The sequence below is a fragment of the Mustela lutreola genome, chromosome 15, assembly GCF_030435805.1.
Source record: "Mustela lutreola isolate mMusLut2 chromosome 15, mMusLut2.pri, whole genome shotgun sequence".
NCBI classification, from domain to species: Eukaryota; Metazoa; Chordata; class Mammalia; order Carnivora; family Mustelidae; genus Mustela; species Mustela lutreola.
The window spans coordinates 55,144,594-55,216,682 of NC_081304.1; the positions used below are offsets into that span (position 1 = coordinate 55,144,594).

The 72,089-nt window shown below is 43.1% G+C and overlaps 1 protein-coding gene and 1 non-coding gene across 2 annotated transcripts; one reads left to right on the forward strand and one right to left on the reverse strand.

Moving 5' to 3' along the window:
* Positions 1 to 524: 524 nt before the first annotated feature.
* Positions 525 to 628, reverse strand: LOC131817166 (U6 spliceosomal RNA). Its single transcript, XR_009348374.1, has one exon. It is a non-coding gene; the product is annotated as a U6 spliceosomal RNA (small nuclear RNA).
* Positions 629 to 29,493: 28,865 nt separating this feature from the next.
* Positions 29,494 to 38,265, forward strand: LOC131815655 (protein SET-like). The gene is made up of 2 exons (XM_059147429.1): positions 29,494 to 29,581; positions 36,909 to 38,265. Exons 1-2 carry the CDS (start codon positions 29,494 to 29,496, stop codon positions 37,376 to 37,378), a joined length of 558 nt encoding a protein of 185 aa, XP_059003412.1. The 3' UTR covers positions 37,379 to 38,265.
* Positions 38,266 to 72,089: the final 33,824 nt, after the last annotated feature.

Below are 72,089 nucleotides of genomic sequence, written 5' to 3' on the forward strand. Positions count from 1 at the left end.
AAATAAATAAATAAGACTTAAACAGTTTCTTTACAATGTAGGGTACTTAAATGGCCAATAAATATAGAAAAGGGCCATTCACCCATCTTCAGGGAAAATCAAATTACTTCATGGTAAGTAATCACAATACAACTCTAGAGTACTGACATTTAAAAAACTGACACTGGAACAAAGTCCCGTCTATCACTGGGGTGATAAATTCACGCAAATCATGTAGGAACACTGTTTTGCATTATCTCCCAACACTGAGAACATGCAAATCCTCTTACCGAGCAATTCTCCTCCTAGGATACATGTGTTTACATGCCCACTCAAAAAAAATATATAGAAGTTTCTGGCAGTCGCAGTTAAAAACTGAAATTTTCATCTATTGCAAAAGAGACAGATGGGCTATGAGTTGATACATTCATAGCAGACAAACAGCACTGAAAACAAATGAACTGCAAACACGTGTAACAAAACAGACGGTTCCTACCAATATAATGTAGGCAAAGGAAGTAGACATTAAATATATATGGCATGATTTCATTTACATAAACTTCACGAATTTGCGTGTCACCCTTGTGCAGGAGCCATGCTAATCTTCTCTGTGTCCTTCCAATTTTAGTATAAAACTTCAAAACCAATCAATGGTGGCAGAAGTCAGGACGATAGTTTAGTCCTTTGGGGAAGAAATGGTAGCAGTGATAAAAAATGAAGCCAGTGAGGTTGGGTGGGGAAAGCAGAGTCACAAAGAAAGACTGGCTCCGGGGGAACTACTGAAACCCTTCACCCAAGCACATCTGACTCTACTTCGCTCTACTGTTGGACCTCTCAATTCCAAGAGATTTTAGTTTCAAATGAGTTGTTGCCTTCTGTACCAGTCTTGACCTCTGACTGGAAACCTGCTCCTCCTAAAAATGGAGACCTGGAAAGCTGTGTTTCTCTCCATGTATGAAGATGAGAACAGAGTGATCGACAGATCATTACAGAGAGAGGATTTTCAAACCGGCTATGGGAAGGTTCTATGCTTGTGGGGGCCCTGGTTTCCTTATCTTTGAAAGCAGAAGCTTGGGTATGGATGGATCCAGTTTGTGACGGGGACTGGAATCGGTGTGGCTGCAGTAACCTAAGGCCTTCTCCATCGATATCTGTAAACCTGCTCTGTATCTCACTTCCTTCCCCTTGAATAGCCCACTCAGTCTCGTTTTTAGATATTAAAAGTCCAGTCCAAACAAATATGGAAATACCTATCATGCAGCTATATCAAAACATCTCCCCTTGTGTAATGGGTTGAATTATGTTTCCCCAAAAAGAGATGTGGGGAAGTCCTAACCCTCGACATTTCAGAATGTGGCACTATTTGCAAACAGCGTTGTTGCAGATGTCATTAGTTAAGATGCCGTCATGCTGAAGGACGGTGGGCCCTGATCCAATGTGACTGGAGTCCTTATAAGCAGACTTTGTGAAGACACAGGGAGACGACACAAAGACAGAGACAGAAGGGATGTGTCTACAAGCCAAGGAATGCCAAGGACTGCAGGCGACACCAGACACTAAGACAAAGAAGGGAAAAGATTCTCCCCCTGGAGCCGCAGAGAAAGCACAGCCCTGCTGACTTCACAGCTCTGGAGTTCTGGCCTCACGAATAGTGAGAAAAGGAACTGTTGTTGTCTTAAACACCCCCTCCCCCTAGCTGGTGGCTCTTGTGAGAGCAGCCCCCGGGGAACCTAAAGCACCTCCCACTGCTCAGGCCTATTCTGCTGTTCCTCAGACCCACAGCAGGGAAAGCGGTGAGCATTTACACATCAAAGCGGTCACCTTGAGGCTATCAGGATGTTTGGATGTCTGAGCTACTTACCTTCTCCCAGTACACTGCTCAGTCTCTAAAGTATTCCTGCTCTCCTGCCCAGGCAGTCAGGTCCCTGGTCACCAACCACCCACCCCCACCCCCACAAGATCACTGCCAGGGACCTGGGCCACAATCACACAGGAGCTGAGACATCTTGGGCAGCAGGGAGCAGTCAGGTACTTTCCTCATTCTCCCACTTGTTCTTTGACTCCTGTATGAGAAAGTGAGTTCCAAAGCATGGATGGGGTCAGAGGGTCATAAAAAGAGACAGAAGAAGGTGACCGTACCGCTTACACAACAGGACATGAAGAACTTTCATCCAACCTGGCACTGTTTCCTTGAGGGCCTGACAAGCCACCTTTAGATGAAAGAGTCAGCAGCCCCGAGGATAATGGGCAGGGATGGGGGGGGGGGGCACCTTATCAGATGACTGGTTGGCCTTTCATTTTTTATTGGGGTGGGATTCATACATGCAGCCTTGGCTGGGCGACCCAAAGAAGACTAGAGGGAAGGGGAGAAGACATGGAGCAGCCGGCAGCTTTGGTGGTGAGAATGCTTTTGCAAAAGGAATCTAGAGAATCAGAATCCTGGCAGGGATCTATCCACAGATTAAGTTGGAGAACTTCACTTTTACGTGAAAGAAAGGAGCAGGGAGGCCTGTTTTTTCTGGAATTCACCAAATATGCTCAGGGTAGGGACAAGGGGCTTCAATTTAACTCAAAACACATTTCTTGAGCAACTCTTAAAGCTCAAGATACCACAGTGAGGTTTAGCTACTAAAGGATGATCCTAAAGGATGAGGAGATATAGCCCCTGCCCTTGAGATGACCCTTTCCATCCAGCAAGGGAGTGTGACTCATATTTCTAACTCAGGATGTGAGGCAGAGCGAGGCAAGCGCACTGAGAAGTCCAGACAAGAACTAATGCTTATACTGAGGGCTCAGCACGCACCAGGCATGAGGCTAAGCAGCTTATATCTATTCATTCTTTATTACACTCACCACCAACCCTTGTGTTATTATAATCCTCATTTTACAAGGGGGACCAGAGAGGTTAAGTTACCTGCTCAAGGAGTGCAGCCAACGCACAACCTGGCAGAGATCTATAGTCTGTCTCCTGAGCCCGCGTGCTAAACTCTGGACTAAGTCCTGCGGAGTACTGCTTCTGGCTGGCAGGTGTGGAAGAGTTGGGAGAATTCCAGCAGCAGAGAATGTCCCCTCAGAGGCACTCTGAGGCAAGGGTCGGTAACATGGGCCCGAGAAACCATGCAGGAGGGAAGGCTCCCTCTCCACGACTGGGACCCTCCGTGGCATTTAAGCACAGCCTGCCTTAGAGGAAACCAATAAATAGATGATCCATTGCCAAAGTCCCTTCTGTCTCCAAGACCATGAGTCCACAAGCCGGAGAAAGCAAAAGCCATGGGGCCTTAAGAGAGCCTGCGGCCCCTATTCCAAGACAAAGAAAGCTGAGAGGTCAACAGGGACAGGAGGCTTCTGTAAGGATGAATCTGAAGCACAAATCACAGCAGCCACCGACAGAACTCTGACTCCAAGCAACACCATCAGCATCAGAAAGTTGTTAGTGTCAAAGATGACCCCTGGCCCTTTGTCCAGTGTTAAGCCTTCCAGGCAAGTGTTACACTGACAAGCATTTGATGTCAGAGGATTTTACTGGGGTCTGCAGTGAGAACCAATGCAACATCACCCCATTTTAAAAGTGTGGGTCCAATGTTGTGACCAAATGCGTCGATAAGGACATTGTGAAGATAAATGGCCCCAAGGAAAGGCAGAAAACCAGAGAATGTGACTCCCCCTTGGCGCCATTTGGTCCATGACCAGCTCCGGTTTGAGAAAGGGAAGGGAACTGTTAGTTCCTTATTTTTCCTACTGGGTCGAGGGCCCAGTACCACCACAGGGCTGCCTTTAGCTCCAGCTCTTTATTTAGTAAAACAAAAACTCCATGAACGTTCTGGCACTAGGAGGCATGAGTTGGCTCCTCCGAACGGAGACCTCTGCTATTTAGGGACTCTACAAAACAGAAAAATGTGTATTACCAAATAACTATTTAGAGAAAATATTGAAAAAAAAAAAAAAAGATTGAGAGAGAACTGTTTGTTTTAATATGGTCTGTTTACAATGCATTATTACTGGACTGCAGAGTGTGTGCTAAGGGAACAAAAATGCATTTGCATTTTTTCAGGGTCAAAATAGTCATGTTCAGACAGCACACAGCAATCTCTCTTACAGTTATTTTTCTTCTCTTTTTCTGGCATTTGATAGATTCTAGAAGTTCATCTAACTTGACCTTTGGCTAAACTGCCCTTATTGCTGTGAAAATATATTCTCCCTCAAACGAGGCCTCTTCTCCAGTAAGGAGTAAGTTTCCCGAAGCCAATAGTCCTCCAACTTTAATCCGCACCAGAAATTCCCAGAGGGTTTGTGAAATCACACACAGGGTCTCATCCCTCAATCTTCCCATTTTGTAGGTGTGGGGTGCGGCCCAAGCATCTCTTTTGTCCACGTTCCCAGGTGATACTGATTCTGATGGTCCAAGGACCACACTCTGAGACCCGCTGGTCTATGCGCAGGGCAGGAGCATGTAGTCATGAACATGCTGAGACGACCCAGAGCAGAGACAGAGTAGACTATCTGTCCCTGAGACACAGAGCCCTTTCTTCTCCTCCCTGTGATAAGAGGATCTAAGACAGCTCTCTGGTGCCCACAAAATGACAACCAATACAGCCAGGAAGACAGAGCCACATAGGAGACGAAGAGATTCTGCTTCTGCTAGCAACGCTGGCACTCCTGCATCCAGCTGAACCCTGGCCTTACCAACTATGTGAGTCAGTGGATTCGCCTTTTTGTTAAGTAGGCTGTTATTTATCTTTTGCTTTGCAAGAAAAGAATCCTGGGTTGGTCACCTTCTCTCTGAATGTTTATAGCATGGGATCCTTCCATTCCTTTTGTTCTCCGAACCTTCACTGTTGCCAAGGGAGGGTCTCTGGCACAAGTACATCATGCTCCCGTGTCTACTGTCTAGTCACCTAGCTTTTTTCCTCAGTAATTAACCAAACTCAAGAACTTCTCCCACACACAGTCATGCTCCCCAGCCTTGAACATCACTTTTCTGGCTATAAGCATATACACGTTTGTACACATCTCTGCTTCCATCCCTGGGTTACCCCCACTCAGAAGCACAACACCATGCAAACATATGTCAAAGACAGGATGAATATCAACTTATTCCAATAAAGTGGAAGGGCTCTAAACACTATGTTTTGCATTCAAAAACACGAATGAAGTTAGCCTTTGAGCATCGCTGAGATTTCTGTAACTGCAAAGTTCTGTGACTGACCCAGAGACCCTTCCCCCACCACCAATGCCCCTCCACCCCGCCCCGGGCCAGAGACCCTTTTAGCCAAACCCTATTGCTAAGAACATCCTGGCACATCCTAGAATTGGGGATGATTACCCTAGCAATCATGCCACATGAGTAGGTGTCCACGAATGTGTAAGACCCCACGCATAGTATGTTGTGTCCTGGAGGGACTTCATAAACAGGAAATTCAATTGATTGCCATTTAATCACGAAACAGGCACGGGTTTAGTGTCCACAAAGAATTCCACATGGAATTCTAAATACAAAGTGGCCAAAAAAAAGAGCAAGCAAATATCATCTTTATCTTAAGGAAAAATGCAATTTAGTAAGAAAGATGACCAAAATACTAGCTAAAACCTGGAAAGTGTGAACAAAGTCACAACTATTATTTTTTAACAAAGTGCCCAAGTACATATGACCAAATCAATGTATTCGAATATTCTAAAGAGGTTCCCCCTGTTTACTTTGCAATTCTTTTTCAGAACTATCTGCATAGCCAACCTGCCACCATTCATATTTACAGCAGACACAGCTAGTGGCCTGCCCCATTCACATTTCATCCCTGTCACCAGAAACCCTACTTTGTTATGGAAGGTAAGGTGGTCCTATCCAGGCTGTAATGGATCACGACCACGACCGGTCTGATTCAGCTGTGACAAGCCTATCCCCTGCTTTCCCAGCATTCCTGCATCGATGGGATGGCAGGGTGACATTGTTCTGACCAGCGACACTAGGGCAATCATCCGTTTTCTTGTTAAAAGAGGAACACGCTGTCTTAGCTCCCTGCTCTTGTGCTTTCTTCCCGCCTCAAACATACAAGTGACGCCTGAAGATACCCCAGCCATCCTGTGACCCTGGGGCAGCAGTCCCTGAGGGAAAGATCAACAAAAGCATTGCAGCCAATACCAGCCCTAACATCATGGAGCAGCTGAAAGCCATACCCACACCCCAAACTTCTTAATATGTCAGAAAAAAAGGAATCCGTTTCCTTTAGTCTCGATAAGTGGATTTTTATGTTACTTGAAGCTGACCACAATATTTTAAGTGACAAAATGACACAGTCTCATTTTTTTTTAAAGCAGGCCCCACCCCCAATGTGGAGCCCAACAATTGGCTTAAACTCACCACCCTGAGACTGTGACCTGAGCTGAGATCCAGTCAGAGGCCCAACCCAGTGAGCCATCCAGACACCCCTATAGTCTCATTTCTTATTAATCGGGCAGATGCCCCGAACACATTCCCCAAACTTTAGTCCAAATTTCTCTAAACTATTGCCAGAATGTATATCTTCCCTCAAGTATCCTGAGGGCAGCAAAATGAATGTATTGCAAGCTCTTAAGGCAGTTTAACAAGAAAATTTTCAGATATTTTTTAGAAGATTTTATTTATTTACTTGACAGAGATCACAAGTAGGCAGAGAGACAGGCAGAGAGAGAGGGAGGCAGGCTTCCTGCTGAGCAGGGAGTCCGGTGTGGCTCGAGGCTTTAACCCACTGAGCCACTCAGGTGCCTCAGAGAGATATTTTAAACTATGGCCATTTTGTGATAATGAGTAGCAACACTAAATGGAACACTCTTTTGGTTAAAATATATTTGGTTCAAAAAAGAGTCATTTGAGTCCCATCTCTTATCATTAAAACCAAATGCTGATTAAAGCATAGTAAGAAGACCTAGGAATATAATTATTAACTACCTTCTTAGCTTTAGTTCACTTTTCAAGAAAAATATTTAATTAGCTTAAAACCATCTGAGAAGGTTGTTGAGTTAATTTGGGCTCTGGTTTATTTTCATTCTCTCTTCACAGTAAATGTTGAAAATCATTTTGGGGTGAACGTCCAATATAATCTGTGTTTTAGGTTTTCACCAAAAGACGTTAAAATTTCACTAGATGAAGCTAGTCTGATGTTCTATAAAATTTGTCACATAGTTTTATCCTAACCACGTGGTTCTTTCTTTTTTGCTAGTGCAGAAATTGAATTACTTAGTCACAGATATTTTGGGAAATATAACATGAATTTCAAAGATAGATCACTCCACACGCCCATCAGAGCTACCACCAAGGAATAATTTTTCAAATAACAGAACAGTAGAATATCTGGAGTTCTAAAAGCAAAGAGTAACCTTAAAGAAATTCTGCAAGTGGTAGAGTCATATGGAAACCTTCAAACAACAGAGAAAATATCAGAGTATTCATCTACTCTCAAGCTGTGGGGCAAATAAGCACAAAATTAAAAGAAGAAACTTTGGAAGAAATTAATAAATATGACTGCGTGACAAAAATACTGAGACTTCTGGATAGCAAGCATGACCAAAAATTAATAATTAATAATAACAAATCAGGAAAACAATCTGTAACAAATAAATTGGACGGGAAAGAAAAATACCATGTGGTATTCTAATCGAGGAAAGAACCACGCAAGGCCGCGAGTGTGAATGGTCGCTGGAAAGGAGAAATACAAGTCAGCGTTTGTTTAATGAATGCCAAATACTGGCACAGAGCAGTCTGGAGGGGCTCCACCAACTGCAGCTGATAAAAATGAGTAAGTTTAAGAGGTTTCGATGCGCATGCACAAAAAGTGCTGAAACACTATATTCTACTCCTGAAAGTTAGGTAACACCCTACATGCACTAACTGGAATTACAATCAAAAGTTTTAAGGCCGCCTGGGGAACTCAGTTAAGCATCAGCCCTCAGTTGGGGTCATGATCCCAGGGTCCTGGGATGGAGCCCCCCACTGGGCCCCCTGCTCAGGCTGGAGCCTGCTTCTCCCTCCGCTGCTCCCCCTGCTTGTGCTCGCGCTCTCTCCCTCTCTCTCTCTCAAATAAATACATAAAATCTTTCTTTTTTTAATTTTTAAAAAAGGTTTAATGATCTTATTTAAGTTATATAGGTAACTTTCGGAAGAACTAAGAAAAATAACGCAGCAGTGCCCGCTCACCCGTGGGAATACGTTCAACACCGTCCAGCGGACGCCTGAAACCGCAGTGACCACCCAGCCCAGCAGAGACGGGGTCTTCCCCCGCCCCCATTCACACCTGTGATGAACTCTGACGTGTAAGTCAGGCACACTAAGAGAACGCCAAGAGCAATAATAAAACAGAACACTCAAAAACAACAGACTGTAATAAATTAAAGTCACAGGCCTGTGGTCTCGCTGAAAATATCTCATTGGATTGCACTCACCCTGCCTCTCGTGAGGTCGCCGGAGGACGCCTTCCGGATGAGATGGCGTCAGGCGAATGACGCAGGCGTTCTGACGTAGCGGACGTAACGTTAGGCAGCGTTAGGCTCCAATTGACCGTCCGCAGATTCGCCGGAAGGCAGAGCCTCTGCTTCCGGTGGGCGGGAACCCAAAGCGAAACTGCCAATAGCCAATCGGCAGATACGGGTGATGAGAGCACAATCCAGTATTAGTGGGGTGCTAGGGGAAATGAAAGGCAGGATGACGTCACAACCTATGATCCCTGTCGTCACAGGCATCAAAAGCTACTCTCTAAAGAAATACTGAATTAAATATATAATGTAAAGTTAGGTTCTAGAAACAAGCCATTGAAGAGCAATAGAGAAATGGATTTGAATGATCACATGATACCCTCATAAACACATGCAAAAAGTGTTAAAAGCAAGAAAAGGTTTAAAAGGAGAAAAAACTCCCCCAAGGAGTTCCCTGTCTCTCTCCTTCTGTCGCTCTTCCTCTTCTCTGCATGTGTGCCCTGAAAACCCCCATTACCTACTACCCCATCTTACACCTCCTTGGCTGCCAGGTCCCTAGAATGTATCAGTTATGCTCTAAATGTGCTCCTGAGCTTTCTCTCCACCAAAATGTCCACTGCTTGGCATGGATCAACGATCAGTTTGAGGTCTTCGGACATGCCTGAACCAAAGCTTTCAGTTAATGAGAGAAATTGTTTAGGCTGCCTAACCCTTAAGTTAGGGCTACAGAGAAACCTGTAGAGATCTCCCTTGTATCCCAAAATATTGTTCACTTGCAACAAGTTTCATTGTGTGTTGTGGTCTGTAAAACTTTCTGTAAAACTGAAGAAGGAAGTTTGAAATTAAATTAAGTCAAATGAATTAGGTAAAAACAAAGATCTTCTGTAAAATCTGCTCTAACCACATTGGTGACATCTGTATGTTTATGAGAGTGTATATGAATGTTTGCTCCTTCATAACTTATGTACGACATAGCTTTAAGTGGTAAATATTCTGTAGTTAAAATATAAGAGAGATGGGGTAAGTTATCCAGATTTGTATTTGAGAAAGCAGTTTTTGAAGGGAAAAATATTTTGATTTCAAGTAAACAAAAGAATGCCCCAATTAAACAAAAGAAACAGCAGAAATAAAAATAGATATAATACAATAAATAAAACCAAATATGCAAATCATATAAATAAATATAAGTAAACAGTCCCTCTCAAGAAAAAGACTCTCAGATTACAGCAAAGAGCAAAATTCAATTATATACTCCACTGTATACAAGGGTCAGACCTAAAACAGAGTGATTAAAAATAAATGAAAATAAGGGTGCCTGGGTGGCTCAGTCAATTAAGCCTCTCACTTTAGATTTCAGCTCAAGTCATGATCTCAGCATTGTGGGATGGAGCCCTCCGTGGGGTTCCATGTTGGGTGCAGAGCCCGCTTTGGAGCCTCTCTGCCCCTCCCCCCACCCACCACTAGGATGCACACATGCTTTCTCTCTCTTAAAAAAAAAAAAAAAAAAAAAAAGGCAGGGGGCCTGGGTGGCTCAGTGGATTAAAGCCTCTGCTTTGGCTCAGGTCATGATCCCAGCGTCCTGGGATAGAGCCCCACATTGGGCTCTCTGCTCAGCAGGGAGCCTGCTTCCCTCTCTCTCTCTGCCGCTTCTCTGCCTACTTGTGATCTCTGTCAAATAAATAAATAAAATCTTAAAAAAAAAAAAAGAAGGAACGTAAGGTTGAAAATTAAAAATGAGCAACTATTATTAAGCAATATATGCAAAATAATTTCCAAATCAAGCAAGTCTGACTCGAAGACAAAAAAAATATTGAACAAGACAAAGAAGGCCACTTCATATTTACGAAGAATAACTCCACAGTAAGCTCTTCCAGTAATTAATAACTATGCATCAAAAAGAGCATTAAAATCATAAAGCTGGGCCGCCTGGGTGACTCCGTTAACCATCTGCCTTTCAGCTCAGGTCATGATCCCCGGGTGCTGGAATCAAGTCCCTGGTCAGGCTCCCGGCTCATCCCGGAGTCGGCCTCTCCTCCTTCTGCCCTTTCCCCTCACGGGTCCCCGTTGGTGCTCTCTCTCACACACACACTCTCTCTCTCTCAAATAAATCAGTAAAATCTTTTTTAAAAATCATAAAGCCAAACCTACTAGGAATGAAAAGAAAAAACATATTTAAGTAAAAGAATTTAATTTACCTCCCTCAGTTCAAGACATATTAAATGAACAAAAATAATTACAGAGGATATGGATAATATAACAGTAACAATAAAAAGCTAAGATAAACCTAACTGCCAAATACCCAGTTCCATAATGTGGAAACAGAAAACAGATATTTGGAAACGCTAACAAAAACAGACCCTAAGAGAGCTCAGGTTGAATTCCTCATCGAACTGCAAAATGTCTTGAAATAGCACTTACGTCCGCAGACTTCTGTGCAAGGCAAGAGAACGTAACACAATAAACATGCCACCAAACCACATGTTTTGGTCAGGGCTTCCCCAAGAGCAGAATCTGAGAGGAGACCTTTGACGCACATCATTTACTTGGGAGACCAGACAGATGGGAAAGTGAGACAAAACTTGTGTGAGAAATGAGGACAAAACCGGATCTCTGTTGTGCTGGGGACCTTCTAAGGAATCACAGTGAAGAGCTCACCTCAGTACTTTGTCATCTAGAGAAGAGGAACCTGGGGTATTTGTCCTCTGACTCCTGTCCCTTATCAGTTGCAGGCAGCTCCAAAGAACATTCTATACGGTGTTGCCCACTGACCTACATGCCCTGGGACACTGGAGAATATACCTTGAGGCAGAGAAGGGGAACACTGCAGCTGGTAGCTGAGATGGAAAGCTGCCAATGTGCACATCTGTCCTCCAGTTAAACACAGAAGAAAGCGGGGGGGGGGGGTTGGTTCTGGGCACACCCTAAGGGGACCTCCGATGACTCGTGCCTTTGCACGACTCCCTCCCCTTGAGTGCTGGTGGAACCAGAGACCACTAACCAACATAACGGGGCCAAGGGGATGGGAAGCCACTCCCATGTTGAGGTTTTGTTCAGTTATATTTTGTAGAAAAGGTGAAGGGGTTTTATAGATCTAATTAAAGTCCCAGATTAGGGGCGCCTGGGTGGCTCAGTGGGTTAAGCCACTGCCCTCGGCTCAGGTCATGATCTCAGGGTCCTGGGATCGGGCCCCACATCAGGCTCTCTGCTCAGCAGGGAGCCTGCTTCCTCTTCTCTCTCTGCCTGCCTCTCTGCCTGCTTGTTATCTCTCTCTGTCAAATAAATAAATAAAATCTCTAAAAAAAAAAAAAAAAATTAAAAAAAAAAAAAAAATAAAGTCCCAGATTAGGTAGTTTTGATTTTGTCAAAAGGTAAATTGCCCTGGGCAGGTCTGACTTAGTAAAGTGAAAAATTCTTTTTTTTTTTTTTTTAAGATTTTATTTGTTTGGCAGACAGAGATCACAAGTAGGCAAAGAGGCAGGAAGGGAGAATGGAGGAAGCAGGCTCCCTACTGAGCAGAGAGCCTGAGGCGGGGCTTGATCCCAGGATCCTGGGATCATGACCTGAGCCGAAGGCAGAGGCTTTAACCCACTGAGCCACCCAGGCACCCCGTAAAGTGAAAAATTCTAAAGAGTGACTGCAGCATTCTGAAGTCAAAAAGATCCTTCCAGTTGACCCTGAAGAAGCAAAAAGCCATATTGTCAAGTGTCTGTGAGGCAAGCTCCCGGCCAGCTGACTGTGGCCTTGTAAGACCCAAACAGGGATCAAAGGCTTGCACTCCTGAGCCACAAAGGCTGAGAGGTTGAAAGACCTGGACAAACCTCACTCCACCTGAAACTTGTTTACGCCTGAAACTTGTTTACGCCCGAAAGTGTTATCAACCAGCTACTTCTGCTTCTGTAAAAGTACTTGCTCAACGTGCGGGCTAACTAGCTACTTTTGCTTCTGTTCGAATGCTTGCTGCGCGCGCAGGCTCCCAACACCAATCAACCAACACCAGGTATGATTTTTTAACTTGTCTGTACCTCACCCAAAAACTTATTTGTCCCTGCTTATAAAAACCCTGCACTTACTCTGCTCGGGACCGGCAACGAGTGCGCAGAGGTCCTGGTTCGAACTCGCAATAAACGACCCTTGCTGTTTGGCTTTGACTTGCGTCTCTGGTGGTCTTTTAATGTGGGCATACAACGCATCCGGCATTACAAGGTAACAGTACCTATTGTGTTAAGTCACTAAGTTTGTGGTGAGTTATCACTCAGCACTGAAAACTAATGTGGGATGTGAGGTGTCAACAGAGTCGTTTTCACTAGAGAAGAAGTCATAACACCTGACATTCTCATCGAAGAGTCATCAAAGCTAGAAGCACAGATCACAGATGGTTACAGCAATGAAGACACTATCTAAACCTATGGGTCACGGCTTCAACTCCTGACTGTGGCTCAGATCATGATACCAGGGTCGTGAATTGAGCCCCGTAACAAGCCCTGCATGTGGAGTCTCCTTAAGACTCTTTCTCTCAGGGTGCCTTGGTGGCCCAGTGAGTTAAAAGTTTCTGCCTTTGGCTCGGGTCATGATCCCGGGGTCCTGGGATTGGGCCCTGCATCGGGCTTTCTGCTCGGCAGGCAACCTGCTTCCTCCTCTCTCTCTGCCTGCCTCTCTGCCTACTTGTGATCTCTGTCTGTCAAATAAATTTTTTTTTAAAAAGTCTCTCTCTCTCTACCTCTACCTCTGCCCCTTCCCTCCACCCCACCCCCGCTCCCTCTCACACACACACATATATGTATATGTATATGTATGAAGAACAAAAAAGAAAGAAAGAAATTAAATATATTTAGGATTCAACTCAAGAAGTTGGGGGAAAATAACAAAATAATAACAATAATAACAACAAAGTTAACTTAATAAAATTGGAGAGAAAGAATTAGCAAGACGGGGAGGGATATGGTAGAAGAATAAAATAAGGGAAAAAATGGTAAAACTAATAGACAAATTCAAGAGACAATTCCTTAAAAAGTAAAGGAAACTAGAACTGTAAGAGACCCTAAGCAGAGGAAAAAGAAAACTTCATAAATATACAAAAGATGAGAAATTAAATCAGAGGAAATAAACACACATGCAGAGAAAATAAAAAGAATGAGAAATGATTGTACTTTGCTTGACGTGACACAAACATATTTGAAAAGGTGGATTAAATGAAGTTTAATTAATTAGTTGATTGAATGAATAGGAAAATATGAATTACAAAAATGTGACCCTAGAAGAGCGTTAGAAAGACACTCATGTCCAAAGTGCACATTGAAGCAGAAATGGGTTGAAGCAATGGCAACAAGAGGTGAATCTGGAGCTATGGGGATGTACTGAGAACACCTAGGAAGCCAGGTAAGTGAACCCTGACCTGGCTTTGAACTTGAGGACCTGAAGCCATGAGATGTGGAACAGAGCCACTTTCCAAGGAGAAAAGTGATGGGATCTGATTCTGGCCTTTCGAAAGGTGACTTTCGAAAAAACACACAAAATCACAAAAAATGGAAAAAAAACCCACAATAATCAAAATAGAACAAATTTTTTTGGTGAGAAACAGACACAATTAATAAACAGCCCTGCCCTTTACAATAAAGACTCCGGATAAATTTACAATCTAATTGTGTTAATCCCTTAAGGTTGAATTACAATATCATTTTTGTTGTTCAAGACAAAGAAAAAGAAAGCCGCTAATTTGTGTTTTGAAGCTGGACATTTGAGACATAAACACCCCAAAGACTGATAAGAAAATCTGACATAGGGACACCTGGGTGGCTCAGTTGGTTAAACAGCTGCCTTTGGCTCAGGTCATGATCCCAGCGTCCTGGGATCGAGTCCCACGTCAGGCTCCTTGCTCGGCAGGGAGCCTGCTTCTCCCTCTGCCTCTGCTGCCTCTCTGCCTGCCTGTGCTCACTCTCTCTCTCACTCTCTCTGGCAAATAAATAAATAAAATCTTAAAAAAAAAAAAAGGAAATCTGACATAAAATGTGAGAACATGATAGTATCTTAAAAAATCGATACCTGAGTTCCAGTAATAACAAGAATCATAATCAGAAATCATCAAAGAATAATTTGATATTAGGAAATTACTAATGTGTTTCATTTAATTAATAGCTTCTGGTGAAAAATTATGTAATCCTCTCCAAAGATACTTAGACGCTGGGATAGATGCAGACAGATATGGATATGATACGGATAGAGATAACGATAGAGAAAAGTACAACATGAAACCTGGAAAGTACAACATGAAACCCTTTTTTGCAAATGATGTAATCATATCCCCAAAGAGCACAAAAGAGTAAACTCCAAAGGTATTTTTTAATTGAAGTATAATGAAGATACAGTATAATACTAGCTTCAGGTGTCCACTGTAGTGATTCAACAAGTCTGTTCACTGATGGCTGATTGCTCAGTTCTCATCAAAATAAATGTACCATCAACCCCCTTTATCTCACCCCTCCCCCACCATCTCCTCTCTGGCAACCCCCAGTTTGTTTTCTCTAATTAAGAGCCTGGGCTTTTTGCTTGTTTGTCTCTTTTGTTGTTGTTCATTCATTTGTTTTGTTTTTTTAAATTCCCCATAGGAGTGGAATCCTATGGCACCTGTCTTTCTCTGACTGACTCATTTCACTTTACATAACGTTCTCTAGCTCTCTCCACGTCATTGCAAATGTCAAGATTTCATTCTTTTTTATGGCTGGATACCATCCATTGTATATGTATATATATACCATGTCTTTATCAGCTATGGATGGACCTTTTGACTGCTATGGATGGACCTTTTGACTGCTTCTCTACGTTGGCTATTGTAAATAATGCTGTAGTAATAGGGATGCATATATCTTTCCTTTCCTTTTCTTTTTTTAAGATTTTATTTATTTATTTGACAGAGAGTGAGGGAGAGAGAGCCCTCGAGCAGGGGGAGTGGCAGGCAGAAGGAGAGGGAGAGGCAGGCTCCCCACTGAGTAGGGAGCCCGACAGGGGGCTTGATCTCAGAACTCTGGGATCACGACCTGAACGGAAGGAAGGTGCTTAACCAACTGAGCCACCCAGACACCCCTGCATGTAACTTTTCAAATTCATGTTTTTGTTTTCTTTGGGCAAATACCTGGCAGTAGAATTACTAGGTCATATGGTCAGTCTGACTTTAATTTTTTGAAGAACCTCCATACTCTTTGCACAGTAGCCCTACCAGTTTGCATTCCCACCAACTATGCGTGGGGGTTCCTTTTTCACCACATCTTTGCCAACACTTGTTATTTCATGTGTTTTTTCTTAAGCCATGCTGACAGGTGTGAGGTGATAACTCATTGTGGTTTTGATTTGCATTTCTGTTTTGCAAAACTATTACTAATAAAAAATAAACTGCTTAAAGTAAAAATTGACATAAATAATAGTTTTTGTGTATTTACCACAAGAAAGTAGAAAACGTAATTGAAAACTTATTTCACTTATAGTAGTGGTGAAAAGGATACAATAGCCAGGAATAGGTGTAATTTAAAATATGCAAGCTCTAAGAATGCCTGGCCAGCTCAGTCGGGGGGAACGTGTGACTCTTGGTCTTGGGGCTGTGAGTTGGAGCCCCATGTTGAATATAGAGTTTAAACATAAAAAAATAAAAATCTTAAAATAGGCAAGACCTACATGAAGAAAAATTTTAAGCGAAACTGATAACTTTTTTAAAAAATGGAATAAATGGAAATGTATTAAATAGGAATGCTCAATATTATAAAGATTTCAAATGTCCCTAAATTAATCTCGAATAAATGCAACAAATGTCACAAACAGGGTTACTGATAGCACTAGAAAAATGTAGTCTAAAATACATACAGAAAAATGAATGTGCAATGATAGTTGGGACACTTAAGAACAAAAGAATGGGAACCAGGACAGCCACACCGAAAAAAATAAATCCACAGTAATTGCAACTATGCGGATTCATGCTTGAATAGACAGGTGGATCAAAGGAAATGACTAGGGAGTCCACAAACCAACCAAAAATGTGTGTGAGTTTCATAACTGATAAATAAAACACAGCAAATCAGGGAGGAAGAAAATGGGCTCTTCACCAAATGGTATCCATAGCCAGTCTCAAAGAAAAGATGTGTCCCTACTCCCCCAACACCAAAATAAATGTTAGATAATCACAGATTTCACATTTAAAAACTAGAATAGGACAGATGAAGACATGAGACAAAATTTTAAATAATCCTGGAATGAGAAAGATTTTCTTAATTATGCTCACCCCTCTCCCAAAAAGCCAGAAAGCCCTAAAAAGTTCTAAAAAATGAAAAGTTCTAAAAAAAAAAAAAAAAAAGAAAGAAAGAAAGAAAGAAAAGAAAAGAAATTCTGAATGGAAAAATGCCATAAACAAACTCAAATGCACGACATACTGGGAAAAAAACTTGTCCACATGTATCACAAAGAAATCGTTCCCTTTCTCTGTAAACAGCACACACAAATCACAGACAAAATGTGTGTAACTTGACTTAGGACAATGGAAATGGAAAACATCAAACCAAGGCACGTTTCTCCCATATCAGAGAGGCAAAAATAAACTTTGGCTGCAATCCTGGGCATGGATGTTGGCATGGGAACGAACACAGGTGTGAGGAAACAGGTAAATTCCAACCTCAGCAGGTGGTAGGAAAAAATCATGGCCCCCATGGAAGGCAATATGGCCACGATCAACAAAGTCACAAATGCATGTACCCCGAGTCCCAGCCCCAACCCAACTTACTTAGATATGAAATGATGCCATCAACTGACATTCCATAGAATGAGATTTATTGAAAGCCTACAATGTACCAGTCCTGTTCTAATTGTCAAAGATAAAGTAGGGGAAAAAATCCTTTCTCTGTTTAAGGAAGGAAATAATTCTTTTCTCCTTTTTTAAGGAAGAAAATAATTCTTGTTGAAGACATATTGTAAACAAATAAAAGAGACCAATATAACAAATTCTGGTTCATACATACAATGGAATACTACAAAGCTATTTTAGAAAATGAGGCAGCTCTATGATTGATATGATATATAGAGAAATGAAAGAGATAGCAAGTGAAACCAGCAAGGTCAGAAGCATATGCATAGTAAATTGCTACTTGTGTAAAAACAAAATCAAAACCAAAAAACCCTCTATACACACACACACACACACAAACACAGAGGGACACACAAAACATTAGAGCTTGTAGCTCTCTCTGGGTGTAGGGGAAATCAGGGTGGGAAGGAGATATATTTTGAAGCATATCTTTTTGTTCTTTTGGAATTCTGTGCCATGTACATGTATTAAATATAAAATAATGCACAAAAATTCCTACCAAAAATATAAATGAACAGAAACAATGGAGCAACTATGCCCAAGTGTGAATTCTGAGTACATTCTTATACTAAATCATAGCAAATTTTGAAACTGTAAGGAAAAGAGACTGCAAACCTACAAAGTATGAAGAGAGCTCTGTTTCTTCTTGATTCATGCTTACAACATTCCAGTTCAAATCCTAGGCACATGTCCTTGGTCGGTTCTCCTCTCTTCCTTGGGTGAACATATTTTCAGTGTCTGAGTGATGAAATGCTACAATAGCCCACACGTGATCAATTCCTTGTCACCATGGTTCCGTCCGCCAGCAAAGATCTCTCACCCACGGGGCTCTTTATTTTCCCCTTGCGTCTCTGAATGACCAGAGTAGACTGAGGGGCTCCCTGGGCGACCCAACTGTTTCCAGACTCAGGTGGTTTATTCTCTTCCCTGCGGACCAGCTCTCCCCTAGCTTTCTAGGGATTTTTGAGCAATGTCATTAGAACCCTGCCAATCCCAGGGGTTTCTACAGAGCCCTTTATAATGATCTGGTGAATCATCGTTATGGACTGAATGTGTTTTCCCCCAGAACTCATAAGGCGAATTACCCAACATGATAGTATTTGGAGATGGGGCTTTTAGGAGGTAGTGTGAGTTGGATGTGGTCATAGGGCGTAGGGGCATACAATGGGAGTATAATTTCTTATAAGAAGAGATTTTCAGGCGCCTGGGTGGCTCAGTCAGTTAAGCGTCTGCCTTCCACTCAGGTCATAATCCCAGGGTCCTGGGATCAAGCCCCACATCAGGCTCCCTGCTCAGCAGGGAACCTGCGTCTCCCTGTCCCTTTGCCTGCCGCTCCCCTGGCTTATGCACTCTCTCTCTCTCTCTCTCTCTCTGTCAAATAAACAGATAAAATCTTGAAAAAATAATAATAAGAGATGGCACCTGCATGGCTTATTTGGTTAGGCATCTGCCTTCAGTTCAGGTCATGTTCTCTCAGGGTCCTGGGATCGAGCCCCCTTATGAGGGGGGGGGCGGGTCCCTGCTCAGTGGGGAGGCTGCTTCTCCCTCTGCCCTTCCCCCTTTCCCTGCTCTTGTGCATGCTCTCTCTCGCTCGCTCACTCATTCTCACTCAAAAAAATAAAATATTTTTTAAAAAAATTATAAAAGAGAGAGAGACTCCCAAGAGCTTGCTTTCTCTGCTTGCGTGCCCTCAAAGAGGTCATGGGAGCACATGCAAGGGGGCAGGTGTCTACAGGCCAAGGTCTCTTTTTTTTACCTTGCCCACACCTTGACCTTCTACTTCTCAGAGTCCAGAAGTGTGAGAAATGGATTTCTGTTGTTAAACCCACACCGTCTATGGAATCGTATCATGGCACCCTGAGCTGACGGATACGAACATTTTTTCCAAGTGTACCACCTAACTCTCTTAAGGGGTCAGGCCATTTTGAAACACCGTCCCCTCCGGAGAAGGAGGGCAATGAATTTGAGGTCACTGAACTACACCCTTAAAATGACAAAAACGGTAAATGTTGCTATTTTTTTTTTTTTTTTTGCCACACACACAAAAAAGGCATCGAACTCGCTTTCTCATTTTAAACTCAGTTATCCTTCCCACTTGCCCGTGGAATAGGATACTATAGGAGAGATGCTCATCGCATAGTTATTTCATGTTTGAAAATAGAACTTTGGGGGGAAAAATGTAGGCATGGGGTTTGCAGGGTAAATGAACCGTCACACTGTAAGTTAATAACCCCCAGGAATCCTGGAGGCTATTTTAAAACATTGTATTAAGAGCCCTGGAAGAATTTGTGATGAAGATCAAAAATACTAGACCCTTGGAAAACAAAATTCCCGGCTTGCTAGCTCCCAGAAGCAAAGAAGCTAGAACAGCCACAGGCTTCAGAAACATAAAGAAAGAGAAAAGGAATGCCTCAATATGGAGTAGAAACTGGAAGAATAAGCAGGACATAAAATAAAGAGTGTCAGAAAGAAAACTCGGGCACCTGGGGTGCTCAGTGGGTTAAAGCCTCTGTCTTCAGCTCAGGTCATGGTCTCAGGGTCCTGGAATCAAGTGCCGCATTGGGCTCTCTGCTCAGCGGGGAAGCCTGTTTCCCTTCCTCTCTCTCTGCCTGCCTCTCTCCCTACTTGTCATTTCTCTCTCTGTGTGTGTCAAATAAATAAATAAAATCTTTTAAAAAAGAAAAGGAAAGGAAACTCATCTCCTGAGGTCTTACAGCACCATTGGGATAATAGCTCATCGGAGTCCATTTGAAATAAACTATTCTTTGACTAGACGCCTTGATCTCACAGGTGACTTACTTCATCAGGTGCTTGTAATTTTAATATGTATGTTTTCCCATATTTTATGGCCTGTATGCACCCTGGGATATCAGAAGATCCTAGATCCTGATAAAAAAAAATTTCCATTTGGCAGTGTTTCATTATTTCAGGGAGATAGAATGGAGGTCCCCAGAGGGCTGCGTGGCTAATGTGAAATTTGTATCGGGTCAAGTCACGGATTGGCACTGTTGTCTCTGGCAGGACATCTGACTTCCCCGAACCTCAGCATCCCCAGCTTTGAAATGTGGATGATTTTAAATAATGACCCACCCTCGCTGTGTGGCTATGAGGATTCCATGAGCTGATGTGCTTAGTGAGAGAGTATCTTGAAATATTAATTTTTGTGCCTCCTTTTCTCCCACACTGCTATTCCTCACAGTGCTGAAGCCACCAAGGGACACAGCGCTGTTACAAAATGAGAACCAGAAACAGTCAATGCTTGCAATTGTGATTTCCAGAACAGAATGCTTTGGGAAGCCTTGCTTGGGATGGGAGAGGTCAGTGGGAAGGCAGGAGAGATGTGTCAACAGAGAACAGCTTTGTACAAGGCACTTTGTGATTATAAAATACAAATTACTTAACTTAGCACCGTGAAGATTAAAAAGCCTCTAAGTTTATAATACCAGAAGACCAAGACAAGCTCAGCTACTAGCATAAGGCTTTGAAAATATGACGTACCAAGCCATTTCATCTTGTTACATATATAACAGTATTTGTAAGACATTTACCTTGAACTTATGAAGAATTTAAACATTAAGCCAGTTCCTTTGAATGTTCTTTCCTTGCCATATTTATACTTTATCCTGTGTTGTGCCATCATAAAACTCAGTAGTTCATTTACAAATAGGTTTCCTATCAAGTTCTACGATAATCGCAGTGGTTACTTGTTACATTTGTATTATCCCCGAGTCCGTAATATTCACTTTCCTGTTTGAGATAGGAAATTACATTGACTCATTCAAAGAGTTAGAATTGGGGTGCCTGGATGGCTCCGTGGGTTAAAGCCTCTGCCTTCGCCTCAGGTCATGATCCCAGGGTCCTGGGATCGAGTCTCACATCAGGCTCTCTGCTCAGCAGGGAGCCTGCTTCCCTCTCACTCTTTCTCTCTCTCTCTGCCTGCCTCTCTGCCTCCTTGTGATCTCTGTCAAACAAATAAATAAAATCTTTTAAAAAGAGAGTTAGAATTAATTCAGCTAGTATAAAAACTTGTCAAGTCCTCTTGAGGTTGGGGAGGGGGCGGACCTCGTTTCTTCCAACTTCAGTTTTAATAGAAATAGTCTTAAGCCCAACAGAACATTTATTGTTTCCTTCAACAAATATGCAGCATAAATAGTATTATTTATTTTGAAGTCTGTGACTTATCTGTAATATCTTTAGTGACGCTTTTATAAATTATTAAATTCATAAAAGGTAATGACCATCAGTATAAGACTTTACAGATCATAGGGCATATAAAGAAAACTTCCTCGGGCGCCTGGGTGGCTCAGTGGGTTAAGCCGCTGCCTTCGGCTCAGGTCATGATCTCAGAGTCCTGAGATCGAGTCCCGCGTCGGGCTCTCTGCTCAGCAGGGAGCCTGCTTCCCTCTCTCTCTCTCTGCCTGCCTCTCCATCTACTTGTGATTTCTCTCTATCAAATAAATAAATAAAATCTTTAAAAAAAAAAAAAAAAGAAAAAGAAAACTTCCTCTATAAGCTAAGTTTTGACCCAAGAGTTAAGGAAGGTGAGGGGCGAAAGAAAGAATGTTGAGAAAGGAAAGAATTAGCAAAGTGTGGGCAAGGTATAGAGGAGACTGGTCAAGAAAACCAACCGGGGCCGGTATCCAAGTGAAGTCGGATCTTTGTTATAAAGTCTGATGGTGGGCAGAGATGAGATGATCGTTCCATTCCCCCACAACCCTGTTACCAGTTCTAATCAAGTCTTAGAATTCCAGAACCATGTGCCGGGCAGGTGCTGTGGGCAGAGGAGGGGAGGGAGGGGCTTTGAAGTGAAGAGGTGGGGCTGGTGAGTTCCCACTTTCACTGCTGCAGAGTGGACACAGACTTTAAGGTTGGCTGGTTCCCTCTACCTTACTCTGCAAGGTTGACAGACTGTTATACTATTTCGCTAAAATGTTCCTAATTCCATGGATCTAAAATTACGTCCAAGTATGCTTTAAACCATGTGGGCAAAACTAGCTTTGAATCTGATTAGGATACTTCACTGGCTAATTAACCACCCCGAGAGGGGTGAATAACAATAACATGCTCTTACACTTGAAGTATTTTATTTTATTTTATTTTATTTTGAAGATCTTATTTATTTATTTATTTATTTGACAGAGAGAGAGAGACAGCAAGAGAGGAAATACAAGCAGGGAGAGTGGAAGAGGGAGAATCAGACTTCTCGCTGAGCAGGAAGCCTGATGTTGGGCTTGATCCAAGGACCCTGGGATTATGACCTGAGTGGAAGGCAGACACTTAACTGACTGAGCCACCTAGGCACCCCACACATGAAGTATTTTAGGTAGTACTAGCAAGAAAGCCACTGTTAGACTGAATGGTGGGATAAGAAGATAAGACAGTCATTTAAAAGCTAACATTTAGGGGTACCTGGGTGTCTCAGTTGGTTAGACATCTCACTCAATTTTGGCTCAGGTCGTGATCTCAGAGTCATGGGATTGAGCCCTGTGTCGGGTTCCATGCTCAGCATAGAGTCTGCTTGGCCCTCTCCCTCCTCCACTGCCCCTCCTCCTGCTCTTTCTGTAAAAATAAATAATAAATAAATAAACAAAATCTTTTTAAAAAGATAACATTTATTAAATCACACAGGGGTGCGATAAGTATTATGCTACCATCTGCTTTATCTTACTTAATAATTACAACAATCCTGAATTGTGATTTGTGTAGGATTATCTCCATTTTACAAAGAGGAACTGAGGCAAAGAGATTAAGTACCCCCACCCAAGGTCACCTAATTAACTACTACCAGATCCACGATTCAAATCCAGGCTTGCTACTATTCAAACAAGAAAGGTATTCTGAAGGTAAAATTGATGAGTCTGGATTAAGACCCTTGACCACATCATCTGCAGAAGAAACATTTTTTCATCATGAGTAGAAAAATTCCCAGCCCAGAAATCTCCAGTATGTCAGGTAGGAGAGGTTGAGAACATCCGAAATTCAAAAATACAGATTCAAAAATGCAGACTTTGGCAGGTAAAAGATCTCCCCTTGTAACAGGAAACTGGAGGAATGGAAGGCAACCACCACCAAGTCAGAAGAAACTGGCAAAGCTTCATGACCAACCAGGAAAACAAGTTTATTTTCAACATGTTTTGCTTCCAGCCACATCTGGAAATAAAATGCCCACTACAGAGTGATGATCTGGGAGACACACTTTTCTCCCCTGTCCACCGAAGTTGGAGGTGAAGACTAGTTCTTCATTATATGCCCCATGAGACAAATATGAGAAAGGAGAACAAAACAAACAAAGCCAAACAAATGATTGCAGTTGTTTGATTAAACACTCAGTGGCATCGACCACAGTGACATCATGCAAAGATTTCCTGTCTACACTGCAGTGTATTAAGTGCACTGACAGAGGCAAACAGCCAGCCCATAGAAGGACACATGTGAACCAGACTGGGACAAGCATCCTGGGAGAGATGATCCTTGAGTAATCCTTGAAGTCAGAGCAGCGGTTACACGGGTGAGGGGTGGGGACGGACCTGTAAATGAAATATACTAGAGGATTTGTGAAGGAAATGATGCCCAAAATATAGATTGATCCAGAAATTGACATGCCCTGGGTTCAATTCTAGGCTGTGGGGGGTGGGAAGGTTGGGTGGGGAAGCTGGCCACTGAAAGATCTTATACTTAATTTGCCACTTCTGCAAGCCTAGATTTCTAGAAGCAAAAAGTGTGCCCTAGGGTTTGAGGGAAATTGAGTATTCATGCCTAACACCTAATTGAAGCCCTCTCTCGATGGACCGGAGTGGGGGGACCCTTAGAGCTCTCTGTTGCTCAAATGCAGTGAGCCCACAAGGGTGTTCAGAACATCTATATAAAGCAGAGGGAATCTTTCAGGTTTCTATGACTTCCTGACAGGAAAGTCCATGGCGCCCTTCAATGCACAAGAGTGTCTCTGTGCACAGATTACAAATCATGGAGGTCAGGAGGGCATTCCTTTCCAACTCACCCACCACCATGCCCAGCCCCGTGCAGCCTGCGTTTGGGCACAACGATGCTGATGATATAACCACTGCGCCGTCCTGTCCATTAGCAGCTCCTAGTCGACAGTGAGCAAATCTATTCATGTTCAAGGTTTCTTTCTTGTTTTTAATCCTCTGCTAACTGCCCTGCAGGAACAGATGTTGTTATTCTGAGCCTGGCATATTATTGGAATGACTTAACAGCATCTCCCGTGGCCAGCTCATTGTGTTTAGGGTTTGAAGGCTTTGCACTGTTTCCTTTTCTTCTTTTGATTAAAACGATGTGCCAGAAACCATATAGAAGTCAGAGACCGCAAGCCTTCCAAGACACTGCCTTTGCAGGAGGAAAGAAGTTTCTCAGAATAACAGCACCCGCTCTTCTCTCCTTTTTTTTCCTTTTCTTTCTTTCCTCCCCCCCCCTTCCTTAGATAGCTGGCTCCTAATTTGTTCTCCTCTGGAGCAACTTGGGGTGCTGTGTCTAACTGGCAGTGACATGGGGTCACCTAATGGGGGAGGGGCGGGCTGCCACCCCGCCGCAGCCTCCAAGTATGGATCTTTCTATTTGTGCAGGAGACACCCAGGATGAATCCTCACTTTGTCTTTACTCTATAGGATCTCTGCCGTTTTCCCGAAACATTCAGTTCATTGGCATTCCCAATTTTAACACAGATGCAGGCAGTGTATTTCCCCATGGAAAGAAGAAAAAAATCGAGCATGCTGGTATAATGATAATTGTCCATGGATGGCTCACCTGGGAGAGTGACATTAGGGAACAGTGGGAACCATGGTGAATGGGAGTGAGCTTCCTGTCTGAAGGGAGGAACCACCACCCCACTTTGGCCAAGTTTTGCTTGGGGGGGGACTGACAGGTGGACATAGCTTGAACCAACCTCCCCATGGAGAGAAGCTAAAAATTACATATTTTTTTAGGGGAAATAGACAGGATTTTAAATGTTGGGGTTTGGGGGCTTGTTTTTCTGTTTTGGTTTAGTTTAGTTTTGTTTGGTTTTACTGGGAAGAACCAACATGATGGCCATGGGCTCGATTTGGCCAGCAGGTCTCTCATGTTTCTGTTATAATCTAGGTCCGCTACTGTTGAACAGCTATATATATGTGTATGTATATATGTGTGTGTATATATATATACACACACACACACATATCTATATGTATGTATGTGTGTGTATGTGTATATATATATATATCTTTTGTGTCATCTATTATTCCTAAAATGGTGTTAGGTACATTGTGCATGTTCGACTAATTCTTGAATGGTGGAGGGATAGATGGATGAAGATGGATAGATTGGTAAAATAAAGGAACAAAGGAACCAGCAGTTCCCTAATGGTGAGTATCACTCAGCTGGTGAAAATGAGTTGATAAGGAACGGGGAACCCTAAATTCTGGCTTATTTTAGACTCAGTTTAATTCTACCAAATTAAGAGATATTCTTAGAGTTTGTTTCATCAGAGTCCGTATCTGGACTAACCCCTACCCTATCCCCCACCCCATCCAGAAAAATACTTTGATTCGTTACCTTGTAAGGTGATAATGTACCAGAATGTTTATTGTAGCAAAGTTTGAGGGAGAAAACTTGGAACACAATGAATGCAGCTCAATAGAAAAATGGCTGTTACTACATCTACAAGGTGCTAGTGTTACTACATCTACAAGGTGCACTATTTACACAACCAATGCAAATCATAAATTAGAGTCATCCCCTTCACTTGGAGGGGCATAACTCAGTTATGGCTCCAGGAGGCATAACTGAGTGGGGAAAATAGCAAGATGCAGAAAAATGTGCAATAGTATACCAATTTTTAAAAATCCAACCCCTCCAAATATGGGCATGTTTATTTGTAGATATATAATCAATTTTGAAATATATGTATATGGAGGAAATTTGACATATATGCAATGATTTGTCAATATAGGTTACCTTGTTGTGGGAGGCTAATGAAGGCAAGAGGCATGGGTGGGCGGTGGGGATGATCATGCAAAAAAGGAAAAGCAAAGAAGGAGCTTCTTTCCCAGTCACTGAGGAAGAAAAGGAACCGGAGAAATGAGATCCGTCATCAAGTATAAAGAAATTCAGATTGTTCTTGTTGCCCATCTGAACAGAGTGGTGCACACTTTAAGCTGGCTACACTTTGTATCTTCATGTAATCAATTACATTACTCTGTTTTACGTTACAGACACAACAAGAAAGTCACATTGATAATGGGCTATGTCCGGGCATCTGGGGGGCTCAGTGGGTTAAACACCTGCCATTGGCTCAGGTCATGATCCCGGGGTCCTGGGATCAAGTCCCACGTCAGGCTCCTTTCTCAGCAGGGAGTCTGCTTCTCCTTCTACACCTCTCCCATGCTCCTGCTCTTTCTCTTTGAAATAAATAAATAAACTCTTTAAAAAAGAGAGAGAGAGAGAGATGGGCCATACGGGTAGGACTTAATTTTATGCACATGTCCCTTTTTTCAATTTTAATAAATTCAATTTATTTTAATAAATTTTCAATTTATTTAATTTTATGCACATGATGTTTTTTCAAACATCAACCCTCTACCATATCCCAGAGATGCAGAAAATGCTAGTTGCTTAAGAAAGAAAATACATTACTGAATGCTTATTTATTCATTTTGTAGAATTATATATATGAGTTCCAGCCATATTGTCAGATTAGCGCACGTTGGAACCACCCTCTGGCTGGGCTCACTATCTTACACTGTGTCACCATCCCCTCTCCCACCTACCAGCTCCAGCTCAGAGCCTGACCTTTTATCCCTACTCACCTTCTTCTGTCCTTCCCAAGGCTGCAGTACAGAAACCTTTACTCCGGTAGATCACGTGTTTCCCTGGTAACCACTCAAAATCCTCACCCAAACATCCCTGACCTCATCAGCTGTTGAAAACTGAGGTCTCATTTTGTTCACTCATCTTAATCATGGTGCTTTTGTCTCCCATCTGTTTGGCTGGCAGGGAACTCAATCTTTGTTATGGGTGTGCTTCCCTAAATATTGCTTGATTGGCTTAAATCAGAGGTTCCCACAACTTCCGTCTTGGATTTGATTAGTTTGCTAGAATGGCTTGTAGAACTCAAGAAACCCATTTACTCACTGGATCACCAGTTTATGATAAAAAGATCACAGAGGACAGGTATGGAGAAAAGGCACAGAGTGTCCACACCCCCCCTTTGGGGGTACCACCCTCCCCCAATCTCTACATGTTCATCAGCCTAGACATTTCCTGTCCCCCACCCTTCTCGGCTTTTAAGGAGGCTTCATTACACAATTGATTAAATCATTGCCCAGGGAGTCAAGAGGAGGGAATGAAAATTCCAACCTTCTAATCACTTGGTTGGTTCCTCTGGCAACCAGCCCTCCTCCTTAGGTGACCTGGGGTCTGGTCCAAAAGTGACCTCATTAACATCACAAAAGACACCTTTATCACTCATCGCATAAGCAATTCCAAGGGTTTTGCTTTTTATTTAAAGATTTTATTTATTTATTTGACAGACGGAGATCACAAGTAGGCAGAGAGGCAGGCAGAGAGAGAAAGAGGGAAGCAGGCTCCCTGCTGAGCAGAGAGCCCGATGCGAGACTCGATCCCAGGACCCTGAGATCATGACCTGAGCTGAAGGCAGCGGCTAAACCCGCTGAGCCACCCAGGTGCCCAATTCCAAGGGTTTTAAGAAGTTCTGGGACAGGGACAAGGACCAAGACCAAATACATATTTGTTATTCTAAATCCTAATAACCCACCTTCATTTTCTGTCTTTAACATAAAATAGAATGATACAGTATATTACATTTAAGAAGAAAAGAAAAGTATGGCCTGGTTGAAGTATGCACAGCATTAATCAGAGGTAAAATAACCTAGCTTTATGCTTTGTCATTGATTTCACTTTGCCAGTATCAGGATGGCTGAGGATTGGAGTTTGTGGCACAGGGCATGGATTTTCCCAGAACTTGGCACTTTCCTTTTGCTGCTAAATCTTTACTTAGATCCCTATTGCCTTAGGGTTAGTTCCCTTTCAGAGACTCAGGTAGGTTGTGGGGGTTTTTTGTTTGTTTGTTTGTTTTTTATTTATTTGACAGACAGAGATTACAAGTAGGCAGAGAGGCAGGCAAGGAGAGAGAGAGAAGCAGGCTCCCCGCTGAGCAGAGAGCCCGATGCGGGGCTTGATCCCAGGGTCCTGAGATCATGACCTGAGCCGAAGGCAGAGGCTTAACCTGCTGCCACCCATGTGCCCCCTGGGTTTTGTGTGTGTGTGTGTGTGTGTGTGTGTGTGTGTGTTTCCCCCCCCCCCTGCAATTTTAACTTGTTCTGGGCCTAATTCTGTCTGCCAAGTGTCCTTTTATTCCCTAAAACTCAGTGGGATTACTGTTCCTCATTATATTCCCAGAGGGAATCCTTAAGCCCTCTGTACATGAGTTGAGATGGCTTCCCTCCCAGCTGGGCTGGGGTCAGAAGGGTAGGTAGCCTGGAAGACAAAAGGAGATGACCTCCCTCCCTAGTGGTGTCCTCCTGGTTCCTACCTAGCTCTAATACCCTGTTAGCCATTGCCACTCAAAACTCCCAGAGTTTAAAAAGTCCGTTCATAAATAACCAGAAAAGTCCCTGAGAAGCTACCCATGTGATCATGCACTGATAAAATTAGAAAAAGCCACAATGCACCGAAACACAAAGATTCAACATTCCAAATGCCATATTCCCCTACCAGCCAGAGAAGAGGGAGACAAGCCCGGAGGCAAATGTAATTCTTTGTTATGCAACGTTGGCCAAAGTCTCCATTTTATAAACTGCTAACCTTCAGAGATAAGAGAGTTATGAGCAGTAAAGAAGGCTGGGGAATCCCCGAGGAAATTATTTGCTAGATAGCACTCAGAAAATTGTAAAATGCAACCAATGCGCAGAGTGTGAGGGAGATATTTAGACGTGAGCAAAGCTCGCGATGTTATGTGAAAATGGAATCACGCTCTGGAGGTGACCAGGAAAGTTCTTGATCAAGAAGACGGGGGTGCCCAGGGAACCCCTTCCTGGGCTAGGGAGGCACCCAGACTTGGAGCCTTGATAGATTCATCATGCCATCCCTGCCGACCCCTAGAAACCTGGCACTGCCCTCATGAAGACCCATAGGAAAGCTCATCCCCCTAGAAACCCTCAAAAGCTCATCCTTTTCTCCGCCGCCATCCGCACAGGCTCGCAAAATATCCATGTAGGGGGATGGGTTGCACCACCTCCGTTACTGCTCTTCTGCACTTGGAGCTGAAAGCAGCCACAGACAACACGTGGATTTGGCCCACAGGTCACAGTTCGTGGATCCCTGAGTGATTGACGGGATAAAGGTCCAGGTACTTGGCTTGGCATTGAAGACTGCCCACTCTCCTACCCTAATCTACTTTCCTAATCTTACAGACCATCATTCCTTTCAACAGATAGTGATCAACCCTGGGTCTTATTGCTGGCACTGTGATGAGCTGTGGGGAGAGGCAGGGGACATGCCAAAGTCCCTGTATTGAGGGGCTTACTGTTTCTTGCCAACTCAACAGTTAAACACTCTTTGTAGGATACCATAATGGTAGAAACATTTGTCTAAAAACACTAAAATGTATGACACCAAGAGTGAACCCTGATATAAACTAGGGTCTCTGGATGGTGATATATCAATGTAGGTTCATTAGTTGTAAAGAAAGGTACCAGTCTTAGGGCATCTGGGGGGATCAGTTGGTTAAGTGTGTGCCTTCGGCTCAGGTCATGAGCCCAGAGTCCTGGGATTGAGTCCCGCATCAGGCTCCCTGCTCAGTGGGGAGCCTGCTTCCCCCCTGCCTGGCGCTCCCCTGGCTTGTGTACTCTCTCTCTCTGACAAATAAATAAATAATATCTTAAGAAAGAAAGAGAGAAAGAGGAAGGAAGGAAGGTACCAGTCTGATGGGGCATGTTGGTAACCGGGAGGTGATGCACGTGTATGTGAGAAATCTGTCCTTTCTGTGCCATTTTGCCGTGAACCTAAAACCTCCCTAAAAACTATTTAAATTGTTAAAAATCAAGATTATCAACTACTAATTCAGTTCACTGATAATACATAACTGTGAAGAAGACACACACTGAGCTATTTCTTACAATATCAGTCTATTTGCCCAAAGTACAAGCTCCGGTCCTATCGCTTTATTCAATTTTTACCCCTTCTTCAAGTCTCAGCAAAAGTCCCATTTACGACCCCAAAGCTTCCTCAGGCTAGGGACAGCCATAAACAGGAATACATTCCCTGTCCTCTTAGGCTCACTGACCAGTCTTCAAAAATTCTTCTCCCGGGTACCTGGATGGCTCAGTTGGTTAAGCGACTGCCTTCACCTCAGGTCATGATCCCATAGCCCTGGGATTGAGTCCCACATCGGGCTCCCAGTTCCCTGAGGAGTCTGCTTCTCCCTGGATTTCTCCCTCTCATGCTCTTTCTCAGTCTCTCTCTGTCTCTCTCAAATGAATAAATAAAATCTTAAAAAAAAAAAAAAAAGAATTCTCCTCCCTTGAACATCAAGAGACCTACTGTACCTAGTAGTCATTGGGTCTACAGTATGACTTAACATATTTGGTGCCAAAGCCCTCCCTCTCTTTGCAAATAAATAGTAAGAGTAATAAAGAGTATTAGTAATAACAGTAATTAATAGTAATAATATTAATTAAATAGTAATTGATTAGTAATAATAGTAAGAGTAATAAATAGTGAGAGTTGCTTCCTTCCACACTGTATCTATTCCTTCGTGCCTGACAGAAGTGGGGAGGAAGATAAGAGGAACAGCAAGCAGGAGCTTTGAATGTTCAAAAGCAAAAATAAACAGTTGTCCAAAATTGGTGTCATCAATAAGAACGGAGGGTAAGTGAATTTCTAAAGTGGATGAAAGGAGACGCAGTTATCTAGACCAAGAGCTGCTGAACTTTTCTGTACAGGGTCAGAAAGTAGAGAGTTGAGACTGTGGACCACACGTGGGTCTCTGTGCCATCTCCTTTCTCTTCTTCTCTCTTTTTTTGACAGCCCTTGAAAAAGGTAAAAACCCTGGGTACCTGGGTGGCTCAGTCGGCTGGGCATCTGCCTTTGGCTCAGGTCATGATCTCACGGTCCTGGGATAGAGTTCTGCGTCAGGCTCCCTGCTCGGCGAGGAGTCTGCTTCTCCTTTTCCCTCTGCCCCTCCCCCTGCTCCTGCTCTCTCTCTCTCCCTCTATCTCAAATGAATAAATAAAAAATCTTTTAAAGGGGTGCCTGGGTGGCTCAGTCAGTTAAGCATCTGTCTTCAGCTCAGGTCTTGATCTCAGGGTCCTGGGATCGAGCTCCACATCGGGCTCCCAGCTCAGTGGGGAGCCTGCTTCTCTCTCTCTCTCTCTCTCTCTCTCTGCCTGCCTCTCTGCCTACTTGTGATCTCTCTCTCTCTGTCCAATAAATTAAATAAAATATATTTTTTTTAAATGTAAAAACCATTCTTAGACTAGAAAAAGCAGGCCACGGAGCAAGAGGTTTGCCAGTCCTGCATGGACACAGAAGAGTAATAGAATGAAAAGCGTCCGTTATTCCAATCTGTTTAACCTGAGAGGGCTCCAGGGAGGAGGTGGTGGTATTCTGAGCTCTTGAGGGAGAGCCGAGCCTTGGCATGACCGTGAGGTAGCAGGGGAGCAGAATGACCTAATGGAAAGGAACTGGGCTTGGCGTCACAGCACTGGCTCTCCGGCTATCTCTGTGGCTTCGGCCAAGTCGCCCCTGCGCCTCCAGTAACTTCTGTGAGTTATCGCCGTGAAAAATGAGCAGAAGAGCCGCTCGTGGCGAGAACAAGATGAGATCATATCGAGGCGCCTTGGAAATGGACAAGCATCCCAGGAAGACCTTGATAAAGTTAGCAAAAAGCCAAAAATGTAAGCTACACTTGAAAATTAAAAAATTTGAAAGGTCGCATTATTTAGCTCGTGAGAGAGGAGGCAAACTGTGCGAGTCGAGGGTGATTCTTTACTGCACAGCTTTGGCCCCAAACAGCTATTTTATTAGCTGTGAGCCTTCAGAAGATCAGAGTTGTGAGCAATCAAGGCAGCTGGGCATCCCTGTAGAGGAGACACAGAGACCATCGGTATGACATCAGAAGTGGTGCAGAGAAGCTCTAACCCCACGGAGGTCTCTCCCTCAGCAACCTGCATGCAGGGTACCCCTCAACACCTGTTCTCTGCTCTACCAGCACCAGGGGTAGGGCTGGAGCTCCCAGAAATGTGGTCTTGGAGGACCCTCCTCCATCCTACCGACAGGAAAGAAGTAAGGACAGAAAGATGGAACCTCAAGACAGAACAACTTCTGGTTTACAACTTTTGGCTTCTAACTGGCAGAATCTGATACAATCCCCATTCTTGTCCCAGAGAAATACTGAGAAAGACACACACACACAAAATGACCAAAGCCCCCAATCCCCGCCCCCCCCCACCCGGAACTTAAAATTGTTGGGAATATTGGAACAGTCCATCAAGAGAACCTGAAAAACTTATCCACCATCGGGGCGCCTGGGTGGCTCAGTGGGTTAAGCCGCTGCCTTCGGCTCAGGTCATGATCCCAACGTCCTGGGATCGAGTCCCACGTCAGGCTCCTTACTCAGCAGGGAGCCTGCTTCTCCCTCTGCCTCTGCCTGCCATTCTGTCCGCCTGTGCTCACTCTCTCTGACAAATAAATAAATAAAATCTAAAAAAAAAAAAAAAAAGAAAAAAACCTTATCCACCATCTAAGAAGGCTGGTGGAATGGATTCAGAAAGACAGCTGGTGGGGTACCCATTCTTGTTTGCAAATGACAGTGAGGACGCCCTTCTGACCTTTCCTCTCCTGGCAGTCTTACTTGGCATGATGAGTTGAATTATGTCCACCAACCCCAAAAAAGAATATGTTGAAGACCCAAGCCCTGGCACCTCAACATGAGACCTTACTTGGAAACAGGGCCCTACAGAGGTCATCAAGTTCACACGAAGTCATTGGGTTGGGCCTTACTCCAGCATGACTGGTGTCCTCATAAAAGGAGAAATTTGGACACAGACAGACATGCGCAAAAGGAAGATGAAGGGAATAGCCACAGGGAAAAATGTCATGTGGAGATTAAGTTAGGAAGTGATCCAGCTCTGAGCTAGAGATTGCCAGAAAAAGAACCAAAAACTAGGAGAACAGCCTGGAACAGAGCCTCCCCAGCCAATACCTTGATTACAGATGTCTAGTCTCCAGAACCGGGAGACAAGAGGTATCTGTTGTTCCGGCCACCTGGCGTGTGGTACTTTGCATGGCAACCCGAAGACATGAAGACGCTTGGGTACTCAAGTCTTGTGACAATGGCAGCTCTTTCTTCATTGCATGAGGAATCCCCCTTTCAAGGCAGCCAGAGTACCTCTCTCCCAATGCCATTCACATATAGCAAGAGGAATTCGGCATACGACCCTAAGCCCATCTGGCTGCTCACAATTTTCAGGTTCTTTTTGGTGACTACCAGCAAGTTCCAAAATCTAGGAGCCTGTGAGGTTCTGGGTCTGCCTTCCCACGCTGGTGCATGTTCCAGTGAAAGCAAAAGTTACAACTCAAATCCTAGCACACCTGAAAATACGTATTAATGATATAAAGCAAAAGTAGATACACAAACAAGTGAACGCCCAGCCCTCTGGGACTCAAAGCAAATCCTGAGATTCTAGAGGCAGAATTTAGCTAAAGACATATTTTGATCGGGGGATGGAATCCTCCTTCAAGGGATGGACTCAGATCCGAACCAAATCTGGCTCTGGAGGAACCACCACGGAATGGATTCTAGAAGCGCAAAACCTGATCTGGAAAATAAACCCCTCAAAGAACTTGAGGAAGTAACCAGAGCATCACCTCCTGAAGCGATGTTCACCCAGACAGTTTTATTACCAAGTCAGCTGAAACTTTCAAGGAACAGATAATCCTGAGGCAATATAAACTATTCCTGAATTTAAAAAAATGTAAATGTTCACTGCAAGTAAGGATCATCTTGATACCAGAACCTCACAAAGATAGCACTCACAGAAAAGGACTATAAACCAAAGCCATCATCATAAACACAAATTTCAAGACGCTAAATCAAGTAGCAGCCAGTTGAATGAAATTGTATATTAAAAGATCGTCCATCCAAATCAACTAGGGTTTTTAGGGAATGCTGAAGTATTTTTTTTTTTAAGGGCATGGAGCCCAACCGGAGGCTTGAACTTATGACCCTGAGGTCAAGACCTGAGCTGAGGTCAAGAGAGAGCCACTCAGATGCCCCAGAATGCTCGAATATTTTAATATTAGGAAAGCAATTAACAAAATACATCAAAGGCAGATGTGCAATCATTTCAGCAATAATAAACAGGCATTATTAAAATGTAGCACATATTGAGAATAAAAACTCAAAAGCAGAGACAGGAAATGATGTTCTCGACATGGCAAAGATAATTGGTCTTCAATAAGTCAGGTCTTCAGAGTCAAACACAGGAGATTTTCCTATTAGAATCAGAAGAAACCAAGAATGATTGCTCTCACCAATATTATTTAACGTTTTTACAGAAAGCTGGCCAATTAAATGAGACATAAGGTGGAAATCCATTATAGTCATTACAAAGAAGGAAAAAATATTATTAGAAATACAATTATAGGGTGCCTGAGTGCCTCCGTTGGTTGAGCATCTGCCTTCGGCCTAGGTCATCATCCCAAGGTCCTGGATCAAGTCCTACGTCAGGCTCCTTGCTCAGTGGGAAGTCTCTTCTCCTTCTGCCTCTCCTCGACTTGTTCTCTTTCTCTCTCTCTCTCTCCCTCCCTCTCAAATAAACAAATAAAATATTTTAAAAAATCTGTAGATTTTCCATATACCACCCATGTGTGCTACATAACGTAAAGAAAAGGCTTATATTCACAATAGCAAAACATGTGAAATATAAGGCATCTGAATAATCCAAACCTCTATACCAGAGATCTAAAAGGACAAAAAAAAAAAAAAAAAAAAAAGGAAAAACCAAAAAACCTATAGATTAAATCTCCCTTAAGAACATGGATGCAGGGGCGCCTGGGTGGCTCAGTGGGTTAAGCCTCTGCTTTCAGCTCAGGTCATGGTCTCAGGGTCCTGTGATCGAGCCCCGCATCAGGCTCTCTGCTCCTCAGGGAACCTGCTTCCTCCTCTCTCTCTGCCTGCCTCTCTGCCTGCTTGTGATCTCTGTCTGTCAAATGAATAAATAAAATCTTTAAAAAAAAAAAAAAAAAGAAAATGGATGCAGAATGGTAAAAGCTGACCGATATGATACACAAAGACAAAGTAGAGTCTATAATGAAATTATAGCTAAATGTTTAAACTCTAGTAACTTAAAAAGAAAAAAAAGCAGTATGCTCTTGATAGATGCAAGTGGGCATCAAACTATTTTTCAACATTTTATGCTGATTCAAACTCTTGGAAAAACTAGGATATTTACTGAAAAATGACAATATGACCTATCTTGGACCAAAAGACAGTATTCTACAGAATGGGTAAAGCACCAGAAGGATTTCCATTAAGATCAGACACAACATTAATAATATGTTCAATATCAAATCTGTGCACATGTGGAAAACTAAAGAGAACCAGCTGAAAATCTATTAGAATTAATAATAAGTAGGGTAAAAAATCAAAGTTATCAACTATTAAAGTATTTAATCATGTCAACAGACAAGGTCTTCCAAATTTATGGCAATGCTAACTGCCAATTTAATGTGATTCTTTGAAGAACAGTATTAGAGAGAATTCACTTGGAAGATCACACAAAATCACAAATGCACAAGACTGGGCAAAAAAATTATAATATAATTATAACTGTACTTAAGTAAAATATTAAAGATTATAAATACAGTAGATGCCAAACAAATTTTAACTCATAACTGTTGAAATAATAATATACTCCAAAATAGGTCAGTGCCAGGGAATAGAAAACCCAGAAACCGCTAGGTAGATGGGATAATTTGGTACTCTATTTCTTAATTATAATTTTTCTGATATCAGGAAGTGACTCAAGAATTTTAAATTGCCCTGGTTTTAAATGAGAAGGGAACCTCATAGTCAATTGTATCTGAGAATCAAGGAAATCAACTACATGATATTCCAAATCAATTGAGAAAGAAAGGATAGCAAACAAATAAAATGGCTCTGGGACAATAGATTAAAATTTTAGGGGAAAAAATGTAAAGTTTGAAGTATTTCCTAATGACATACATCAAAAGAAATCCAGTCTAAAAAAATAAATTTGGAAAATAAAAAAGAATACGATAAACAGACAGAATGCAAGTATCCTTATTTTCATGAAACTAAATTATCTACCTGAAGAACCTATTACAGATATGAGCCAATTTTTGCCCTCCTAGCAACTGTCCATGACCTCCAATGATAAGAAACTGTGTCTTTGTGGGATACAAGAGCAGTCCGTCTTCCCACTACAGACACCATAGAGTGCCCAGTAATATCGGGATTGTGAAATCTAGTGTTGGTATGCCCATAGAATGAACCATTGTACACCTCTACAAATCAGGTTTTGGAAATAGCTAAATGCACAAGAAAATGTTCAGACTATAGCTAAGAAAGTGAGATGTGATCACATTTTAAGAACATACATACTGTAATCAGGTTACAGAATAGATTTTTATTTTGATGAAAACCCTTACTTCGAAAATAAAGTTCTCTCCAAAGAATTTCATCTGAATGAGAGTGGTGATCCATCTTCAAAGTCCACTGAAATCAAATGGAAATCTGGAAAGGATTTGACGAAACGTTCAAGTCAAACACAGAATAAAGCCAGCAGGAAGAGACAGCATGAGGAACCAGAGAGCTTCTTCACCTGGTTTACTGACCATTCTGATGCAGGTGCAGATGAGTTAGGAGAAGTCATCGAAGATGATATTTGGCCAAATCCATTACAGTACTACTTGGTTCCCGATATGGATGACGAAGAAGGGGAAGGAGAAGAGGATGATGATGATGATGAAGAAGAAGGATTGGAAGATATTGATGAAGAAGGAGATGAGGATGAAGGTGAAGAAGATGAAGATGATGATGAGGGGGAGGAAGGAGAGGAGGATGAAGGAGAGGATGACTAATGGAGCACTGATGGATTCCAACCTTCCTTTTTTAATTTTCTTCAGTCCCTGGGAGCAAGTTGCCGTCTTTTTTTTTCCCCTTTTTCTTTTTCTTTTCTCCTCTCGTGCTCATTCACCCTGTTTTTTGAAGTCTCCTTTTTCTCTCCCTTTATACCATGGTTCTCAGCTTATTTGGGGGGGAAATACCTTGAGCAGAATACAGTGGGAAAAGAATCTTCTACCCCTTTTTGTTCCAAATTCATTTTTGTCCCTTCCTGTCTCAACAAAAACAAAAACTTTATGGAATCAACACCTCCGTGCTCTGTGGGCAAAAAGAAAAACCTTCTGCTCCCTTAGCTCTGCTGGAAGCTGGAGGGTGCTAGGCCCCTGTGTAGTAGTGCATAGAATTCTAGCTTTTTTCCTCCTTTCTCTGTATATTGGGCTCAGAGATTATACTGTGTTTCTATGTGAATATGGACAGTTAGCATTTACCAACATGTACCTGTCTACTTTCTCTTGTTTAAAAAAAAAAGAAAAAAAAACTTTAAAAAATGGGGTTATAGAAGGTCAGCAAAGGGTGGGTTTGAGATGTTTGGGTGGGTTAAGTGGGCATTTTGACAACATGGCTTCTCCTTTGGCATGTTTAATCATGATGTTTAACGGACATCCTTGCAGTTTAAGATGACACTTTTAAAATAAAACTCTCTCCTAATGATGACTTGAGCCCTGCCACTCGATGGGAGAATCAGCAGAACTTGTAGGATCTTATTTGGAATTGACATTCTCTGTTGTAATTTTGTTCCTGTTTATTTTTAAAAATTTTCTTTTTGTTTCACTGGAAAGGAAAGATGATGCTCAGTTTTAAACGTTAAAGGTGTACAAGTTGCTTTGTTACAATAAAACTAAATGTGTACACACACAAAAAAAAACATACATACTTGCACATGCAAACACACACGTATATGTGCATCTATCCTAGAAAAATGACTAAAAGGAAAGATCATAAAAACATAAGCAGTATGTGACAGAATAGCAGGGTTAGGCATGATTTAAACTGCCCTTCGATATTATTTTCCAAATGTTACCTGAATCCCCTTCTCATCTGCCCATCCCTGGATAGATCAGAGAAGTAACTGACTCCACTGGCCAGAAATTTATGGCAGAGCCCGTGTGCCAAGCCATACTCAAGTACAGATAAGCATGATTAGCTGAATAAATCAGATTCTCTCTCTGAATAGTTGGAACTGGGAAATGTCACACAAATGGTATGCAGAACGAAAGGCCCTGAAGGTAGAAGGGGGCTGTGTGAGAGCCACAGGCAGCCATAACGACGAGAAATGAGAAACCATGTGGGAGAAGATGCTAGTGGGTAGAGAAAAATGGATGTTGGTAATCAGTCGTGGGAAGAAAAGTGGACAGAAGGTAAAGGAAACAATACAGAGAAAAGATCTGTGAACTTCAACTGGGATCCTACAGATGCTTGAATCTCATACGGGACCTGAGACCCAATAAAATCATGGCTATTGGTCTAAGAAGCTTAAGAACATTTATCTCCTCTTGACCTTTACAATTTAAAAGCAAACCAGTTTCCAACAGGAAAAGAGTACTTCTTGTACAAAATAAATAAATAAATAAAAGACTCCATGCACCGACTAAAAAAATGAGAAACTCTCAAACATTAATGTTAACATTGGTTATCTCCAATTGGTAATGGAATTACAAGTAATTTATTTTTTCTTCTTTATACTTTTGGCATTTTTCTCATTTTCCACCATGAACATATAGTACTTTTATAATCATTTACTAAACAAATAAATGCTATTTTAAATGGCATGTGTGTGAATATGTTCTGTTGACCTCACCCTGATAAAAAACCTTCATAAATTTCACCATGAGTTTCCTTGGAGAGCAAAGACCAAGACCTTTGCTGATAGGCATCTATTTCCCACATTTTTTACAACTAAATAACCAAGTGTCGTTGTTCTGGGCCAAAGTTTGTATCCAAGGTCAACAGATTTCCCCTCCTGTGACTGAGTGGATCCAACATACTTAGAACGGTCACCCACTGACTCATCCAATAGGCATTCATGTTCTGGGACAGGCATCAGAGCACCGAAGGCATCTGTTTACAGAGTAATCAGCTTGCTCTAAGAATCTTTGCTAAATAATGCTGTAGAATTCAGGCTTCGCATCAGAATATTCTATGTGACACTCTCCTGGCAACAGGCTTTGAAAGCCCATTCCCTTCAGAGTTCTTTCTCACCCCCTTTTTCCAAAGAGGAGATGCAACCCCAAACAGACCACCTAAAAGAGACAGACACTCAAAGAGGGTACACCATGCAGAAGTAAGCGTTCAGCCTCTTTCTCACGCTCCCAAAACAGCACTGACCCTCTGCCTGGGCCCAAACCCAAGTCCCCACTGTGTGCCCTTGATTTTCATCAAATATTCTTCTCTTTCAGACAAAATGGGCCTCATGGAAGTTTGCCGAGGATCTCAACCTCAAGCGTGTGAGATCTTGGGCAAAAAACACAGAACCTGGGCGCCTGGGTGGCTCAGTGGGTTAAAGCCTCTGCCTTCGGCTCAGGTCATGATCCCAGGGTCCTGGGATCGAGTCCCACATCGGGATTCTGCCCCACCGGGAGCCTGCTTCCTCCTCTCTCTCTCTGCCTGCCTCTCTGCCTACTTGTGATCTCTGTCAGATAAATAAAATATTTTAAAAACAAAACAAAACAAAACACGGAACCTAGCTGAGCTTCGATTTCATCTATAAAACAAGGGGATTGCAAAGAACTGGAATGTTCCAGTAGCTCAAAGATCTATGCATAAGACTCTATAAAAAGAAACAGGGCCTACCAGGGAGGACACAGATGCCATGATGCTTCCCAGGCATGCTGTCCCGGGGAATATTTGAAGCAAGCCGGATGGCACTCCTGTAAACACAGATACCCCTTCTTCACCACTCTGGGAAGCAGCTCCTTGTCTATACTCCCTGTCCTTTGCCGACAGAGTTGCTGTAGAAAACACACTGCTGTGGCTTTGAGGGTTCGCTGCATTCAGACACCCCTTTCCAGACCCTAAAAACCTGCATTTTGATCCTAACAAAAATTTCTGAATGTGTTTTCAAGACACAGCTAGCAAAATAACTATCTGGTTCTGAAAGTCCTGAACTTTAAAAAGGCTTCTCAAGTACCAGCTCATGCTCCAAAGATAAATTTGAAAGGAGTGGAGTCGAAATGAATCATAAACATGTGGATTAAATTTCCCACAAGTACCCAACCTTTTGAAAACGGAGAGAAATATGCTTGAGAGAAAAAAAAAAAAAAGAGTCTTAATTCTACAAAACTCAAAATCATCTCTAAAAGAAGAAGACATTTGCCAAATGCTTGAGTCAAGGGGGCAACACATCGAATTAATTTCCTTTGATCTGGTCTGCGGGGTTGGGATAATCCAGATGGCTATTCACCGGAGTTTGCAGATCCTTGTGACTGCCTGACGTTACGAGCTACAAACTCGGGGTCCCCAGTGATGTGTGAATTTCAGAGCTATGAGTCCACCCTGGTCTGGTCATCAACCGAAGAGCCCCACTTACCCTGGGGGCAACTTTCTGTCCCCTAAGGGTCAGAATGGGTCCAGATTTCCAAATCTTATGTCAGTGATGACATAAGACAAAATAGTACTGTTGGGTTTTTAGATTTTAGGAAACGCTTGCTATACCAATACCATGGACAAAAAAAAGAACACATTCAGAAGCTTAGCACCTACTTTCGTCAGGGTTCCAGTCACCTGAAAATCGGGGCTTTCCTTCCGACTAATTTTTTTCCTTCTTACCTCCAAGTGTTCCCTACAGACCTTATTCTTCCCCATATATGCACAAACGACCTATACAGATTTACTTTTTCCTTACTAGCAAAACTCATTAGGAACTTTCCAGGGCCTGTCTCTACATTCTTGGGTCCCTGCCCCAATATCTCTCTGTCATTCTCTTTACCTCTTGGAAGCAGTGGACACATTGGACCACGGTCTACTATATGAAGTCATGCTGTTCACTCTGACTTCCAAGGGTCTCCATCATCTTGCCCCAACCCATGCCTCCTACCTTAAGTATCACTCTTTCCCTACTGCAGTTTACTGTCTGGATAAACTAGACTTCCTACTGCTTCCTTTCCATCCCAGGGGAGTTCCCATCCCAGTAGGCTTACCCTTGACTCGCACCAGCACTGGGCACAAATCCTACCGATTCACCCCGATTGCCCTTACATGCCAAGAACCTGATGATCACTACCAGTTTGCACTCTCCCCAACAAGGTGCTAACACCCAAACTCCAGCACAATGCCTTTGGTCTTTTCCCTCATTTACAGCTCCTACCACATCACATCATAGTTACTTATAGCTTGTTTTACCTCCCTTATCATAGATAATGCTCCTGATCACAAGAACAATAACCCTTGAATGCTTGTGTCCCACCAAGCGCCACTCATTGTGTTTTGCAGACAGCGGTGTCCACTAAAAGAAGAGAATCAGTCCCTTCTGGGTGCCAGCCTCATCATCTATAAAATTGGCAAGTTTGGTGGAATATGTTTTTAAAGTCCCCCCTGGCACACAAGTTCCAAGTCAGTTCCAACCGTCCCTGCTACAACTGGGAACTGGACTACTGAAGCGCAAATGCAGTTTTGATACGGCGTAACAAGGTAGGCAAAGAAAGCATGGAGATTTGAGGTCCGCTAATAAATACTTCATAAGGATTCCCCCTGTCCTATCATGCTGCCACAATAAAGCAGGCCTCCCTAAAATTAACTGTGCTCTTTTGTTGAATGAACAACGCAGTGCAAGTGGACAGGACAAGATAAGAGGAGACGGATCCCATTCCCTGCAAAAGCAATGTCTCCAAATAGCCTCGAATCGATTTTCTAAGAATTAACCTATAAAAGTTGTTTTTTAAACCTTCCAGATAGACCCAGTCTATTTTATAAACACTTTCTCAGATTTATGTCTGGCCTATAAAAACCAGGCTGGGCCTTTGGTGGAGGACAGGAAGAATCATATTTGGCTCTGGTACCCCGGAGTTACGCTGTAATGCTGTTCACAAAGCCAACGCTGGGGACTCTTCCTTCTAGGTAAAACTTCCTTATAAGGAGGTCTTTTTTTACACTTCAGTAACTCTCCCCACTTTGGAGAGCATCGGATTGTCCATATACCTAGCTCTATAGCCAAGAGATATAGTGAGGTCCCAGTTTATTTAGACGAAACTTTGATAACCACAGTCAACTATTCTGGCTCAGCTGAAGGCTTACAGTGCAGCCAAAAGTCTGGAAGAAGCAAATGCCCTTGTAAAATGTTGAGCTGGTGAGCACTTGGGAAAACTGTCACCTGAAAAACTGTGCAGGTAGATCCTGAGTTTATGTAAGAATAAATTTGGAATCAAAGATGGGATAACAAGTGTAAAGTCTCCTAATGAAGCCACAGTAAATACACCCAGATACAGAGGGAAAATAAGACTGCCCCACTGGTTCTTGTGGGGACAAGCCCAGAGGGTGTTTTAGGGGTGGAAAGACAGAGGAAACATAATTAATAGTATGACAAATGTAATGTAACTGAACTCCCTTCATCTGGAGATTCTTTCTTAAATTCTAGCCTGTGTGCAGATAGAAAGCTTTCAGCAATAACTGTGAGCCCTGGAAAGACTTGTTTGTTGTTGTTGTTGTTGGGTTTGTTTTTTTTTTTTTTTTTTAAGTAACTAAGCAGAGAGGAGAACTTGAACCCCATAGTCCGTGGGAAATGGGGTCAAAATGGAAGCTCTGTCTCTAGATGCAGATTGCATGCTGAGCTCACACTGCAACCTTCTCCTCCTGCCCCAACCCTGGAATCAGCAAAAGAAAATAAAATAGTTCAAAATTGCACTAAAATACAAGACCACAGTAGATCAGAAATGAATAGAAAATACTGAAAGAGAGAAGACAAGGACACTTACGCAGCCAAAGAGGACAGGTGCAGCCTCCCACTCGCATATCCCCCTCCCCACAACCCCCTTACTACTGTGTGGTTCGAGTGTTAAGACCATAGCTAAACCTATTTTTCACCTGTTCTCACCCACCAAGAATAATCATGTCATGTTCACCTCGCTGCAGGTCATGGTCCCCTCCACATGTCCAAGCTAAAGCAATCCATTACCTCTGGGGCTATCACTCACATTTCGGTATCCTCTCCAGTCTGATCCCATCCACCAACCCTCTCCATATTATCTCTGGAACTCCCAGTTTTTAGTCAAATCTCTCCTATGTCCTCGATCTCTTTTCTGAAACCCGTGCCTCTTCCTTACCCAGCGGAAACCTTGGTGTCACCCCAGATGATACTGACCTATTTCTCCAACTCCCTCAAATTGGTTTTTCTCTCTAAATCCACACGTACCAAGACCCCAAACAAATAGAGTAGGAGTCTTCCTTTAACCCATCGCCACTTTCAAAGCATTTTCCCTGCCTTGAAAATCCAAATATTACGTATGGAAAGATGCAGAAACTCTTGCACCATCTTTGTCAAGATGGTTTCTTTTGAATTTCTCTTTTGTTAACTTTACAAGTTGAGTGATTCATTCATCTTTCAATCTTTCATGTCTTTTCCTATTATATAAATCTGAATCTTGTGTGTTTTGGCATATACTGCAATGATTATTATGTGATTTTAATTATTTCAGAATTTTCAGTACAATCCCTTCTTGACCCACTTCTTGTAAATGTGTTTATTTAGTTTCCAAAGAATAAGGGACTTTTATTTTTACTTTTTAAAAACCGTGCACTGTGGTCAAGGGATATACTCTGTATGTTATCAATTATGTGGTGTATGTAGTCAGTAAACATAAAGGTTCTGTGTGCTTTAAAAAAAAAGAAAAGAAAAAATAGGGAAGGTTGTGTCCAGGAATACGTATTTTGACATTAAGTCATCTTTGTTAATCATGACTTAAACATTAAATCATCCTTGTTCATCATGTTTTTCATATCTGGTATAGCCTTCCTAATATTTTGTCTTCTTTTTCATTAGTGTCTGATAGAGATATTTAACATCTCTAACAATAATTGTGAATTTGTTAGTTTTTCTTTGTACCTCTGTCAATTTTTTTCCTTATGTCTTTGAGTCTAGATCATTAGACTAGGATTGCTGTAACTTACTTTTGAATTTTTTCACTTATCATTCAGTATAATCTTTATCTGATTCAACACACTTTACCTTACAACTAATATTGTTTAAGAATATCACTAACTAGGGGTGCCTGGGTGGCTCAGTGGGATAAAGCCTCTGCCTTCAGCTCAGGTCATGATCTCGGGGTCCTGGGATCGAGCCCCACATCGGGCTCTCTGCTTGGTGGGGAGCCTACTTCATCCTCCCTCTCTGTCTGCCTGTCTGTCTACTTGTGATCTCTGTCTGTCAAATAAATAAATAAAATCTTAAAAAAAAAAAAAAAAAGAATATCACCAGCTAAATTTCCTTTTGTTCAGTGTTTTACTGGTACATGTTTCCTTTTCTCCTCTTCCTTTTCAATCTTTTTTCTCCTCTCCTGAATTTTTTAACTGGATCAAGTGTTTTTCATCTCCTTTTCCCCTTTTTACTAGCTTGAAAGTTGTACCTTATATTTCATTCTTTTAGACATTTAAAATGCACACTTGACATTTTAAAAAATCCAATCAAAATCTCTGTCCTTCTGGCCAAGAAACAATTCAGTTCTGATCTCCCTCCTCCCATCTGCCATCTTGCTTAGCATTTTGATTTCTCTTTGTTTTTAGCCCTGTCCTCCAAATAAATCTCTTGTTTATAAGTGAATGTTTACAATTATGAAAATGTTCACCAATTTCTTTCTTTCCATTATAACTCCAATGCCTCTCCAATCTTCTGTGTTCAATTTCTCCTTACTGATGAACACATTTAGTGGTCTTTTCAGGCAATGGTCAATAACGGTTCTTTGGACAATGTTCTCATTTGGCCCTCACTCTTGAATGATACTTTTAGCTGGGTATAGAATTCTATGATGGTGGTTCTTTCCATTAGCAGACTGCAGGTATAATTAGATTGCATTCTGACATATATTGTTATTTACAAAAACTCTGCTGTCAATCTCATAATTTCTCCTTTGAGATTGCTCTTTCATTCTCTATATTTAGAATTTTTCCTTTTCAGTATTTTAGTTTTACCCCAATGTGTCTAAGTTATTTTTTAATCCTTCTTGGGCCTCCATATATTATTTTAATCTGAAGATTTATATTTTGTTTTGCTTTTCAAATCTGGAGAAGTCTCTGCCATTGTTTTTTGTTTTTTGTTTTAATACTGCCTCTCCTCCACTGCCACTATTTTTTCCCCTTCAGGATGCCTATTAAACACAGGATGCCTTCTCATTCCAAGTTTAACTTCCTTTTTATATTTTAATCTCATCATATATCTGTGCCCCAGGCTATGTGATTTCCTCAGATTTGTCTTCTAAATCTAGCTGATCCCTTATGTTTGAGGTTTTTTTTTTAGTTGCTATATTCCACATTTCTTAAATGAAATCAGTTCTTTTTCAAATTTGATTGATTTAAAGAATACCTTGGTTTTTTATGCTTCTCACTCCTTTCAGTTTTAATAGTTTTAAACATTTTTTATTTTATAGTTTCTTTCAAATTTTCCTGTTTTCCAAATATTATAATATTTTGTCTCCTATTTTTCAAGTAAATTTGAGTGCCTACTAGGTACTAGGCATTGCTTTTGGGACTTGGAGTGCATCAGTGAATAGAACCATCAAAATTCCCTGTCTTATGGGATTCATACTCTAGTGGAAGGACAGAGGCAATATATAAGATGTATGAAATATATAGTATGTCAGATGACAGTAAAGCTAGGGAGAAAATAAAGCAGGACTTAATACAGGACTATTCCTTGCCTATCAAAGAAAAAATAATGATACCAGTGTGGCTGGAGGAAAGGGAGCTAAAGGGACAGTAGAGGGTGAAGTCAGAGGAAGACCAAAGACCAAACCTGATGTCAGAGTCCCTGGAAGGACCTTGGCCTTTATCTTAAATGATACTGGAAGCCATCAGAGGGATTTGGTCAGAGGAGTGACATATCTGATCTATAATGTTAGAAGAGAACTCTGGCTACTTTGCTATGGAGACACCAAAACTGGACAAGGTTGGAATCAGGGAGGCCTAAAGGAGCTATTGCAATAACCCAGTCAAGACATGGTTGTGGCTTGGACCGCATAGCATCTATGGAGGGGGTAAGAAGGATTCAGATTATGTACATATTTTAAATAAAAGAGCCAACAGGGATTTGCTAAAAAAAAAAAAAAAAAAAAAAAAAAAAAAAAAAAAAAAAAATTAGATGTGGGATGTGAGAAACACAGGGATGATTCTTTACCTATATCATTGTTCAAAGATGACTCCAAAGGTTTTGGCCTGAGTTGTTGAAAGGATGGAGTTACCATTTACAGACACAGGAAAGAATATAGGAGAACAAGGTTTGGGGGAAGGCAGGGAGTGAGTTTGGGATGCAGAGTATTCATTATCCATTGCTGCCTAACTGCCCCCAAATGCAGCAGCTTGAACAATAAACACTTACCCTCACAGTGTCTGAGGTTGAGAATCAGAGCTTGGCTTACATGGTGGGTTCTGCCTCAGAAGGCTCAAGGGTGCAATTAAGCTGTGACTAGGGCTGGAGGCACAACCGAGGCTGGAGAATATGCTCTTGTGGTGGCTCCATCACATGCCTGGGAAGTTCATGTTGGCTGTTGTTCATGGAGCCTTGGTGCTTCACTACATGAGCTGCCTGAGTGTCAAGATATGGGAGCTGGCTTCCTCTAGAGCAAGAGACTCAAGAGAGGGTGAGAGACAGCAAGAAGACCCCAAACAGAAACCACAAGAAACCAGAAAGCGTTCTTACAACCTAGTCTCAAAAGTGAAATAATGTCACTCCTGCCATACTCCATCCATCACACTACTCAGACCCTGGAGGGCCGTGGGAGGGACTGCTCGAGGCCATTCTGGGGGCTAGCTGCCACACACATGTCCCTCAAAGTTCTTCTCAGATGCCTTAGGGCAGCTGTCTTGAAGGTTATCTGGACTTGAGAACCAACCAGTGTGAAGAGGTGAGAAAGTTCCAGGTTGCTGACATAAATGTGGAAGGGAATATTTAAATCATAGTATATGATACCACCTAGAGAGTGACTACGATTTATTTATTTTTTAAAGCACATACAGACTCTCGCTCACAGCGTACCATTCTTCATCTACCCTGTGGACACTATGCCGTGAGTTGTAAAACCAGCCTTATGAAGCAGTATTGGGTTTGCTCATGCTGTAGCCCTGGATGTTCCATGCCTTCTAGAAGAGTTTTTCTTTGGGAAGGTATGTACTATGATAAGTGCTGTGAAGTGTGTAAACCTGGTGATTCACAGACCTGTACCCCTGGGGATAAAATTCATTATATGTTAATAAAAAATTAGAAGAGTGTTTCTGCTAAATTCTTGGCTTAGTCTTCTCAAATGATCTTCTATCACTTCTATTTCCATGGTGCTGTAAGCCAGGAGTTTCACCTTCTCCACGCGCAATTCCCTTGCGGCTTCCCCCAGAGAAGAGCTGGAGAGGTATTTTACAAGGGAGTGGCCCCTGGAGGCTCCAGGATCTGTAGAGGAAGATCTGTCCCAGCCCCTGCTTCAGTGGGTCCTGCCCATCTCACCTGCCCCACACGGCAATAGCCCAGCCCTCAGCCCAGGGCCTGTGTGTCGGTGGGGCTTGTTGTTCTGGCCTAGATATATCTTTCAATTCCTGTCATCATGTGACTTCCTCCTCTTTCTTTTAATTTGATTAGGAATTATAAAATATATTTCATAATAATTTACCCAGAATTTCTATGCATTTATGACACAAAAGGGATGCCTTGGCCAAGTCAGTCAGATCTACCAATTTTTTGGCAAACCTCACAGGCACTGCTCTCCTTTTTTTTATTTTTTTAAGACTTCATTTATTCATTTGACAGACACGGATCACAAGTAGGCAGAGAGGCAGGCAGAGAGAGAGAGGAAGGGAAGCAGACTCCCTGCTGAGCAGAGAGCCTGATGTGGGGCTCGATCCCAGGACTCTGGAATCATGACCTGAGCCGAAGGCAGAGGCTTTAACCCACTGAGCCACCCAGGTGCCCCCATGCACTGCTCTTCTATTAGGAAAACATAATGATGATAAATCTAAAATTTGTTTGTAAGAGGCTTGATAAATCACTTTTTGTTTCTATCTCTCTATTAAAATTGTATTAACCACCATTGTCCCCATATAATTCCCAGACACCATCCTAAACGCTTCCCACACTAAAAAGTCCCATTTCAAAAATTATTTTCTCATAATACCTTCCCTTTGTTAGTCTAGAATTACTAGTGAATCTCTCTTCTGAAGTCATTTTAAAAAAGAAGAAAAGTAAAAGCCTTGAAGAGATATTTCAGCCCATCTATGGAACAGACTCTGGTTCTTTTGCTTTTCCTATTCAAGTCACATATGTGTTGAAATTACTTTCATAAACTATACTAAACCCAAAACTCTACCTTTTTTTTACATAGCTATAAATGGTAAGAAAGTTTCTTCTATCAAAAGTCTGAAGACAAAACACAATGAATAGCAGTTTAACCTTTTACTCAGCTGAGAAAACATTCTTTTTGTTTATCATTAGGGACAAGTGATCTTTTATTTTCAAATCATGAGAAAAAAAAAACAAAAACCTGTGAATCTATTTGGATAATTAGAATCTACTTAGATAACGGAATAAAATCTCAAAGCCCATTTGCGAATGGCAGTAACCAAACCTCAGGCCTGATGCATAATGACTACAAGCTTACCTCCCCCTCTAGCCAATCACTACTTTTCAAAAAACCATCTCATTTTAAACCAACCTCCAAAAAGGAGGCTCTCCTCCTCTTTGAGGCTGTTCCATGTCGTATCTGCAGAACTTTGGGGATACACTGGCAAGCTCCTTTTGTGGCCCTACGACAGCCAGCAGCAGACATGAAGGAGGGTCCTAGGGTCCAAGCTGAAATATGAAGCCCTCCAGGCTGCAAAATACCAGAAGCGGAATGAAGCAGGGATCCAGATGCAACCCTCCCACCCCAAAGCACATGGTCCTGACAAAAGCCCACCCACCATGGCCCCAAGCTACTCCAGTGGACTCACTACCACAGTCGGCCCTAGACCACACACCGGCCTGTCTCCCCACTGAAATCAGTCACGGCAGGAAGGTTTCGTCAACCTTCAACCAACGTTTCTTCCAGGGTTTCTTCAACCCTCATCACACCTGTCTCTGGACCTCCCGAGCTAACCCCATCTCTCATGTTTGCCCACCTCCCTACACTCACCCAACACTAGCAAACCTTCTGAACATTCCCATTCCCTTCTTGCTGTAACTAAAACCTGGCGCACCTTCGAGGGTGCAGTTTCCTTGTGGGGCTCCCAAGTGTTAACCATGTTCTCCTTCGTGCGGCTCATGCCCCTGGACTTGAAGGTGGGCTTATGGCCTTTCTGTTCCCTCAGACTGTTCCCAAGCCATTGTCCCTCGCTCCTCCCCAACAAACTGCAAAGCTCATGTCTTCAGATTTTACTACTGGCCAGCCCCTCATGCTGCAGTCATCCAGACCTACACCATCTAAGTGTGTGGTCCTTCCAAAACCATCTCATATCCTTCTCCTCGTATCCTTCTTCTCCTCCCCACCCCCCACTTATATTGTCCTCTGCCTTTTCTCATCTACCCACTTTATGGCTGTAGACCTGGTTATTACCCATGATTGCATCCACGCTCCACAATGCTAAGTGGATTGACTCTCTCATGACTGCCACCCACTTCCCATTGACTTGATAACTCCCTTATGCCTGCCACCTACTTCCCAGCTCATTCTTTCCAGTTATCCCCCAACTCCAACAATCCTGTGACCCCACCAGGACCTCGGTCCAGTTAGCCAGTGAACTCTCTCCGTCCCTCACTCTATTCTCATCTTATTCCCCTTTTACCTGGCTTAGAGCCTACAGTCCGCCATTATGATCATGTACTTGCATAAGACCTCAATGCCTCTTCTTCTTTTCTCTTTGCTAATTGCCCTTTTACCTGTGCACTTGAACATGGCTGGAGGAGAACAGCTCATCATGATGACCAGAGTCACCTTCAATTTATGGCCACCTATTTCAAGTGGGTGCTTGGTGCTGTTCAGCCGTTCACCATCCCTCCCTAATCCAGTCATGCTCCTGTGTATCTGGAGGACCCTATCACATCATCACCCTATCTTCAAATCCTTAACACCCCCCTCCATTCTCTGCTAGTGCCCTTGGTGTTAATTTGTCTGTCAAAATAAAAGAAACAACCACAAAAAAAATTCTTCTATATACTCTTATCACCCCCTTTGCCAAGCAACTTATGTCTGTACCCATTTAAACCTCCTTCCTGTTAATAATGGACTGATTACCTGCACTCCCCAATACAGCTAATCTTGATACTGGATTCCACAACTTCTCACCTATTCAAAGTTATTATTTCAGCATTTCTGCCATCTCTCCCCATCATTAATTTTTCCCTCTCTACTGACATTGTCTCCATCAGAATATAAAATATATTACCTTCCATTAAAAAAAAAAGAAGAATCTCCCTTGGCCCTACATTCTCCATCAGCTATAACAATTTCTCCAATTCCCATAAAGGTAAATTCTTGAAGGAACTGGAGACATTAAGTATGGACAATCCCTCTCCCAGGCCCTGTTGAATGCGCTATAATCTGGCTTTCTTTCCATTTACTCCCCCAAATGCCCATATGACAGTCACATAGTGACTCCCACATTACCAAATCCCATGGCCAGTTTCCAGTGGCTAGTGTGCTGGCCACAGATCTCCCCACCCCATCCCCAAACACTCTTCACTTAACTTCATGGAATCCACTTTCCCTGGTTTTCCTCCTGCTCTGGTGGCCATGCATGTTTTTCTCCTCCACTTGCTCTGCTCTAAATGCTGGAGGACCCAAGCGTTCATCCTAGAACCTCCCCTTTCCTCCAGCTCTATTTGTTCCCTAGCGGATTTAATCTCATGCCATGGCTTTTTATACCATCATGTTTGACAACTTCCTGAACTCTAGATTCATGTCTCTGAACACCTACCCATCACTTCTGCTTGGATGCCCCAGATTATCTCAAACTCAGCACATCAAATCAAACTCTAATCTCTACCTCAGCAATACCTCTTCTCCTCAGCAATACCTCTTATCCCCACTTCAACAAATGGCAAATCCATCCTTCCAGCTGCATGAGCCAAAAGCCCAAGAATCATTGCTCAGCCTCTTCTTGCTCTCACTCCCTAGATCATATTACCTCCACCACCCCATTGGCTCTTCCTTGAAGACGTGTCTTGACTCTGACCACCTCTCCCTCTGCTTCTGTCACGACAGCTCTGGTTCAGACTGTCATCAATTCTCCCCTGTGATGGCCCCCTTCCGCCGACCTCACCCCCTCTGTCTATTTGCAACAGCACTGTTGGAAGGATTTTTCCAAGTTCTTCACCCAGCATGATGCATTGCTACTCTAATCCCCCAGTGACTCTCCAGTTTACTTACAGGGAAAACACCGCAATTTCTTGGATCTCATCTTTCCTTTCTCTGTCTCTCTCTCAGCTGGCTTCCATCACATGGGCTTTCCGTTGTTTCTGAATCACGAAGATCATTCTCCCATTCTGGTCTCTGCTCGGAAAGTGGATATCGGAATGGCTCACTGCCTCAGTTTCTTCAGGTCCATAGTCAAATGTCACCTTTCAGGTCTCACCTAACCATCCATATGAAATATCAGCTCACCAACTCCTTAACCTTTGTTATGGGTTGAATTGTGTCTCCCAAAAATACATTAAGTCCTAACCCCCAGTGAATGTGACCTTATTTGGAAATAGGGTCTTTGCAGATGATCAAGTTAAGATGAGGTCACCAGGGTGGGCCCTAATCCAATAGGCAATATGACTTGATGTCCTTATAAAGAGGAGAAATTTGGATTCAGAGACACAGTGAAAGCACCATGTGGAGATTGGAGTTATGTTGCCACAAGCCACGGAACGAACAGAAGTTAGAGGAGAAACGTCTGGAACAGATCCTTCCCTAGCACCGCTATAGGGACTGTGGCTCTGCCAACCCCTTGATCTTAGACTTCTGAACTCCAGAATGATGAGAGGATAAATTTCTGTTGTTTGGGCCACTCAGGCTGTGGTACTTCATTACAGCAATCCCAAGAAAATTAAGGCAATCTCTTCAGATTCCTTTCTTTATCTAGACCACACAACTATCTGATGTGTATGTTGTATTGCATTTGTTTATTGACTGCCTTCATCAAGAATTATTTCCTTAGAGAAGACAGAAAGAACTATATTCTCTGATATGTGTGTGTGTGTGTCTGTCTATCTCTCTATCTATCTATACATATATCTGTATTCCCAGAGCCTCAAAATTTGCCTACTGCCTAGACGTACTCACTAAATATTTGTCGAATGAATAAATAAAGGAAGGAATAAATTCCCTAATCAAACCCCAACTGTCTCTACTGTGTGAGGAAATGAGCTGTGACGTCACTGCAAATAAGACAAGGGAAATGTGTTGGGAGACAGACACACGGTCTCTCTTGCACTTCATTCCACCCCAGACTCAGTATTTTTCTAAACTCCTTAGTCATTAACCTGAGGATTCTTCCCCCAAGTAGACATGGCTTCAGTCATCTTTGCTTCCAGATTAGACCAATCATTTCCTTATCATATGAAAGAGAGTAAGACCCAACAATTCTCTTATTTTTATTCTAAGTTATGTCCCAGGGCATTTGTGAGCAAATTAATGTCAACGAACTTTTCATTTCTGTTAAATCTTTTAATCGACCATTTCCCCACCATGCTGGTGCTCCCCCCACACATATGGTGTGTGTTTAACATGTTTTTCACACTCCTTCTCCTCTTTTTACACAAGCTTAGCTTTGCCTGCAAATTCTCCAGCCGCATCTTTGACGGAGCACCAGCCCCTTATTTTCTTAAATCCCTGCAAGATTACTGGATTAAGAATCTGGTAAAAAGAAATACTCTGATATAAACTTGATGAAGAGAAAGAGAATTGTTGCCAGCCTTTTTCCATAACTGTTTCTTCTCAACTGAACTGTGAGTTTGCAACTTGGTTCCTACTCTCCAAAAACTCTGGGGAAATCAAATCCTAAACCTAAAAGGACTCAGAAAGTCTCAAATTTTAGGGGTCCCTGGCTGGATCAGTTGGAAGAACACATGACCCTTGATCTTGGGGCCGTGAGTTGGAGCCCCATGCTGGGGGTAGGGATTACTTTAAAAAAAAATCTTTAAAAAAAGTCTCAAACTTCAAAGTCAAGATAGCGAATGTCAACTGCCATACCCCAGTTGTACCAGCAGCTTCTTGGTGAGTCATATGTTACCATTTATTTTTTCTTTTCTTGGCCAAGAAATCATAGAAGTGTCTTTAATAAGGAAACATCCCAGTACAGATTCTGAGAAAGGCATGTCCTAGAATCCAAATAAAACATGTTCCCTTCTCCAAGCAGCTTTCCCAGATTATATCCGAGGTAAAGACCCCTCCCTTTGAAGTATATCAAAGTCACTGAATTTGAATAATTTGGACTCAGTCACATCTGCTGGGCCACCATTTTCCTCTAGAGGCAGGACTGCTCTTTCTACATAATATAAAGCTTTGAAAGATGGAGTCATTTTATTTTTAAATAATCTTCACAGTGCCTTTTACAGTATACAAGATTCCCAAAAAGAGATTTGGTAAGTGAACATATGAATAGAAAAGATAAAACTGAAGGAAACAGATCACCTGACCATGGGGCTCCCTGAAGGGAGAGAGTCTCACCACTGCTCTAGCACCTGCTCATTTCCCAGAATCTACTGCATTCTTGCTTGGCGTATTTCATCACAGAAGTTAAATTCCACCACCACAAATTCTGGAAGACTCTCCAGTTGATCCCTTGTACCATAATTCTGTAGCAAATGCTTAAGTCGCTCAAGTGTTACAACAAACAGCCTCCACAAACAAAGGGATGCAGCTAAGTCTGTGAGGCAAGAACCACCGAGCCTGAGGCATGAGAATATTCTGGGGTTTGTGGACTCAACACTTGAGGGGGTCTGCAAGTTTCTGCAAGAAGAAAGCCAGTCCCTGACCTTGGGGAGTCAATTTCCCTCTCTCTTCATACCATAAGCTTCAATCCCATTTTTCTGGCCACTTCATGTTTCTTTCAGGAGAAAACGTACCTACCAACCAAGACAGTAAAAATTGCACTCAATTGCAGCATTATCTGCAATAATCAAAAAGTGGAAGCAACTCAGATGTGCACCAACAGACCAAGGAATAAGAAAAGTGTGGTATATACATAGGACAGAATAGTACTCCTCCTGAAAAGGAAGGAACTTTGGACACCTGCTCCAACATGGATGAACCTTGAAGACAGTAGGCTGAGTGAAAAGCAGCCAGTCGTCAAAAGTCACAAAAGGAAAAACACTGCTTGATTCCATTCATATGAGGACTTCTGTACCTAAAATAGTTGCATCCACAGAGACAGAAAGTAGAGTGGTGGTTCCAAGGGCTGGAAGCAGAGGGGAGTGAGGAGATCCTGTGTAATGGGGGCAAGTTTCGGTCTTGCAGGATGAAAAGAGCTCTGGAGGTGGATAGTAGTGATGGTTGTACAACAGTCAACAATGAGAATGTGCTTGACACCACTGAACTGGGCACTAAAAAATGGTCACAATGGTAAATTTTACATTATATGTATTTTGCCACCATTAAAAAAAAATTAAGTTGGGTTTAGAAAAACAAAAAACCAAAAAACTATCCATTCTGATCAGGATGCACAAGAAAGATATCACGAATCCATGAATGAGCTTATATTTTGGCATCTCAACTGAACCTCCAAAGTCAGCTGGAAGTCCACCAGGTGGAAATGTTAAGAAGAATATTCCAGGGAGAAGGGAAAGAGCAATAGAGAATGAAGCTTGCTTGGGGGATCCATGGATGGCTACAGAGCTAGTGTGGACCATCCACATGAAGAGCTGATGGAAATCTGTACAGCTGGTGTAGATGGTCCATGTAAAGAGTTGGTGGAAGTCTATACAGCTAGTGTGGACTGTCCGTGTAAAGAGCTGATGAAGTCTGTACAGCTAGTCTGGATGGTCTGTGTGAAGGCTGTTAGGAGAAAAGAGTGGAAAAATGCACCAAAGAAAGAGTGTGGAAGACTTCTCATAGTAGAAGTTTCCTCTCCTAACTAGATTCTCCTCTAAATCTCCAAGGCTGGTTCCCACATGAACTCTCACAACTGTTGAAGGAGTCATGCCTCCATTTATCCCAAGAGAGAATATGAATGAAGTCTGATGGAAAAGGCTGCTGCCTCTGAATTCCACAACTGAGCCCTTGCTTGGCCCCCAGATCTCCCTCCTGCCCAGCTCTGTTGTGCAGACTTTTTCAAATAATCCTGGGTGACCCCTTCAAGAACTCTAAGATCTCACAAAGGCTAAAAGTGGCCCTGCTTAGACAACCAAAAGGAAAGTGTTAATAGTAGACCTCTTGGCAGCTTGGTTACCATGCCCCAGCCTACAGAGAGAAGAACAGCCTATCCTCTGGAGAGGACAGATAAGGGGTCCTTGTGGGGTGAAAGCCAGAGTTGCAGCACACCCAAGCCAGAACTTCAGGGCATACACTTTTGAGGATCCAATCTCTCAAAGCCCATTAGAAAACCTGGAATTCTCCCCATTTTGTTCCATCATCTTTCTCAGCACATTTACTGATATTCCACTAAATTCATATTCAGTAACATTTATCTTCTCTCTTACCCTGTGACTTCCTTAAGGACAGGGGCTATTTGGTTGTCTTTCTGTTGATGATGCCTAGAAATGGGCTCAAAAAATTCAATAAATCAATAAAGGGATGGATGGATGGATGGATGGATGAGTTCCCAGTTTTGAAGGTAGCTTTCTCTTGCTGATACTACCCTCTCTGGTAAAGATCTTACACAGCAGTGTAACTGCTAAAGTGGGAGTACATATGGACTTTCCAAGAGCTGATGCCCATGAGGTGAGGAATGGCTGAGAATCCCACCTCGTTTCATCCAGGTGCAGTGGTGGTGAAGAGGTTATTTCTAGAATGTTCGGGAAGTTCTGCAACTGAACTCAAAAGTCACCTTCCCCTCCATACAGTGTTTGGAATGCTCTGGGGGATCTTAGGATCTTAACTATTATTGTTTCTTGATGAGCCTCATTGTTTACATGTCAAATCTCAAAAGACACTGCTCTTGTGTCTTTGTTGTGTTGGCTTTACATTCTCACTTTTCTTCTTGCTTCCTCTTGAATGCAACAGCCGAAATGGAAATAGTGCTCACCAAATAATGATGACGATGCTGATGCTACTGTAGCTAATAGCGATAGCAAGCATTTATTAAGTACTTACTATATGCCAGGATTTTACAGCATTTTACATTCATTATCTCACTTATACCCCATAATATTACTAAGAAATGGTTGCTATTATTATCTCTACTTTATAGATGAAAAAAGCAGGCACAGAAGAATTAAATAATTTGCCCAAGATCATATAGCTGGTAAGGAAAGGATTTTTATTTGGTTTAGTATGGCTGAAAATTTTCCTAAGCTAGACTTCTAAGCCAGATGGACAATGTGCCTAGAGCTAATAAGGTTGTATTGTTAAACAATGCAGCAAAGATGACTGATTAAAGATGGGCTGTGGAGTCCTGTGTCCAGGGCTCAAGGTCTGGCTTGAGTAGCCTGTTAGTCTCTTGGGACTCTCATTCCCTCATTTATAAAATGAAGATTTAAATAAAAATTCATTGTAATGATTGAATGTGACAATATACAGAAAGGGCTTGGCATATAATAAGCAATGATTATGTGTTAACCATTAACTTTGCTCTCAGTGGTGTCTGCACATACCAAGAATGTCACGGTAGACTCTAGCCAAGAGAAGCTCAAACAGGCAAGCTTCTAGGTCCCAGGCAGGCCAACCAAGTCAAGACACTGGTCAGTGGAAACACCCCAGTACTTCAGAGAGGTGGGCATTGTTGTTTACTAGGGTTCTAGTGGTATAATTTATAACATAATATATAACATTTATAAAATGGGAACAGATTGGGTTATCTTTACTACATCAGAAGGCAGCCAAACTGTCCCATAGTGCCACACCATTCCAGGGGCCACCATTCTCAGAATAGAGCTTGCCCTGTGATGTGATGAGCACTGGGTGTTATATGCAACCGATGAGTTATTGAACACTGCTTCAGAAACTAATGATATACTATATGTTGGCTAGTTGAATTTGAATTTTTTAAAAATTTTTGAAAAAGAATAGGGTGTGCTCTGTAGTCATCTATGTGAGCTATACTGTTGGACTCATGCAATAGGGTAGGCGTGCCAAACCTTTGCTCCCCTCCTTCTGTGGCCCATTTGTCCCCAAAGGCTGATTGCCTTGAGGAAATCAAGATGGACCGGAAACTATGAATTGAGTCCCAGCTCTACAACTATCTGTCTAATCTTCACCAAGTTCTTTAACTTCCCTGAGCCTTGGGTTAACTTTATAGGAGAGAAGGTCACCATTGTCACATACAGGTAATGGAAGGACTCGGCGAAGTGACTATGTAATATACCCATAAAAGTGTGGTAAGAATATTAGTAGTTGCATACGAGCTTGTGTTGCTTTTTATTCTACTTTTCAATGTGAGATCTGTTAGCCAGAAGGATTTCAACTAAATCCTTCTCAGAACTCAGAACAGGTCTTATAAACTGTACATCCTGATCTTGGGAAAAGTTATCCTTATAAAATCCCATCTTTCCCTAGCCTCTTAATTATAATTAAATTATTAAAATACACTAAAATTATAATAATACATAAAATTATAAATAAATATTAATTTTATAAACCTTAATTTTAAATAAAATAAAATTAGAAAATGTATTAAATACAAATGTATGAAAATTATACTAATACATAATGTACAGAATATAATAATAGATCAAGTATAATATGCACACAATATATAAAATTATAAATAAATAAATCTTAATTATCAATAAAGCCATCCAGAATATTTCCTGCTGTTAGGGTCCCCCATACATCAAACATATAGTCATATTCTCTCCTATTAAGCAAAGTGAGGTCCTTGGTAACCTTGCAGAACTTAAATCGCCTCCACTTCCATAAGATGAAATCAGAGAGGGAGACTCTTAACTCTAAGAAACAAACCAGGGGTTACTGGAGGGGAGGGAGGTGGGGGGATGGGGTCACTGGGTGATGGGCGTGAAGGAGGGTAGTGATGGGATGAGCACTGGCTGTTACATGCACGGATGGACCACTGACCTCTACCTCTGAAACTAATAATATACTTATTTTTAAATCAAAATAAAATAAAATAAAATAAAAATAAATCACCTCCCCTTCCAGCATCCTCACTGCTTTCTGACTTCCCATCAACCCCTGGCTAAGAAGTTGGGCTTGTAAATAAAGATGCCGTTAAGCAGGTCTGCCCACCCCCACCCTGCAGGAGCAAGTTTCGGACACGGAGCACATGCTCTCTGCCCAGCCTCCCAGGCCCCCCTCCGCGACTGCTTGATTCTTCAGGTCCCTGGTCTTGCTGCTTCTCTGTTGGTATCTCCAACACGCCCTTCAAATGCAAAACACTGCTTCATCTTTTCTGGTTACAGCTTCAGTCATAGAACAAAAAGGAGCACACACAGGGTCAAATGCATGCTTTTAAAAAAACGTAACCAGAGTCCTGAGTCACTCTTTTTCCTCCCAAATCCTACCAAACTGGCCCTGTAGGTGACACTCCCAGCTGGTTTCCTGGACTTGGGGGTTGAGATGTTCTCAGAGGTAGAAGGGTCCCACGTCTTTTTCAGAATTGTGTTTGAATCATTTTCTGGAGGAGTATGAAATTTTACAAAGAACTCTTCCTCATGCACAGATTTTTAAAATCTCATTGTTGAGTTAAACCTGTCTAGTCGTCTTCAAACACCTTATCTTAAACATTTAAAACATTCTTAATAAGGGGGTGCCTGCCTGGCTCAGTCAGTAGAGCATCTGACTCTTGATCTCCCGGTCATGAGTTTGAGCCCCACGTTGGGTAGGGGGGCCTACTTTAATTAATTAGTTAATTAATGAACCCATCTTAATAAAACTTTTAGTTTTTCTCATGAAAACAAGCCATTAAAAAAGGAAAGTATGGTGGTAGTGTTGTAGCTGTTAATGATTGATTTTCTGGCTTTTCTTCATAAGATCCTCATACTCTACTCTTCATAAGTAAGGGAAAAGTAATACATGCTCATCAGGAGAGTAGCAACATATCCAAAAAGGTCGACGGTACTAGACTCTCTGTCACTAAAATAGAATCTAGATATGGGCCGTTACTGTCACTTCTTGGTTTCTGGTTAGTAATTTTAGCACTTATCAGGGTCCAGTATTCTCTTTGGCGGGGTCTTGTAATTGGGGTACACTGCCACCAAGTGGTGGCAAATGCTATGCTCACATTAAAAATAAACGCAATCTGTGCCTGCCATGAACGGGCCATCTATTCAGCAAATACAGTGTATGAACCAAGGATTGTCTACTTTTGAATATCAAAAATATGAGTCTTGATCAAGATAATAGAAGATTGTAAATATTTTTTCCAGATAATATAAGGCAGTTTCAGAAAGAAAGAAATGTGTGTGGTAATGACCATCATTTAATTCCACACAATTATTGAGCACCTACTGGCTTTAAGGAAATGTCCCAAAGACAAGCAAGATTGTCGTGGCTGAACTTCAGTAATTATGAAGATAATATACACAAAAAGCTGATTTCATTACTCAACAAACATTACCAAGCACCTATGGTATGAGGGCTACAAGAAATGTACTTACAAAATGCTGGGAGAACAGAAAAAGGTAAGATTGATTCCAGCTGTGAAATTCAAAAAAGGATTCCCCACAAAGATAGAAATTTGTGGTTCTTTTTAGAGATTTTTTTTTTTTTCAATTATTTGAGAGAGAGAGTGTGTGTGCATGAGCAGGGGTGGAGGGCAGAGGGAGAGGGAGATGCAGACTCCCCACTGAGCAGGGAGCCCAGTGCAGGGCTTTATCCCAGGACCCTGGCATCATGACCTGAGCCAAAGACAGATGTTCAACTGACTGAGCCACCCAGGCGCCCTAAGAGGACAGACGTTTGTGCACGGCTTTGAGAAACGGGTAATCTTTTGAAAACTAAAAGTGGCGAGGAAGGACCTTATCAACAGAGGAACAGATACCACTGGGGTACAGCAGTAGAAAGTATTTTTGGAGAAGATGAACCTGGACAGGTAAGCTGGAGCAGCCATGTGGAGGGCCTTGAGCACACATTAAGAAATACGGATCGTCTGCCATATGCAGTGGGGGAGACTTTGAAGCAGAGGGATGAGATGCTCATGGCCGTGCACCAGCAAGAATCATCAGCTAATGGTTGGGGAGATAGAGGGGCTCACATCTGTCTGCTTAGAGAACACGAGAGAGGAGCGCATTCTAATTTTAGGACCCTACTCTTTTGCAGAATTATATTTGTCTTATTTTTCTGGGTGCTGTGAGATGCATATGGAGGTGAGAAGACCAGGAAATGACCAGGGAAGTCTGAGGAGCCCTTTCCCTGACCCCAGCTGTCTGCTGCCTGGTTAACATCTCGTAGCCATTGATTCCATGAGGCCAGGGGAAAGTTTGAGCTCAAACCTGCCTTGGTTTGGAGTCCTCAGAACCAATTTCTGCAAGACACCAAAGCCGGAACACACAGTAGCACAATTTTAACTACTCCTTTAAATGGATTTTGAGACCGGCTTTAGTAACCGGCATTGCAAAAATGACAATGGATGTCACATCATAGGGCTGACAGGTATTTGTTTTTGTTTTTTAAAGAAAATGGAGAAAAGCATTGTTCTCATCGACATTATCCATGTCTCCCTTTGCTTCCCAGCAGACGCCCACCATGGACGAAGGGAGTGTGATCTCCGGATGGAGGCCGGATGCCCTACACAGGGAGGATGGAGCCTCCGTGGGGCAAAGACACCAGACAGAATCTGGATGTCGGCTCCCACTCCCCACAAGTCCCATATGCAGCAGGACCCACAATCTTAGGCTCGGTCAACAGCCAGAAAAGTCAATATTGTTTCCTGGGAATCCCCCATGGGAGAGCTTGGATGAAGCTATTGTCGGTAACAGAAAAGTCTTGAAACCAGAGGACCCTCTTCCCATTTCCTGTAGTGCAACCTCACCATGGTGAAACCTGCTGAAACCAAGCAGGACTATCCCTACTGGGGAAGCACCAAGCCTTGGTCCTGTACTGTCTTCTCCCAAGAGCCACACAAAACCCTATGCTGAAGAAAACCAGGCTCTGTGAACTCAGCTGAAGGCGCCCTGGTGGAGGAGGAAAGATGGGTGATGCATGCCTTTTAGGGTGATCATGTGTGGGTCCCTGGATGGGTTTCTGGGTAGAGATGGCTGTTGGGAATCAAATGAGCCGCCTGAGCTGCATGACCTCTCGAGCTCAGTTTCCCCACCTGTTAAATTGAGTGCAAGGACATGACAGCTCATGGAGCTGTGAGGACGGGACAAGAAGGTCTCACAGGAGATGCTGGTGACCCCCTCAATAGAGGCTGGTGGTGTTCACTAGAGCTCCATTTCATTTAAGAGACAACACTTTGGAGGTGGACTGGGGTTGTGGGCCATGCCTGCTGCCTGGCTGCTCTAAGAGTGGCAGACATTGAGGAACCCACCAGGCTAGGACCAGTTTTTGATACATATAATGGACTTTTCCACAAACTATATCCCCCCATGCCGTGTGTGTAAGGTGGGGGAAGAAGCATCTGTGGGGTGTACCATTGATAGTAATATCCCAGATTCTACTGCCCCTTATCTGCCTTTGGACCTCAAGATCCTTGCAGGGGACTCCCCCCCCCCATGCCACCCTGCCAAGTACTTCTGGGGGCCACCAAGGAATGTCTGCCATTTGGTGTGCCCAAGTTGTCAGCTATCACCGGCTGGCTCTTATTCCCTTCCCCAGGGTGGGTGTCGGGGGGCTGCATCAGAGGACCCCATCTCTACCGCTGTATCACACATAGGCCAGCTTCCTTCAGGGCGCTGGCTACCTCGTGCAAACACGTGACAGGTGCTTTTCCCAGAGCCCACCCTAGGGCAGAACGCCTCTATGGGAAGTGAAACAGGACTGTACATCCCCTGACCCTCCTCCTGACCCGCCCCTGGAATGTGGACTGGAGAATTACTACTTGGACAATGTGAATGTGATACCATTCTGGCCTGTGACAGGACTAGCAGCTTCTGCCGTGGTCTCTGGGGGCCCTGAACTGCCTTGTTACAGCATGACCACCCTGCTGGAGAGACCACACAGAGAAAGGGGGGGGGGGTTCAGCTGAGCCAAACCATCCAGACACACCTGCCAACATGCCAGGATGTGAATGAAGCCATCTTGGGCTATCTTGGGCCAGATCACCGTCTTCAGGTGGTCCAGTAGACCCAGCCAAGCCCTGCCCAGCTTCTGGACCCACATAAACCCTGAGATCTAATAAAATGGCCATTGTGGGAAACCACTGAATTTTGGAATCATCTTTGTCAGGTGGCAAGGGATAATCAAACTCATGTCTCTCCCTGCTGTGTTATTCTGTTTTACACCAACAGCGAAGGGATGTTGTTTGTGTCCTGACTTACAACTTGATTTTTGGTACCTAAGATTTATTTTATAACCACAATCCCTATCAGAAACCTTATACTTAGCCCCCCCCCCCCACACCCCAAATGCGGAGAGAGTGGGTCAAGAAATCCTGTTCTCAGAATCACCCCATTCCTCCAACAACTGAGAATCGAGGCCACAAACAGTGTGCCCGACCCTTGCACTCCCTCGGGATCGATTTTCTTTCTCACCAGAGACTCCTCAGACTCTCACGCAAAGGCTCACACGGGTACAGCCCACGTGACAGGAGATCCCACAGCTCAGAGGTAAAGCCAAAGCTTTGCTACCCGTACTTGTCCTGTCCACTAGTGGAGGGGGGCGTCCTCACAATGCCCAAAGCTTTCTCTGGATCCAGGGAGGCTCTTGCCATGTTTCTTGTAAGGAAAATGAGGCGCCTCCTGGGCCTCTTTCCTCCCAAGATGGGCCTGGATTTCAAGGACTTTAAAGGGTGCTGCTAGCACAGTCCAGGCCGAGGGTTTTCAATAGGTTTTGGCACATCAGCTGAACACGTTGGAATATTGTCAACACAGATTCCGGAGCCGCTCAGGGCTGTGCACGGGGGCGGTAACAGGTCAGATAAGATCTGTCTGGCATGCATTCTGCATGCAGAGAAGCATGAAGTCCTCTTGCTTCAATTCCTGTCCATTTCAAGATAAATAGGGGATCTGGGTAAATAAGATCTTTTACAGTCACTTAGAGTTGGTGATGCGGAGGTTGGCAACCGTGTATCAAGTTCACTCGGGGGATCTGGGGGCCTAACCGCTTACTAGATTAGAACATCCTGGCCTCTCTTATATGGGTCTCTTAAGTTTTCATGCTTGACTATCAAGTCAGCGTGTGTGTTCACCGGGAGGCCCTCAGGATGCCGTGACGGAGACGCATCCCATCTCTAGGATTACAGAAATCCAGGAGGAGAGTCACGAAGCTGGTGCTAGGAGCCCATGAATCACCCAGGCGGGTGTCATTTTTGTTGCACTTCCAGTTCCCTGTTTCAACAGTGTGTCAAAGTAGTTACCCGCTTCCCTCCCTCCCAGGTGAGAAATCAGGAGCCCACAGAAATTATGACGGAGGTCATGCGTGGCGGAGATTCCAGATGCGGCTTTTCTGAAGCCAGATCTGTGTTCTTGAGGTTCACCTGACTACCTGTCATGAACACTTCTCACCTCTGCCTACCCAGAGGTCGTGCCTTCTTCTTCTAGTGTACCTTGTCCTCTTCTGGGGAGCCAGCCCTTCCCTTCATGCAGTCTTGATAAAAATGGCAGTCAAGGTCCCCCCATCTTCCTACCTCCAGGCAAGGAGTCCTCTCATTGGACTGGCTCTTGGATATTGAAAATGCTAGAGCAGATCTAAGCCAACGATGGCACTCTGTGCTTTCAGAAACCTGACGGTGCCTCTCCTTCCACCTGAGCTACTCTGTATTCAGTCAATGTGTTATTTTCGTGTGTTTGTTTGCATCAGATGCCTGGTACTGCTTCTCGCAACTCAAGAATTCAGCCGTAGGGACCTCGTCAAAAGTCCATTTCAGCAAATGCTACTTTCATTTCTAATTTCTTCAGTTCCAATGTGAAAGTTAGATAACATGAAATGTCTTGTGTTTTTTGCTGATGATTATGTAACATGATGTTCGATGGGATATTTCCTGTTGCCTGAGAGTTAACAGCCGGGACCCCAAACTGGAGTCAAAGAGGTAGAAAATATCGTGCATTCCCAAAAGAACCCAAAACAACCAGAAACCTCCCTCAGAGCTCGTTATGGGACAAACTGGTTTATCAACCATGTCTTTGATTTTCCGTATTCTGATGCTTTGTCATCATGGGGCTTTGCTGGCCGAGAGGGACTCGATTCCTAGTGATGGCGAACACAGTGCCCCTGAAATTATCATTCAAATACAAACCAGCCAACCCAAGGCCACACTCCTAACTGCTCCCTCTTTTAGAGTTTCACACTCTGGGCCATGTCCACCTACCCTAATCACCCCAGGGCCAGGTACCAGACAACTGGGGAGAACCCCTGTGCCCCAGAGGCAGCTGAAATGGTTCAAACTGGCCAATCTTGAAGCTGCTCACCCTGCCTTGCCTATTCCTCCCCACAGAAACCAGGAGAAATGCTCTTGCCCACAGCTCCTCCTTCCCCCCTCTAGCTCCTGACTGACCACATGACCCTGTGTGCCGCGGCTCCTTTCTAGGGATTCTGTAAGCATAACAAGCTTCCTACTTCATGACAGTCCCTTGTGGGCCTGCATGCCTCACTGTCCCTGATTAAAACAAGTCTTTGGTACCCTTAAAACATTGGCCTTGCTCCTCAGAGACCCTCCCCTGCTTTCAAAAGAACATGAGAAGAGAGAGGGCAGAGATGTGGGGGTAGGTGTCGTTAGCCATTTACTAAACAAGGACAAGCTCCGACAGGAAGGACAGGGACCCCCAGAAAGGGGGTGTCGACCATGGCATTCTCCAGCTGGAGATCCCCACTCTTAACAGACTTGTTAAGGTGGTGCCCATGTGTCTATCTGGACAGGATAAAAGAGACTTGGAGGCAAATGTAGGAGAGAGAGCACAGAGCAGGCCTTAGCCACCGCTGGGCATGGCCAGGACACACGTTTCCCATGGGTCGAAGGGACGCTGTGCAATGTAGCTGGGCTTGGGCCATCTTTCCGGTACCCCACCAAGAAGGCTGCCTGCCCGCCGAGCGGACTTTAATAATGGAGCTGACGAAGAATGGACATCAGTCCAGAGCCAGAATGCCTGTGTCAGGGAAACGGGCAGTAGGGGAGGCCCCACGGGGCGTTCCAAAGACTTCAAGCAACACCCCCAAGACAGCCAGCGTTTGGACCTCTGCCACGCCACACAGAGCTCATAGCTCGTTGGTCAGTATCCACCAGAGAAGCAGCAGCGGCCGCCTAGAGAGGACTGTAAACGGGCCCAGCGCAGGAAAACGAGGGCTGATGGGGCGAGGGGGCTGGGCGCAGCCAAAAAGGAGCTTCTGGGAGCTTTCCCTTTCTTGATCTGGTTTGCACTGTGTGTTAGTGAAAACTCAATGAACACATTACGGTGGGCACCCCTTCCTATATGTACGTTTTTCTCCAGTTAAAAATCTGCTTTCAAGAAAACACACACACACAAAAACAAAACGTGGGACACCCAGAAAATCTGCTCTGCCCCAGGAGGAGTCCTGCATGACTCACTTCCTCCCCCATGTCCCGCTCACCCGCCTTGGTCTCTCAGCTCTGTCAAGCTTGAAGCTGAGATTCCTTGTAAAGCTCCTTCATGGGGTTTTCATGGCACCAACAACCCCTCTTGTTCCTATTTCATTGTTTTGCACGTAAGTACTGGCGACATAACCGAGTGTGAGAGAAAGTGATCGACTCTGGGAGGAGCCGAAGAGCGCACGGGGCACCCGAGCTCACGACTGTTCTGTTGTTGTCGTCGCTGTGACTTCTAGAGCGGGTGAGGGCTATTGGTCCCTCCCAGGAGTCTCCTGTTAGAAAATCATTTTTGTGCGTGTTCTGTTTGAATCATCTGAGGAACATCCACAAGATGTTGAGTTTTATATTCAAGAGAGACGTCTGGGCTGGAAACATTGATTTGGGTAGTAGGAAGCCTACAGGAGGTTGTTGAAGCTGAGTATGGAGCAATAGAGACAATGAAGAGGAGAGAGGAGGAGGGAAAAGGAGACTAAAGGTAAGGTCCATGGAGCACTGACATTAAGAGACAAGCCAAAAAAGGAATGCCAGAAGCAACACACACACACACACACACACACACACACACACACACACACACACACCATGAATGGCCCCTAAGTCCGAGTTACAGCAACTCAGAGGGTGGGCAAGTCATGAGGCAATCAATGAAGGGTAAGCATTAATTCAGCTTCTCTGATAAACCAAGCAAGTATTAGAAACACCCTGACCCTACAACTTCCAGTGAACACAAAGTGCCCGGTAATGAAGGCAGGTGGCTTCCAACACCTGGACGAAAATGTTGAGTGTTTGAACAAACACCCGCTCTATGTTGGACAAAGACCATCTTCTCTCTTCATTTTGGAAATGCATAGAGCTCACTATAAGAATAAACAAAGGGGGCACCTGGATGGCTCAGTAGGTTAAAGCCTCTGCCTTTGGCTCAGGTCATGATCCCAGCGTCCTGGGATCAAGCCCCGCATCCGGCTCTCTGTTCAGCGGGGAGCCTGCTTCCTCCTCTCTCTCTCTCTGCCTGCCTCTCTGCCTACTTGAGCTCTCTGTCTGTCAAATAAATAAATAAAATCTTTTTTAAAAAAGAATAAACAAAGAAAAATCCCTAAATATAGTAAACAAAATCTATATTATGCAGAGAATTTATCAATTCTCTTCTGTGTCAAGAACTGATAAGTTAAATGCATGTGTTATTTCAGAAAATAAGAGAAAAGTTCAGGAAAACCTCTCGTATGTCATCTCAATGAAATTCAAAAGCACATTGCATGTATAAAACCATTGGAGGGGCATTGCGGTGGCTCAGTGGGTTAAAGCCTCTGCCTTCGGCTCGGGTCGTGATCCCAGGGTCCTGGGATCGAGCCTCACATTGGGCTCTCTGCTTATCGAGGAACCTGCTTCCTCCTCTCTCTCTGCCTACATCTCTGCCTATTTGTGATCTCTGTCTGTCAAATAAATAAATAAAACTTTTTAAAAAATGGAGAAACAGAAAAAATATCTCAAATCAGGAAAAAATACTTGACAATAAAAGATATAAACATCAAATTTAAAACATAATGGAGTAATGAGCAACATATTACATGCTGAAGAAATCCAAGCAGGGAATTAAAGCCAGCTCAAGAAATCCTCCCAGGACTTAACAAAAAGGACAAAGAGAAGTTCTAGTTAATGTACTCAGAAAAAAAAAAGTATAAATATTGGAAAAGAGAAATAAAAATTACCGTAATTTGAAGATTCTGTACTTGTCTTCCCAGAAAAGCTAAAAGCAATGGCTAAAGAATGTTTCAACTAATAAGGAGATTCAGTAAGTTCACTATTCAGAAAATGGATTAAAAAATAAAAAATTGAAAAAGATGAAAATGTAACTAAAAACCTACGAGTTAAATTAACAATAAACATTAAAAAATATATCCCCATTACTTATCAGGTAGGTGCTTACTGAAATCATATAGTGTTTGTTATGCAGCAAATTAGCAAAAGATTAAATAATTCATCAGCTTTTGTCAGATATAGGGGGAAATCAGCCTTCCCATAGATTGGCGGCAGGAAGATAAATCTACACAGATTGTAGGCAAACAAACAATACATTTATGTATTTTAGAATTTTTGCATACCTTTTGATGCAGCAACTCCACGTTCTAGGAATTTATCGTGAGGAAATCATCATGATCATGTAGAAATATATAGTTACAATGATGGTCATCATGGTATCATGGCCCTAGTTATCATGGTGAATTACTGGAAACAGCCTAAATTTCTAACAATAGAGGACCGATTCAGTAAGTTACAGTATATCTATACGATGGAATAATGTTTACCAGTGGAGCTATTATGGAAGAAAACATTAAGAAAAGAAAAAGCATATAATAATAATGACTTCAAAGAGGCCACTGCTTACCCATCTCCTGGTTAGAGTCAAGATGGTGGAATGATAGCTTAATTTGCTTAACTTCCATCCTGTGTTTTCTAAACTTTCCAAAATTAGTGTTAAGTAACTTTTGTCTTCATTTGTATCTTTTAAAAGCTTTTTTTAATGCTTTTCCCTGAATTCTCTCTCTCTCTCTCTCTCTCTCTCTTTCGTGGTTATGTTTTTCCATTGGGATGGCAAGGGTGGTAGACTTCTGGATACAGGACAAGGATCTAGCTCACCTCTAATGTGAAAGATTTTACACCTGCCTGAATTTACCTATGGAGTCATGAAGAGATCAAAGGAGACTCAAAGATGGGAGCATGAAAATATACATCTGGGCAGATTTGAACTCACAGACAGGAGGAGCACAAGAGACGGGACAAGCGATAAGACATTACTAGGGTCAAAAACAAAACCTTTAAAACCTTGATGATTTTTTTTTTCCTGTTTAGATATGGTTGAATAAATAAGCTGCTAGACAAGTTCCCTGAGCAGGAAAAATTTCCTGTACTTTCACAGCAGGTGAAAACATCCACAGAGCTTGGCCGAATGTCGGCGTGGGAAAAACCCTCGGTTCTCTGCATTTTCTTGCGTCTCTCCCCAGCTTGCCCCACCGTCATCCTCATGTCTTCTGGAAGCCACAGACTAGATCATCTGATCTTGTACATGGGGCTCCCGGGTCTCGGAGGAGGCTGGCTTTCGGAGCTGGTTTGCTTGGTACAGCTAGTCTGAGTCACACTCAGTGTCTAACAAGAGAAGCATGTGCTTAATGGAGCGCCTTTCCCTTTCCTCATTATAATTGGCCCTGTCTTGTTTACCTGGGCACAGCAGCGACCCCCATCCGTCAGTGTGTCTTAGCAGGGACAACAAGGAGGACGAGGAGCATCGGTTTAGAAAGCCACCAAAGGGCCACTTGGAAAGGATTTTATGAAGCACAAGAGCACGTTCTTTTACCTTCCCTTGTTTACTCTAGGTTTGCATATGTGTGAAAACAGATGCTTCCCTTGAAGGGGAAGCATTCTGTTACCTTGGGAACAGAAGCTTCAGAGGACTCCAAATGGGCCATCAGAAGTCATTCAAGCAGTTGGTGTTAGAGGGAAAAATCCACTTCCAGTTCTAGTTCGGGCTTCATGCCAGGAGCCCAGAATCTGGGGTCTAAAATGTGTTACTCAACAGTGTGGTCCACAGACAGATGGAACATGGTATAAACAAATCAACATGCCCCTGGGTCTGACCAAATAGTCTTCCCCTCATTGAATTTTTATCCCATAACAGGAGAGCATAACCTCCATTTGCCTTTGTGTTTCCCATAATAAGACTTTTTGTGAAGAGTGAATTCAAATGGGCAGTGAACATCCCCATTCGACTGGTCACGGGCCAGTCTGTTTGTGTTCGGCGCAAAGTAGAGGAAAGGGACCTTTCCAAGCCAGGAGTTGGCCTGCTCCATTCCATCAGTGTCCAAGAGAGAGCTGAACAGACTCTCCAACACTTGGCTCCGCGAAGGGCTATAATCAGGCCTGCTCCTCAGGAGCGCAGACAGACACAGCGGCAAGGCCCCTGGATCCGAGAACGGCTCTTTTCCACCAACGTCAAACACGTTTCACAGCTGACCTGCCAAGAATGTGGATCCTGCTTCAAGATACACAGTCTGAGACAGCTACAGGAGCAGCCAAAAGAGAGAATCTCCATTGAGCCTGCATTCTGGTATATCCCCTACAGATGGACAGTGTGTATACGGACTGGCAAGGAGCCCAGCCCTTGGCCCCAAACTAAAAGTTCAGGATTACTTCAGAAGGAGATGAAAGAGATAAAACAACTCTTCCAAATATGCCTTTGTTTTCCATGGGGATTTGTCAAGTGCAGTGGAGGAGATTCTCAGGTCAATCCCTTGATGAGCTGTTGGACCAGGACGGGTCCCAGGGCAACCGTATATCCACCGTGACGAGTGCAGAGACACTCAGGCTGGGGGGATGTCCCTGGAGTGCTGGTGTTTAAGTTTGTCTCTGGCCATTTGTATGACCTCTAGATCTGCTCAGTTGAAAGGGAAGTCAGTGTGGCGTATGGCAAGAGCACTCCACCAAGAGTGAAGAAATTGGGATTCGCTGGGTGCTTGGAGAGTGTATTTTGTCCTGCTTAAACTCAGTTCTCATATCCTTAAAACAAGGGAGGAAGGGGGTCGCTCTGAACGAGAGGTCCCCCACAAATGTGACAGCCTGCGGTGTTTCCTGTCTCAAAGATCCAAGCTCGGGCACTCCCCGCAGAGGGTGAATTGCACTCAAGATGGCACTACCTCTCAAGCTGGTGGGAAGTCCACGGAAGGTGGCATCCCCAGACCTTGTGTGACAATGGCGAGCAGAAAATCCTCTGGGTGGTAGGCGATGGGTGTGGGAAGCACAATCTGTTCCCTCTCCCCGGGTGCTACGTTCCCTCTCCATTCTCAAACCAGAGTACCTGCCAAAGAGAGCTTCTAAGAGAAGTGAGGGTCAACTTAGTCTTGAGTGATAGTGGCTCGCCTGTCATCTAGGCCAACTCTAAGTAGCCACGGATTTGCTCCTGGGCTCCCGCATGATTTGCTCCAATGAAGCCTGTACTGCTCACTCTTTCCAGATATATATGTACTGATTCCCGTTTCTGGGCTTTCGTGCATAAGACTTCAAAAATCTGAAGTGCCCTACCATTTCCTCCACCAATGAAACAACAGAAATAGACATGACTATTTCTGAAAAGAAAACTTGCACCAAGAAAAAAAAGGTAGCAAACTTACAAGAGCAGAAAACACAAAGCAAAACACTATCGGACAAATGTCAAAATCACAATGAAATGGATCATTTTCCTTCTTTGCATTACCCAGAATTCTGACAACAGAAGATGTAGGAGACTCACAGACAAGTAATCAGGAAAAGGTTTTGGAAAATTCTTTTAAAATAGATCTCCAGGGATGCCTGGCTGGCTCAGTTGGCGGGGCATGCAGATCTTGATCTCCAGGTTGTGAGTTAGAGCCCCATGTTGGGTGTAGTGATTACTCTTTTTTTTTTTTTAAAGACTTTATTTATTTATTTATTTATTTGTCAGAGAGAGAGAGAGAGAGAGTGCGCACAAGTAGGGGGAGCAATGGGCAGAGGGAGAAGCAGGATCCCTGCTGAGCAGGGAGCCTGATGCAGGACTTGATCTCGGGACCCTGGGATCACGACCTGAGCTGAAGGTAGACACTTAACCAACTGAGCCACCCAGGCATCCCGGGTGTAGAGATCTTTTAAATAAATAAACTTTAAAAAAATTTTTTTTTTAAATCTCCCAAAATATTTTAGGCCCAGATGGATCTTTTGAATGGATTTTTTGGAACTTTTCTGGAAAAAAGGAAAAAAGAATTG

Bases quoted from the DNA above. Each gene is read 5' to 3' on its own strand.
- LOC131815655 (XM_059147429.1), top strand. From the start codon at position 29,494: ATGGGTTGCACCACCTCCGTTACTGCTCTTCTGCACTTGGAGCTGAAA. The intron at 29,582-36,908 runs GTTCGTGGATCC...TACTGTAATCAG, and splicing joins GATTTGGCCCACAGGTCACA to GTTACAGAATAGATTTTTAT.